This window comes from Silene latifolia, chromosome 8, assembly GCF_048544455.1.
Source record: "Silene latifolia isolate original U9 population chromosome 8, ASM4854445v1, whole genome shotgun sequence".
Lineage (NCBI taxonomy): Eukaryota > Viridiplantae > Streptophyta > Magnoliopsida > Caryophyllales > Caryophyllaceae > Silene > Silene latifolia.
In genome coordinates this window covers 23,987,480-24,059,568 of record NC_133533.1, presented here as the reverse complement: position 1 = coordinate 24,059,568, position 72,089 = coordinate 23,987,480, and the positions used below count along the sequence as shown (strand labels likewise).

The window sequence follows — 72,089 nt, the reverse complement described above, 5'->3', positions numbered from 1 at the left end:
GGAATCTGACATTGGCTGCCGCATCCAGGATAGCCCTCTGATCGTCATAGAGCCCATTATAAAATTGATTGCATAGGCTTCATTTCTCAAACCCATGGTGCGGAATAGTTCGCACCAGCTTCTTGAAACGGACCCACGCCTCATGAAAATTCTCATCAGGACCCTGTTTAAAGCTCGTGATCTGAGCTCTAATGGCATTGGTCTTCGACGCAGAGAAATATTTCTTGTAAAATGCTAAGGCCAACGAATTCCAGTCCGTTATCCCATGAGCAGCTTGATCCAGGTCTCGGTACCACTCCCTTGCAGCATCACGAAGAGAGAATATGAACATAGTCTCCTTCACCTGGTCCTGGGTCACACCGGTTGGTGGGGGTATGGAACAGCAATAGTCAATTAATGTCTCCATATGTTTGGCTGCATCTTCATTTCAGCTCCCCCGAATTGGTTCCTCTCAACCAAGTTGATATAAGACGGTTTCGGCTCGAAATTCCTATCCGTCCCTGGTAATGCGAATCCCTTATAGAGATTCTCAGCTGTCGGCTCAAAGTGACTGGCTATACTCGCTTCTTCAGCCATGTCTGGAGATGTGACTGTCTCTGTTGAAGAAGTAGAAATAGGTGACGAAGGTGGATCCTCCTCAAACAGCTCGTTCTCGTAGTAACTAGACAGAGTACTCAGCTCTTCCTCTGTCGGCAATACTCTAGATGATCGTTTCATCTCACGCAAAGTCTTCTCAATCTCAGGATTGAATGGCAGTAATTCACCACCCTGTGACCTGCGCATAAGAAGAAACTACAAGTAGAATATGAGAATAGTTTAAGGAACAGATGTCCCTTAAACTAAGAGAAAGACTAAAAATAAAAACAACTAAAAATTTTAAACAATTGCCTCCCCGGCAACGGCGCCAAAATTTGATACCCGTCGTTGTGTGCACCAAAAATAATATTTATAGTCCAAACTACTACTATAGCTAGTGGCAGTCAGGGTCGAACCACAAGGAGGCGATGCAATTAATAGCTGTTCTATTTAAGTCCAAAGGTAACAGTGTGTGGGGGTTTGATTTGAGTTGGTCTATAACTAAAGGCGGTAAATGAAATGTAAACTAAATAAACGGATGAAATCAAATAATAAAAGGGTGCTAAGATGGTCGATTCACTATAGTTTCGGCGGCAGTATACTAGGTAGGTCTAAAACAAACACGTGAGACGGGAAAATAAGAAGTCCTCTCGGTCCATTCTTAACAGGTAGCATCTTTCGATCTCGCTACAGGTTCCTAATATCATTAATGCTAACTTTCGTCCTGAAAAGTGATTAAAAGGCTAAATTAACTTATCTCTCGATCTTATTAATCTAGTCGTCTTAATTAGGTAGGCTATCTCCCTCCCCTATCTTTCGATCATTATTGGGTCGGTCAATTCCTAAACATTCAACTAGTCGCGTGCACTCGATTCGTCAAATATGGAAATTAAATTAATTAAAACGAAGCATATCTCACGGGCCCAGTCGATCGACCGGATAGGCCAGTCGATCGACCATGACGCGTCTAGGTCTTCCTATTCTAATGCCGCCTAACCTATAGATTCCCTACATCCTAGCACATGGGTATTTAGCTACTCATACTGGAAATAGTGACAGCAATAAACTTAACAATTAAAACATTCAAATTCATGCTTAAATTAATTAAATGAACAATTAACATAAAACAATAATTTGGCTTCATGAGATCTAACCTAGCAACCCTAAACTATCAGCAAATTAAAGCAATGAAACTGAATATAAGAACAGAAGAGTACCGTGAAGGGAATCGCAGAAGAAAGATCAAAACAGATTGCAAAAAGAACTTTATTAATGAAAGAAATCTAAACTAATGTATGTGTAGAACTTGATGATAAAACTGAATTAAAGCTTGATGATCATTCTGAATAACCTAGGTTACGTTATATAGAATATCGCGTAACACTTATTCCTAAACCTAATATACAATGGGCTTTGGAAATCTCGTTCTATTAATTCACGTCAGAATTAACGGTATGGTCGATCGACCATGGCAGCCGGTCGATCGACTGAACTATGCTGAACAGTAGCTCCTGTAAGTCGTGCGTTGGTCGATCGACCATGAAGGCCAGTCGATCAACTGCTTTAGCTGATAGTCCGCTTCTAATTCTTCATAAAATTATCTTTCAGGCCTCGAAATGCGCACCAAGCTCGTTCCTTGAGTAAATACTTCACGTCAAATGTAATACAAGGTACTCGGGGACGGATTTAGCTTGATTTCCGCTGGATTCTTCACATTTTTGCAATAATGTACAAAAACACGAAAGTAGACGTAAATAGGGAGAATAGTAGCACAAACTACACAAATGAGCTCTGAAATGCGTGTAAAATGGGGTGTAAAACATCATATTAATGACACGCATCAATCTTGCTGCTCAATCATACGGGCAATCTCATCTACAGGCATCTCAGAAGCTTGGATGTATACAGCTGACCTCTTTGGCGGCATTTTGAGCTGATATAAGCAAGGAAACGTAAGCACATAGCCTACGGCTCAAAATAAACAAAACCCTTAGCTAAAGAAGTGCTCCGCCGAGTACGGTGAAATACTCAGTCGAGTAATGAGACTACTCGGCCGAGTGTTCCACTCTAATAGCCAACCTCAAAACTCAGATAACATACTCGGTCGAGTATGAAAGACGCTCGGTCGAGTATAACTATTACTCGGCCGAGTAAACACAACCAGTGGCTAGTGACTACTGCATCGTATACACAAACAAACACTCGTTCGAGTGCTTGGTTACTCAGCCGAGTATCCCCTACTCGGTCGAGTACCCGCCCTGCTCGGCGGAGTCATGCCAAAAACGAGTTATTTACTTACGATAACATACTTAAACATGCAATTTTATAATCAATACTTACTACCCTTTCGAAGGTCAAATAATAAATCACATATCATGCTCAAAGTCTATCATGTTCAACTACGTAATTCACTATCTCATTTCATCCAACAACTTCACAAAACCACAACTACAAGTATCACACACATTCTCCAAACACATAAAGATTCCCAAGACACTCCATGTTGACCAGCTCAAAATTGTAAGGGCCTCATTGCGACTTCGAGACGTCTCCCAAGTCTTTGTGGTAGCTCCAGACAACTATCCCCGGGTTCATTTTATTTAGACTCCCTATGTTCATTAGGTTCATTGGTTTTAGGTTCGAGAATCGTCGCTCTGATGCCACTTTGTAACACCCCCTTATATCAAGGTGCCTTACCAAGGACCACCCTGTGGACAGCGGGCCGCCCACGGGGGCGCTTGGAGTGAAGGGGCTCGAAAACAAGCGTTTGCATTTTGTATGGAGTCGCCACCAATTTTTATGGGAAATTGGAACCGTTCGAATACCTCGTGTCATGTCAAGACACAAAGTAGTGACATGAACACTAAGCAATCGTTACCCTTAGCATTCTATGTCTAGAATGACTCTCGTGGATGCCAATGAACATGGGTGCTCACGGAGATCTGGAGTAAGGGGTGAGGGTACGTATTAGGAAGCTCTTTTGATCGAACACCTAATCCCGCTCGCCTCGATAGCGGCCTCTACTAATGATTAGGGAAGTTATTCGTACTTGATATATCGTCGGCTATATGCATGCAATGCAACATCCACAGATTAATCCTAACATATGAAAATTTACTAGGTCGGTTGACAATTAATTAGCAAACAATTGGGTCGAAGTTGGATTTAATTGTTGATTTACATGTGAACCATACAAATGATACAAAATACAATAATAATAAATATAAACTACAATAATTACATTGGAATAGGCGATTTATGTCGGAAATACCTTTAAAACGGATAATTTGATGAAAGGAATAAGAAAATAAAAATAAAGAAATGCGAACAGGAATTAGCGTGATAATACGGATATTAGTTAGTTAACACATAGCTAGTTAAACTAGGTCAAGGCAGAAAAGGAGTTCAGAGACAGAACTCATCCTGGAACAGGCGCAGCAGGTACTGCGCCCTTTGGAAGAGGCGCGCGATTCTTGCGTCTGTTCCCAAGGGTGAGTTCCCAGGCTGTGAAAATCGCAAAACCGTTAATGTTAATTGGTAAATTAATGGGTTGATTGCGATTTTAGACTCGGATGAAAGTGATTAATGGATTATTTAACATGTGATTGGGTCATAAAAACGAAAACATGGATGAGACGGAAATAAGACGGATTAATTATGTGAAGGGTCGATGTTAATGAACAACTAATTAAACTAACGAACCGGATTAATTAAATTAAACACGATGAATGATGACGAATTAGTGATGAACAATAAATAAACAGATGCAAATTTATCAACAACGAATTCCAGAAACTCAATATGAATGAATTGAATCCCCAAAACTCGAATTGAATATTAATGACGAAAACCCGCAAATATGAATTATGAGGGATTTAAGTCGGAACAATAATGAATAAAACACATTAATGATGAATGAATAATTTATTAATGATTATGTGAACAAATTAACAGACGACAGTTGAAAGCAAATAAAAACGAAAGACGAATTACAGAGGACGAAGAAGAAGAAAAGAAGCAGGAACTGCGGCAACCTCACGAAGAGGCGCAGCAGGTGCTGCGCTCCTTCAAGAGGCGCAGCGATTCTTTGCGTCTTTTCTCGACGTCTGTCTACTGGAAATCCGCAAAAACAGGTTTTAAAAGACGGTTTGTAGAAATCGATTTTAATGGTGTTTCCGACATAAATCTTACAATTGTTATGCAATAATTAAAATACAATAAATAAAAGAGAATTATTACACCCTCAGACTTACATGTTGACGGAACGAGAAGAACTAAGAAGATCGATTAGTGATGCTCGACGCGAATGCAAGGAAAGAGTGCCCTCGAAAGAGGAAAACGATTTAAACAGATTGATTAATTAGATTGATTGAGTGTAGTGGTCAAATTGGTCGGTCATGCAACGGAAAGGCTGGTACCCGGAAAGATCCGAGCTTACGTGGTCGGAGGTCCAAGCACGTAGGCGCCAATTAGTAAGAACGAAGTCTAGAATGCAAAGGGAGAAGAGAAGGGCGGACACTCGCGTGAGAAATATGAGGAACGAAAGCTCCTATTTATACTAATCACGTGAAGGAATAGGGTTTCGGAGACTCTTTGGAAGTGAATCTCGGAAAGATATAAAAAAGATACGTAAATCATGCAAAGAAGGGCCTGGGAAGAGGCGCGCGAGCCCACGTCTCTTGGAAGAGGCGCAAAGACTGTGCGTCTTTCCCAGGAGGTTTCCTCCTGTTTAAGAAAGATTTCCGTGTTCAAGTTATGGTAGGACGGATTTAATTCGATTATCTTTTGAATATTACGGGATATTGTTTGCCAAAAGATAAAATTTGTGAAATATGGAATAGAAATATCCGGAACATTCCAGAACATTCTAACTCGGGATTTAACAGCTATCAGAAAATGGAGACGGTTTTTGACCCGGACTCCGAATGTACTCTAATTACTGCCAAAACGACCGTATCGGCGCGTAGATGACAACTAAGAGGTTGATATTTGTATTTGAGCAATCACTTGACGATAATCTTACGAACTGTCACAAATCGTTCCGCGAATCAAACATGCGGCCCAATCATCACCGGGTGGTTTGCGAGGGGTGCAGAAACGAGGTGTCTACAGAGCCCCCACTTTGACTGAGGCTTGGACAAGGCGAAAGTCAAAGTATAGCCATCAGGTCAATCGAAGATTACAACCTGACGACTATGGCGACGCGAGGCGGCTCAAGGGGTTTGAGCCAAGGACCTGTCGTCGGGAACATTTTAGAGTCTGTCGACTATTGGGGAGGGTCGTTTAAAGTCCATTAGACTACGTAAGGAGGCTCGCCAGCCACAAGAAGAGATCATACCTGAGACTTCTTCGGACTTCGCGGGGAACAAGAGGTATTGGAAACAGCAGGACGTTGGTAGAAACTGCTGGGGGAAATCCGCTCGCGTCGGTCTCAAACGGACTTCAGGTCGGAGAATATGCCGACGACTAGGGACATCTCGGTCGTCGTAGGGGAAACCTTGAATGAGCAGTACTGCAAAATACTACTGCGCTGGGTAAAATAGTTTGACGAATAGGAACATCTTAATCGTCATGAAAGAAAGTCTTGAGCGAGCAGTACTGCAAAATACTACTGCACCAGATAAAATGGTTGAGCAATACTGCGAAATACTGCTGCGCGGGATAAAATGAACTTGGACAATACTGCAAAATACTGTCGCACTGGATAGAATATGGGCCGGAACGAAAGGAAATCGTCGAAACGGACCAAAATGATAAACTGTTATCGAAGAAGAGGCGCACCAAAGATGGGCCCACGAATAACGAACTCATAACGGATTTTTGAAAATCCACCAGGAGGGAAACAAAAGAAGAGGCGCAGCAAGAGCTGCGTCTCTTGGAAGAGGCGCAGCACCTGCTGCGTCTGTTCCCCAAGTTGGCAATTCTGCGTAAAAACGCGAAAGTCAGAAGGTTTTCATTTCATTATTTCGAAACACAATTCCTTCAATTTCTCTCTCGAATCTTCACCATTTTCGTCAAGGTTGGATTCAAAAGCTTGCTTGGAATATGACTAATCGAGGTATGTGCTTTAATCTTGCATTAATCACTCATTTTTGTCGAATTTTGAGCCGCAAATATTAGGGTTTTCGACCCTTTTGATCGAAAATTTGGGGTTTTTCCCCCAAACGGATTTGTCTTGCCAAATTGATACTAGAAATGAGTAGTAGGCGATGTTAGGAACATAACCATGTATTTACTTCGAATTTTCATCAAGTTTTGAGCCCTTGAGCGAATTTTGAGACGGTTTCACAGCTAGATCCTAAATTGCTTCGAAAATGGCCCTAGGATTGCCCATTTGTGATGAAATTTGATATTTGGGACCCTTGGATGATGGGTAAACTTCCTACCACCTCGGAAGTTTGGTTTGTGACAACTTTTGCAGGACACCCTTTAGGGCATAATCGCCGTTATAGCGAAATGCTGCCGAATTTTCGACTCGAACTCGGAACTAGGCTTTGACTTGGACTTGACTTGACCTTATTCATCACATGAGTGATTGAATCGGTGGGAATATGGCCAAGGATGGCCAGAAAGGGGTGATCTCCGAGCCTTGAAGACTCGAAATACTACTTAACCAAGGCTTGTCATCATGTGATGCGGCCTGGATTTGCTTTAATCGTTGCAGGTGACGATGCTTCTACTTCTGGGAGAGATCCGATGGATGTAGATGCCGCTGTTGTTGAGGAGGCGCTAGAGCAGGCCTTCACCGCTGCGGTGATGGCTGCTGCAGAGGAGGTTCCCGAGGAGGAGGCCGCGGACGAGGAGGAGATTCCGAGACGGGCCCATCTCGGACGAGGAGGTCGCCAGCTGAGAGGTGCTCTGCGTGGCCGAGACACAGGGAGAGTAGGCACCTTGTGTGGGCTGCAGAGGGTCACTTGTCCTACAGGACGGTGAAGAGTTTGGTAAACAGGAATTCCCTAACTCATTACCTATCCTTTTCTATTTTCGTTCAAATCTCTTTTAAACTTATTTCAAAACTAAAGATAGCTTTGTTCCAAATCATAATAGGAGGCCGGGAACATCCGGTCGTTCTCGGGGTATACGACGGCGATGGAGCATTACGAGCGGCTGTCGGAGGAGGAGAGGGCCATGATCGAGCGCGGAGCGTTTGGTCCTCTGTGCGGTGCGGAGGGATATCGTGAAGAGGAAGTTGCGGGCCAACCTTAGCCTGGTCCGCGCTTTCTTGGATCGATTCTGGGATACGACTTCCACATTTCACCTGCCTTTCGGTGAGGTGGGAGTCACCTTGGAGGACTACGGCATGATTTACAGTCCGCCGTGCGGGATCGAGGAGATGGCGTGGCGGAGACGGCATGAGGGCGGATTCGGTCGAGGCGAGGAGGTTGATCGGCTGGAACCTGTCGCCGAAGGCTGTGGCGGTGCTTGGGTTTGGTACCAGTACCTATGTTCAAGATTACTTTGCGGGAAGACCCCATCGGTGGTGATCGATGGGAGGGAGACGGCTCCTCCTCCTTGTACAGCAAATGCGAGGGGCTCGTCTGTGGCTTTGGTGGTTCTTGTCTTCGATCTATCTCGGAGACAAGGGTGAGAGGTCATCGACGAAGCTTCTTCCCTTTCTTTCGACTGAGTTCCCTAGGGCGTTGGGGCCTGGGTCACTGCTTGGTTTTGCGGTCCTCATCCGCTTCATGAGGGCCATGGTTCGTCCGGAGTTGATGGAGAAGGGGACTTCTCCTGGCGCTGTTGGACCTGGGCTACTGTTGGAGGTATGAACCTTCCTTTGGATCAATGTAAACTCCTTTCTTTTATCAAAGATCGAAAGATCGTCATTGACTATTCTGTTTTACAGGCGTGGGTGTACTCCTACTTTCCGGGCCTCGCGCCCAAGAGGACGGAGCCGTTGGAGAGGGCCTATCCCGTGGTGAGGGATTGGGTCATGTGCCGGACGAAGAGCAAGCGTTCTTCTCACAATGTCTACCGGCGGGATGTGAACGCCCTTCAGCTGAGCAGCGTGAGTATCCCGTTTGTATTCATTCATATTTTTGCCCTTTGCTTCAAATTGATCATAGGGATGACCTTTGCCTACGTATCGTCGCAGTGGGTGCCCAGACCTTGGGCGGAGTACGCTGGAGCGCCTCTTTTTGTCGCGGAGGTCCTTCGTCCTAGGAGCTCGAGTCGGCTGCTGTTGTGGACGTCGATGGGTCCTGTATGGTATCTGGGCGAGCGGTTAGCTCGTCAGTGCTTTCGGGGCGCGTTGACGGTTCCCATCGATCCTCCGAGGACGATGTTCAGGGAGCCTTCTGAGGCTGAGAGGGAGGCGGACTTGGCCGGTGCTGGTGGTGACGACCTTCTTCTCCCTGATGAGGATTACTCGGCGTTCCTTTACGGGAGGTTGGCGTACTGGCCAGTAGTGGTGAGCATCCTTTATTTTTCTTTGTTTGACTTCGAGAGTTACGACGAAAGATCATCGATTAATGAGAGTCGTTTGTCTTTGCAGGAGGTTGAGGCGGCGGGCATCGAGCCCCCAGTGTACCCCGAGACTCTTGAGTACACTGACGCGACTGGGAGGACGACGATCTCCGAGTTGCGTGACTTTGACGTAGCGGTGACGGATGCTGGCCTAGACGACTGGCAGCATCTGATTCGAAGGGTGAGCCTCTAGCTTATTTACCTTTCGTGTAAGAACACATTTGATTAAACTTGTTCAATTTGCTAAGAATTTCTTTGAAATGCAGGTCGCGCCATCTCGGTTCGTGGCACTATGGAGGGTGGCCAACCGGCTACGAGCTACCGCCATCGAGGCGCTCGTCGGTGGTCGAGGTCGTCAGGTATGAACCCTATTTGATCTCTTTTTGATTTTGATTTCCAGTTTTGTTTGAATTGATTGACATGAGCCATCTTGTTGTTGTTTACAGGCTGGTCGTGAGTCGGAGCGAGAGTTGGCCCAGGCTCGAGAGGAGACGGCTCGCTTGTTGAGGGAGCTCGAGTTTCGGGACGCCGAGATTGCCGCCCTTACGGCGAGGGTTGCTGAGCAGTAGCTTGTGTAGTTTTGTACATCTGATTTTGAACACTTTTTGGACTCGTTTTGGGGCGCAAGCCCCCAGTTTACTTGGATCTTTTTGACTTGTTTGGGGCGAAGCCCCCAGTTTGCTTGCACATTTGCTTTTTGTTGTATATACGATGGCCTGAGTGCCTTTTGCTGTTGGGTTGTGTTGTTTGTACCTGCAGGTTAGTTCTTGAACAGGTTTGGTAGACAACGGTTTACGCCGTTCTTTGAAATTTACATAGAAAAAATCACGCAACACATACATTTTGTATACACATAAGGCCTTTAATTAGTGCAAAATGAGACTCAAAAGGACCAAAATGCAAAAATTTGTCGGAAATGACCGGACGGTAGGGAGGGCTACCCCCTAAAAAAAAAAAGAAAAAGAGAAATCTATAAGTTAGAAATATTGAAATTTTATTAAAATGAATTATGTCAAAAAGAAATGATTTAAAGTGTGCTGTAATGGCGAAAGTGTCGATGTCGCCTCGAAATGCGTGCCCGCGAATTTAGGAAACCTGAAGCATGGTAAATTTCTCGGATTTACCAAAACAAAATCCCGTAGGAATAGGAAATTATTCGATATAGGATTAGGAAAGATCCAAACACGGAAATCACAGAAATCCAGTCTGGGGAAGAGGCGCAGCACGAGCTGCGTCCTTTTGAAGAGGCGCAGCAGGTGCCGCGCCTGTTCCCAAGCGTGTCGATTCGACGGATTTTTGAAACAAAGAATTGGTATAAATAGAAGCGTCGACGAAGCTTTAAATTATATAATTCTTCCGTCTCTTCGTCGTCGATTCACACATAAAAAAACTCCCAATAAATTTTCAAGAGAAAATTATCATCATGAATACCTTAGAGATTCGCTTGAAGGAATGGACTAATGAGTTTTCGAACATTGAGAAGCATGACATGGGTGCTTATAATCTTGGGTCTTTGTTGAGTTTGAAACTCATTAAGGTTGTAAAACCGTTCTTGGATGCTTGCCTTGATTACTGGGATCCAAATTATCATGTTTTTGCGTTCCCAGGAGGTGATATTTGTCCTTTTCCAGAGGAAATTGCTGCTATTGGCGGGTGGGACCCTGAACATTTACCTGCTATCCCTTCTACTGCTCAAGGGTATAAGAGTAAGTTTAGAGATTTGCTTGGACTGACCAGACTCGAAGTGGATCGTCTTGTTACTTCGAAAGGCGTGCGGATGTTGGATTTTATAGATCGATTCATCAACAGGGCCGACCCTACTGTCTCTTATGTTGCTAGAAGGAGAGCGTTTGGCTTCTGTTTGCTTCATGTGTATGTCTTTCAGGGACATGTTGACGAAGATTTGAGAGGTGATCCCCGCCTATTGGGTCTCGTTGAGCAAATGGAGCTGCGCAGGAGCCCAGCTTGTCTATGTTTAGGGGAGATTGTCTTGGGCTTGGATAATAGGAAATCCAACCGCGATCTTCCATTTTTGGGGAGTCCCGTCATCCTACAGGTAAAAGACACCCTCCGTTCTTTCTTTTTTTTTCGCTTTTTTTTTTTTTTTTTTTTTTTTTTTTTTTTTTTTTTTTTTTTTTTTTTTTTCGTGGATGTCTAATACCTGTTTTTTTGGTAGGTTTGGCTTATGGAACGGCTCCGATTGCTCGAGCCCCCTGTTCATGCACTTTCCTATCATGCCCGTATGATTTCGATGAGGACGAGGTTGTACATGGTGGACTTCACCCGAGTCTGCGACTCTTTGGAAGAACAAGTCAAGATCGATGATGGCCCTTTGATCAGGTGGGTTGTACCGTGGTGGCACCTCAAGTCTGTCACCGGAGTGTCTTCTCTGGATCCCACTAGGTCCGTGCGCATTCCTGGATTGGAGTTTATGGTGTGCATATTTCCTGAGAGGTTGATGAGGCAAGTTGGTCTGAAGCAAATGATCCCCAGGCTTGACACCGTCCCGCAGACTGCTATGGCATTGACTACCGAGAGCCGAAGAGAGTGGGCTATGAAATGGGCCCAAAGAAACATGTGGTTCCTGAGTTTCTCCGCCAATGCTTTGTGGGTGTCGGATTCCTATCTGAGGTGGAGAAAGGCTGCAACTTCGGAGGAGCGTGAAAGACTGAGGAAGCGTGAGCCCGTTGACTACAAGGTGCGCGAAGGAGAGAAAGAGAAAGAGAAGCATCTGACTGAAGGAGAAGAAGAAGCCGGCTTTCAAGTCATTCATCCTTCGAAGAAATCGAAGACTACTCCTGTCGCAGAGATGGTGGTTGGCAAGAACGGAAGAGTCAGGCCTCGAGAAAGACCGTTGGTGATTAGGTCTGAAGTGGTGCAAGAGCGCCCGGCTCGAGGTCGTGACAACAAATATGACAAGAATGACAAGGGCAAGGGAAAGATGGAGGAATAGCCCAAGTCTTATTATTATTATTTGATTATTATTATTATTGTTGCAATAAGAAAGGAGGGATTTTTAGAATCATAGCTTATCTATTTTCTATTATTTGTCGTACTATTTTATTAGAAATTGAATGAAATAAAAAAGTTAAATGGTTATGAAACCATTGGTATTTTCTATTAATTATTCTTGTCGAATTTCACATGCAATGCAAATGTCCTTCTATTTACATTTTAAATATAACGGTGGGTTGAATCCCGTGAAGGATTGCCTACGTATTCACTTAAAAAAGTGAAATCAAACCCTTGCGCGTAGTTCGAGTAAATGTAAAAGAATAATTGTTCGAAGCAAGAGCTTGTAATGAACGTAGAAAATAAGCATGAGCTTTGCTTACTCGGGAGGTGCGAATTTAGTTTGTGTGATGATATGAGGATGACAAGTTTGCCAAGATGCAAGAGCATAGTGACATTCAAATAGGCCAGGGGCCGTTCATTTAGTGCCACAAGAGCGACACTTAGGTTTACGCGAGGCGCGTTTTTGTTCTATCCTAGGCATAGTATCGTTTCAGTTGGTCGAGATTTGTGGGGTTTGAAAACTCATTCCCATCTAGGTCTGTGATTCTAACCGCACCCCCTGGGAGTATGGATTTGACTAGATATGGTCCGGCCCAACTAGGTTTGAATTTTCCCCTCGGGTCGACGGGTAAAAGAGCTCTAACTGATTTGAGAACTAAATCTCCTTCTTTGATGTTTCTTGGCCTAACTCTCTTGTTGAAAGCTCGTTTGATACGTGCTTGGTATGTTTGGACATTATGTAAGGCACGTAGCCTACGTTCATCCAGGAGGATGAGTTCTTCGTATCGATCTTTCTTCCAATCGGCTTCCGGGATTTGGCTTTCGAGTAGAATACGCAAGGATGGTATTTCTAGCTCAACTGGTTGTACGGCTTCCATGCCGTAGGTCAAATAGAAAGGAGTAGCCCTAGTGGGCGTCCTGACTGATGTACGATACCCCCATAAAGCAAAGGGTATCTTGCTTGGCCAATCTCTGTAATTGTCAGTCATTTTCTTGAGAATGGTGACGACATTCTTGTTAGCCGCCTCTACCGCGCCATTAGTCTGTGGTCTATAGGGCGAGGAGTGGTGATGCTTGATTTTGTATTTGGCTAGCAACTGTTCGGTTTCGGCTTGGAAGTGGGACCCATTATCGCTAATGATCTCATGTGGGCAACCATATCGACAGATGATGTTGTTTTGTATGAACTTGGCTACATTTTTGGCCGTGAGAGCGGTGTAGGAAGCCGCTTCTACCCATTTGGTGAAGTAGTCAATTGCTACTAGGATGAAACAGTGACCTCCTGTTCCGGCTGGGGTTATTTTCCCAATTATGTCAATTCCCCATGCGGAGAATGGCCAAGGAGATGTCATTGTGTAGAGCAACGAAGGAGGGACGTGTTGCACGTTCCCGAAGATTTGGCAGTTGTGGCAATGCCTCACATATTTGATGCAATCAGATTCCATTGTGGTCCAATAGTACCCTAGACGTGTGATTTTCTTTGCCATCATAGGTCCACTCATATGAGGACCGCATTCTCCATCGTGAACTTCTTCCATCACCTTTCGTGCCTGTGAATGATCAAGACAACGTAGGACTACACCAAGAGGTGTTCTTTTGTATAACTCTCCTTGCATTAGGATGTATTGGGAAGCTAGTAGGCGTATAGCTCGTTGTCCCCTTTTGTCCATATCTGGTGGATAGGTACCATTAAGCTTGAAATTCAGGATTGCCTGGAACCAGGGTTCTTGTATGATTTCTTCTTCATCGGTAATTTGATGGACATATGCCGGCTCCGACCGTCGTTCGATACACAAAGGCATTTCCATCATGTAATCTGGCATGTTTATCAAAGATGCAAGTTTCGCAAGAGCGTCCGCAAATTGATTTTCTTCTCGAGGTAGGTGTAAGTAGGTTACATGATCAAAGAATTGAGCCACTTGGTTTATCCTAGCTTGATAGGGTGCTAGGCTTTCGCTTCGGATCTTCCAGGATCCCGTAACTTGGTTGATGATCAGTGATGAATCCCCGTGCACTCGTAGGTTTTTGATGCCTAAGCTTACTGCCGTTTGTAGTCCGATGAGACAAGCTTCATATTCTGCAGCGTTGTTTGTCACCTCGAAGTCGAGTTTGACAGCAATCGGTGTATGCTCACCTTCAGGAGAAATGAGCAACACTCCTATCCCAAATCCTCTTAGGTTTGATGCTCCGTCAAAGTATAGATCCCAAGAGTCTACATTAGTTTGAAGTATATCCTCGTCGGGAAATGACCAAGTATCTATGGTTTGTGCGTCGTTGATGGGATTTTCTGCGAAGAATTCGGCGACGGCGCGACCCTTTATAACTTTCAGTGGCACATATTTGAGGTCAAATTCTGAGAGCATCATGGTCCATCTTGCCAGACGTCCGTTGAGAACGGGTTTCTCGAAGAGGTATTTGACTGGATCCATTTTGGAGAATATCTTGACAGAGTAGCCAAGCATGTAGTGACGTAGCTTCTTTGTTGCCCACACAAGAGCGAGGCATGTCTTTTCGAGTTGTGAGTATTTACACTCGTATTCCAAGAACTTCTTACTTAGATAGTAAATAGCTCTTTCTTCACTTCCTACGGTTTGAGCTAGCATAGCGCCCATGGCGGTTTCGATTCCGTGAGATATAAACCAAGAGGTTGATCTCGTTGTGGCGGCATGAGCACCGGTGGTTTAGCCAATATCTCCTTGATTACTCGTCGAACGCCTTCTGACAATCATCGTCCCACATGGTGTGGTCTGTTTTCTTGAGTTTCTTGAAGATAGGCTCGCAAATCATCGTAAGTTTCGATATGAATCGACTTATGTATTGCACTTTTCCCGGAATCCTCGACTTCTTTTTTTCTGTTTGAGGTTTGTGGCATTTCGATCGAGCTTTTGATTTTGGAAGGATCTATTTCTATGCCTCGTTGGCTAACGACGTATCCTAGGAGTTTGCCAGATGTCACTCCGAATGTGCACTTTTGAGGGTTGAGTCTCATGTTGTACTTCCGTAGCCTTGCGAAGAACTTGCGAAGGTTCGCAATATTTCCCTCTCTTTCCTTGGATTTGACGATCATGTCGTCCACATATACCTCGACTTCTTTATGCATCATATCATGTAAGAGTGTAGTCGCGGTGCGTTGGTATGTAGCTCCGGCGTTGATCAATCCGAACGGCATTACTGTATAGCAATAGGTTCCCCATTGGGTGACGAACGCGGTCTTATGCATGTCTTCCATGGCCATTTTGATTTGGTTATAACCCGCGTATCCATCCATGAAGGATAGTAATGCGTGGTCTGCAGTATTGTCCACTAATATGTCGATGTGAGGTAGAGGAAAGTCGTCTTTTGGGCTTGCTTTGTTCAAGTCCCTAAAGTCAACACAAACTCGGATTCTCCCATCCTTTTTGGGTACGGGTACTATGTTAGCAACCCAGTCAGAATACTCGGAAACTTTGATGAACCCGGCCTTGAATTGCTTGTCAACTTCTTCCTTAATCTTTAGAGCCCACTCTGTTCTCATTCGTCGAAGCTTCTGTTTCACAGGTTTGAAACCTGGCTTAATCGGAATCCTATGTTCGGCGATATCCCTGTCGATCCCTGGCATGTCTTTGTAGGACCAAGCGAAAACGTCTTTGAATTCATTTAGGAGGTCTATGAAGTCGGCCCGCTCGGTAGAGCTCAAGGTAGTCCCTATCCTAAGTTCTTTGGGTTCTAGTTCAGTTCCTACATTGATGGGTTCGGTGTCCTCAATTACAGGTCCCCCTTCCCCTTCCTGTAGTATTTCTTTGGCTACGTAGGGAGGTATCTCGGTCAAGTCCGGGTTTTGGTCATCCTCGGTATCATCATAAACGAAATGCACTCAAGATAACGCAAAGAGTAAGCAGAACCTGATTTATTCATATTAAGATTTGAGTAAAGTTGAAACAAAGAAGCCAACCGATCCATGGTCGGTGGCGGCAAAGGGACGATAATGGGGCATTTCCCGAACTACTGTGACTACTTGAAAACAAGCTAGGAGAAACGAAGGGAGTGGGGTTGACGACAGGAATAGACTCTCTAATGACTTCTCTAGACTTTGACTCTGACTCCGACTCCGACTCTGATTCGAACTCGTCGTCTTCTGGTTCTTCTTTGAACATCTCTCCTTCTCCAGTGGTGAGCTTGAAGAGTCTTCCTTGATTGTTAGTCCATTTGATTGATTTTCTCCACCCTTTCTGCTGCTTTGTGTCGATTTCCGTGATCAAGGCGGTGGGGTTGAAGCGATCGTCTTGAAGTATCGTAGTAATGATCTCATCCTGCGCGGCCCTAACAAATCGGTCCTCTCCAAACAGGAGGCTAACAGCTTGTTCGTCTAAGCAAGGTGCTTGACGGGTTTTGACGGTAGGAACCGTTTCTGGAGGGATAAAGTAGCAATCGTGAAAGATCTCGATTCCGGCTAACTTCTTCTCGAGGTAATGCCAAGGTTCGGGAAATCCATGAAAGAGTTTCGAACTTCCTTCTTGAACGAAGTACCCATTCAAGGTAGGGAGATATGGCCTCATTTGGACTCCTACATACTTGCGATTTTGGACTTGGGCGAGCATTTCGAGAACTTCTTCTGTTGTGGGTTTGTACCCTAGTCCAAGTGGTATTCTTGATGAGTTGCCTTTTTTGTATGGCGCGAAGGTGTTCTCCCGAACTGGGTTCAAAGGCATTCCAGGGAAGTATCCCTGGTTTTTGAGTATGTGGTTGACCACCAAGTTAGAGTAGGGATTGTAGTATAAGGGTGCCAACTCGCTTTCTATGACATTTACACTTTGGAAGCCCCCAAGTTCGTATATGGGATCCGCAAGGACTTGATTATTTGATTGCTTCTCGATTATGGCTTTGATGGGTGACGAAGTGATCGTCACAACTTTGCCATTTAGTGGGATCTTGATATTTTGATGAAGGGTGGATGTTACCGCTTTGGAAGCATGAATCCAAGGCCTTCCCAGAAGTATGTTGAATGAAGCTTCGATGTCCACTATTTGGAAGTTGACCTTTCGTTCGATTGGTCCCGTTGCTATGGTTAGGTTAGCAAGTCCTACCACTTTTCGCCGTGTACCGTCATATGCGCGTACACCTTGATTTGTAGGGGTCCAGTCCGACTCCTTCATGCCTAGTTTGTATGCCGTTTTGAGGGGTATGACGTTGACCGCGGAGCCATCGTCTACCAAGGTCATCGGCACATTTTTCTTTAGACAGATGACAGTGATGTATAGAGCAAGGTTGTGACTGGCGCCAAAAGGTGGCAAATCTTCATCCGAGAAAGTAACAGGATTACTTAGTTTCGGTGATTCTTGGAAGACCAAGTTGACTACATCTTCAGGAGTAGAATTATGTGCCACATTCAATTTGGCCAAAGCTTGCAGCAAAGCTTGGCGGTGTGGAAATGAGCTTGCCACTAGTTGCCAGACTGAAAGATCAGCCTTGGTTTTCTGTAATTGCTTGAGCAAATGATCAGTGGGGTCATCTTCGTTGTCATTTGGTGTGATGACATTGGTGGGTCCGTTTTGAGTAGTGCTTTGGTATGGACGACCCGAGCGAGTTAGGTGATCTACATCTTGGTCTTCGCCATTTTGGACTATTTCCTTGACTAAGGAGTTTTCAATGAGATATTCGTCTTCATCGTCATCGGCCCAAACCCCATGGATTGCGGCTAGTTCCCTCATCCTCACGATGTCACTTTCTAGTTGTATGATTTGATCGACTAGTTTGTCGACCACGGCGACTACTTCTTGCATAGTGGCATTTTGAGAGAAGATCAATGGTACGCGTTCTTTAGGTGTTGCCTTGGGATCGCGTAAGATCGTTACCATGTTTTCTAGTTCCCGCACTTGTCTATCTACACTCCTTGCCCATGCGATGAAGTCGGACACGGTGGGGGAGATGGTAGAGTAGAGTCTTTCTTTTTCAATTGCGTGAATTTCATTTTCGACGGGAGAGATGAGATGTGAGCAATCTAAGGTAGATTCATCACTTGTAATCACTAGAACTCCAAGAGGATTCTGAGTGTTGTTGGGCTTACCTCCTGGTGGGATTGGAAGTCGGCCATCTTCAATCATATCTTGTAGCACGTGTTTCAACTTGTAGCATTTTTCTGTGTCGTGCCCCTTGCCCCTATGGTATTCACAGTAGGAATTTTCATCCCAGAATTTGGACTTCTTTTCGGGTTCGGGAGTAGGTCCAATGGGTTGGAGTTTACCTTGCTTCACTAGTCTTTTTAGAGCATTGGAGTAAGTATCCCCAAGGTTTGTGAACTTCCTTGGTGGGCTAGTTTTCTTGGATGGCTCGAGAAGGTTAACTTCGTCTGTCTTGCTAGTAGAGCCGTATGAACGACTTGTGGACCCTTGGTATCCTCGACCTACCGTTTTGGACAAGAGTCCTTTGCGGATGTCGTCTTCAATTCGTGTCCCTAATATGGTTAAGTCTTTAAAAGTCTTAATGTTTTGATATCTCAAATGGTTGGCGTATATGGGCTTGAGATTGTCCACGAACTTCTCCACAAGAGTGGCCTCATCTGGGCGTTCTACTAGTTGAGTACTAGTCTTCCTCCACCTACTTAGGAAGTCGGTGAACCCTTCTTTGTCATTCTGGGTAAGAACCTCTAGAGTACGCATATTGACTTGGATTTCGGCATTATCCGCATATTGTTTTGAGAATTCGATCGCGGCGTCCTCCCAAGTAGCGACCTTCTTGTGATCTAAAGTGTAGAACCATTGCTTTGGGATGGTGTCGAGAGATGAAGGAAAGATCCTTAAGAACATCTCGAGTTTGATGCCTTTGATAGACATGTAGTCCTTGAAAGCGCGGATGTGGTTCAAAGGGTTCTCATGTCCTTTGAACTTAGGGATATCCGTCATGCTAAAGTTAGTGGGCAATTTGGAATTGACGGCTTCATACTTGCGATTGTTTTCCCTATAGATGTCATCCCCCTTAAGGTACATCAATTGCTCCTCTAGATATTGGAGTCTTTTCTCAGCTGCGGTGGTCCCCATGAGAGGATTCTCATCCTTAGACTCGTCATCGGAAAATTGCAGTGCTTCACTTTTAATGGGAGGTAGCTTTCCCTCTACATCAAAGATACGGCCTTCGATAAGCTCAAGGCGGTCATAGGTTTGTTCTTGAGTGATTTGCATTTGGGCTATCGCGGCTAGGATTCGATCATTACTTTCTTGAATTTGCTGGAGGTTCGTATCATCACTTGACCCAGGCATCTTGGAAACTGGATAAGAGATCGGCGACGAATCAAAACACGGTCGACCATTCCATCACACTTGCTAAAAGAGGAAAAGTCTTGACTCGTGAAGTGGGTGTGTGCCACTTGTGTTAAGTGAGTTTTGAAGAAAGACAAGGTCTTTGAAATGTGTGTCCTAGCCAACTGTAGTGTAGTTGTAGGAGTGGACTCGAAGTGAGGTTTGAAATGGGCTTGTGACCCGAATTTTGACACGACAAACGGACAGAGTTTTGACCGGATTTTGTACTAATTAAAGGCCCTATTTTCGAAATTCTTGATTGAAAAAACGGGTTTTGATTTTTTGAAAATTCGTCATGGTTTTATTCAGAAATGGTGATCACATAAGGTTTACACATTTATACAAGCATTATAACGGGATGCTGAGTGCATTTAAAAGGGTTTTGGTTTAAAGGGTGGGTTGCCATACCGAACCATCAAACCCGAAGTCTGTGGAGAGGCTCGTGCCAAACAAGAGTAAGGCCGATTCCTAGTCCATTTCCTCAAGTAGTGAAGGCCCTTGATACAAACAAGAGTAAGTATCATGGTATGGATGACGTCAATCGCTATCCATCCTTAGGCCCAAATAAGAATTAGGACCGTTTAGACGGGACGATTGGTCGAAAGGGTTGGGTTGGGCCTAGGAAGGCCGAATTAAACGGTCTAGGAAGACCGAGTTATGAAAACCGACAATTGTCTTGTACAAACTTATTCCCTAACCTTGTTCAAGTTTCACCCTAGCTACACGTAAGTGTATAATCCCCAGTGGAGTCGCCAAACGTGGACGCGGGCCGCCACGGGGCGCTTGGAGTGAAGGGGCTCGAAAACAAGCGTTTGCATTTTGTATGGAGTCGCCACCAATTTTTATGGGAAATTGGAACCGTTCGAATACCTCGTGTCATGTCAAGACACAAAGTAGTGACATGAACACTAAGCAATCGTTACCCTTAGCATTCTATGTCTAGAATGACTCTCGTGGATGCCAATGAACACGGGTGCTCACGGAGATCTGGAGTAAGGGGTGAGGGTACGTATTAGAAAGCTCTTTTGATCGAACACCTAATCCCGCCCGCCTCGATAGCGGCCTCTACTAATGATTAGGGAAGTTATTCGTACTTGATATATCGTCGGCTATATGCATGCAATGCAACATCCACAGATTAATCCTAACATATGAAAATTTACTAGGTCGGTTGACAATTAATTAGCAAACAATTGGGTCGAAGTTGGATTTAATTGTTGATTTACATGTGAACCATACAAATGATACAAAATACAATAATAATAAATATAAACTACAATAATTACATTGGAATAGGCGATTTATGTCGGAAATACCTTTAAAACGGATAATTTGATGAAAGGAATAAGAAAATAAAAATAAAGAAATGCGAACAGGAATTAGCGTGATAATACGGATATTAGTTAGTTAACACGTAGCTAGTTAAACTAGGTCAAGGCAGAAAAGGAGTTCAGAGACAGAACTCATCACGAACAGCGCGGCAGATCTGCGCCCTTTGGAAGAAGAGCGGCGCGATTCTTTGCGTCTGTTCCCAAGGGTGAGTTCTCCATTTGTGGCGAATCGCAAACCGTTAATGTTAATTGGTAAATTAATGGGTTGATTGCGATTTTAGACTCGGATGAAAGTGATTAATGGATTATTTAACATGTGATTGGGTCATAAAAACAGTAAAACATGGATGAGACGGAAATAAGACGGATTAATTATGTGAAGGGTCGATGTTAATGAACAACTAATTAAACTAACGAACCGGATTAATTAAATTAAACACGATGAATGATGACGAATTAGTGATGAACAATAAATAAACAGATGCAAATTTATCAACAACGAATTCCAGAAACTCAATATGAATGAATTGAATCCCCAAAACTCGAATTGAATATTAATGACGAAAACCCGCAAATATGAATTATGAGGGATTTAAGTCGGAACAATAATGAATAAAACACATTAATGATGAATGAATAATTTATTAATGATTATGTGAACAAATTAACAGACGACAGTTGAAAGCAAATAAAAACGAAAGACGAATTACGAGAGGGGCGAAGAAGAAGAAAAGAAGCGAGAATCTGCGGCAACCTCACGAAGAGGCGGCAGCAGTGCTGCGCTCCTTCGAAGAGGCGCGGCGATTCTTTGCGTCTTTTCTCGACGTCTCTCTTGGAAATCCGCAAAAGCAGTTTTAAAAGACGGTTTGTAGAAATCGATTTTAATGGTGTTTCCGACATAAATCTTACAATTGTTATGCAATAATTAAAATACAATAAATAAAAGAGAATTATTACACCCTCAGACTTACATGTTGACGGAACGAGAAGAACTAAGAAGATCGATTAGTGATGCTCGACGCGAATGCAAGGAAAGAGTGCCCTCGAAAGAGGAAAACGATTTAAACAGATTGATTAATTAGATTGATTGAGTGTAGTGGTCAAATTGGTCGGTCATGCAACGGAAAGGCTGGTACCCGGAAAGATCCGAGCTTACGTGGTCGGAGGTCCAAGCACGTAGGCGCCAATTAGTAAGAACGAAGTCTAGAATGCAAAGGGAGAAGAGAAGGGCGGACACTCGCGTGAGAAATATGAGGAACGAAAGCTCCTATTTATACTAATCACGTGAAGGAATAGGGTTTCGGAGACTCTTTGGAAGTGAATCTCGGAAAGATATAAAAAAGATACGTAAATCATGCAAAGAAGGGCTGGGAAGAGGCGCGGCGACCACTGCGTCTCTTGGAAGAGGCGCAAAGACTGTGCGTCTGTTCCCAGGAGGTTTCCTCCTGTTTAAGAAAGATTTCCGTGTTCAAGTTATGGTAGGACGGATTTAATTCGATTATCTTTTGAATATTACGGGATATTGTTTGCCAAAAGATAAAATTTGTGAAATATGGAATAGAAATATCCGGAACATTCCAGAACATTCTGACTCGGGATTTAACAGCTATCAGAAAATGGAGACGGTTTTTGACCCGGACTCCGAATGTACTCTAATTACTGCCAAAACGACCGTATCGGCGCGTAGATGACAACTAAGAGGTTGATATTTGTATTTGAGCAATCACTTGACGATAATCTTACGAACTGTCACAAATCGTTCCGCGAATCAAACATGCGGCCCAATCATCACCGGGTGGTTTGCGAGGGGTGCAGAAACGAGGTGTCTACACACCCTCGCATGAGAGGACCACCCTAGCTTGAGAGACTGTTACTATCTCGGTTGCCCGAGGATAGTATATCAAAAGAACCCATTCCACAACATTTATTAACGTATATATAAGTTAAAGTTACATAGTTCCAAAACCAAATCAAAACAAGTGTCTACTAATCTCAACAACTGAAAGTAAAACAGCTAATATTGTAACAGCGGAAGCTAGACTCGAAGTGATGACTCCCCATCTCGTCCCCATAGCTAAAGACCATCATCATCTGTCACAATCTGCTCACCATCCCTGAATGGATCACCACAGATTTACAAAACAACAACGGGGTCAGTTCACTGCATAATCAAAATAAGACAAAGTGCAACAAAGGTAAAAAGTTGTTCCACAAACCATCTCCAACTCCCAATCACATCTCATAACTGACTACACACTAAAATGTGTAGCCCTGCCAATGGGAGACCGCAACCTTGCCCACCTAAGCCCCGCTAATCACACGACCGATAACCCATGTTCATTAATGTGTACATCCCCTCTTGTGGCAGGTTCCACAAAGGGCGAATCAAGGGCGTGAAGCCACTCCCACAAGTGACTCCACTCAGCCGAGGACGCACCTCGCAAACATCAAACCCGTCTCAACTCCAACACTCCATACTCCAATCCAGTCTTTCTAGTAAGGTACTCCCTATTCTAACTTCTTCCCTGAAAGGAGTCAGAATGTATTTGCTCAAGCCCCACAGCAGAATGCCTATATTATTCCCTAAAATCATGGTAATCAACCACAAGGGAATTTTTTTAGGCAAAATAAATGAAGCTTTCAACAAATGCAACCTCCTCCACAAGCCCTTAACAATGACATGGCGGAGATGAAATCTTTGTTGCAACAAACTTTACTAATTCAACAAAAGAAAACGGCTCAAATTTCTGAACTTATTGCCCATAATAAGATGCTAGACACTCAAGTTGCTCAGTTCGCGGTTCAAAATCCATCAAAACAGCCCAGAAATTTTCCTCCCCAAGGTAAGCAAGCACATGAGCAAGTTAAAGCTATTTCTTTGAGAAGAGGTACCATTTATCAAAGTCTAGATGTGCCCATTGATGAAGAGGAAGTCCCTTATAAGCATCCTAAGGGATTGGGTAATCTCGAGTTGAGTGATGATGAGAAAGAATTTTGCAAGAATCAAACACGGGATAAGTAAAAAGACGAAAAAAGGAGGAAAGACGTGAGTACTCGATCAAGCCCCAACAGGATTGATCGAGGAACCACAGTACTCGATCGAGTACAACCCGGGCTCGATCGAGAACACCCCTCATAACGTGTTTCAGCTACGGCATTGGAATAAAAATAGGATCCTCGATCGAGTGACTACTGGACTCGATCGAGTACACCCTATAACTGACGACGGTGCTTCTAAAACGACTACCAAAGCAAAATAAGCCGACCCAATTAAAATTCAACAACCTTTTCCTCAACGATTGCAAAAATCTAAGCTTGAACAACAGTTCGGGAGGTTCATGGAGGTAGTGAAGAATCTTCAAGTGAGTATGCCATTTACTGAATTGGTAACTCAAGTGCCTGCGTATGCTAAGTTTTTGAAAGAAATCTTATCAAAAAAGTGGTCTTTTGATGAAGTTGAGACGGTGGTATTCGCTCAAGAGTGCGCAGCCGCATTACAAGCTAACTCACCACCCAAGCTTAAGGATCCGAAGAGTTTTTCTATCCCTTGTCATATTGGTAGTAATGCTATAGATAAAGCCTTTTGCGATTTAAGGGCTAGTGTTAGTGCCATGCCGTATTATATATGCAAAAAATTAAATATGGGCAACTACGTATCACTAATATGACATTGCAAATGGCTGATAGATCTTTAAAGAGGCCTATGGGTGTCGTAAAGGATATATCAGTTAGAGTAGGGAAGTATTTTATTCCAGTTGATTTCATTGTTATGGATATGGCCGAAGACTCACAAGTACCTATTATTCTTGGGAGACCATTCCTTCACAAGGTCATGCCCTTTGGCCTAAAGAACGCCGGGTCCACTTATCAACGGTTGGTAAATAAATTGTTCAAACAGCAAATAGGAAAGACCATGGAAGTATACATCGACGACATGGTGGTGAAGTCTAGAAAAGCAGAAATGCACATGGAGCACTTGGCAGATACCTTCCAGACGTTAAGGGAGTTTAAAATGAAACTTAATCCATCCAAGTGCTCGTTTGGGGTATCTTCAGGAAAATTCTTAGGGTATATGGTGACCCAGAGGGGAATTGAAGCAAGCAAGGAACAGAAAAAAGCAATACTCCAGCTGGAATCTCCCCAAAAGCCAAAGGATGTACAAAGGCTGGCAGGGAAGGTGGCGGCCCTAAACAGGTTCATATCAAGGGCTTCAGACAGGTGCAAGCTGTTCTATGATATACTGAGGAAGAGTCAAGAAATTCGAGTGGACTAAAGAACATGAAAAAGCATTCGCGGAACTCAAAAGCTACCTAAGCACGCCGCCGCTACTCGCAAAGCCGGAGCAAGGGGAGCCACTATTCCTGTACCTATCCGTCACAGAAGCAGCTGTAAGGGCAGTCTTGGTCAAAGAGCAAGAAGGAGTGCAGCACCCCGTGTATTACATTAGCAAGTCTCTGCTTCCTGCAGAGACCAGGTACACTTCCTTTGAGAAACTAGCATTAGCTTTGTTCTTCGCTTCTTATAAATCTATGCCGTACTTTGAATCTCACACCATCCATGTAATAACCAACTACCCGCTAAAGACTATTATGAGGAAGCCTGAACTTTCGGACAGAATGACTAAATGGTCGGTACATCTTAGTGGCTATGACTTGCAATTCGAACCCAGAACGGCGATAAAATCCCAAGCCCTAGCAGATTTCGTCTCTGACTTCTGCCCTGCTACCCGTGGGGAGGCAGAAGAAGGAATGCTGACAATAATGGGGAGTCAGGATGATGAGATAGGGACCCTGTATATTGACGGAGCCTCAAATGCAAGAGGGGCTGGTGTGTGTTTGGTTCTGCGATCTCTAAAGGAGATATGATAGTACAAGCTATTAGGTGTGAATTCAAGGCAACCAACAACGAGGCCGAGTATGAAGCCCTTATACTTGGGATGCAGATGGCGTCAGGGCTCAAGGTAAGGAACCTGAGGGTGTATAGTGACTCCTTACTTGTGGTAAATCATGTGAACAACGAATATGTGGCACGAGATTCGAAGATGATAGCCTACTTGAAGATAGCCACAGAGCAAAAATCAAAGTTTAGGACATTCAAGATAACTCAGGTGCCACGGGATCAGAACGTGGAGGCAGACGCCCTAGCAACGTTGGGGGCAACCTTCCAGCCCACAGAACTGTCAAACATACCGATTACCCATGTGTTGACCCCAGCCATCCAAAAGGAGCCAGATCAGGATCCAGTAGAAAAGGATGTACGCATACAGTGTGCACAGGGAGCCAGAACGCTGGTTTCCACAGTGGGACAGCAGGATGCAGATTGGAGGGTTCCATACCTAAATTGGCTAAGGGATGGGACACTCCCTGAAGACAGAAAGGAAGCACAAAGTTTCAGAATAAAAGCTTCCAGATATATCATGATTGATAATATTCTCTTGAAAGTCATTGGCGGGACCATGCCTCGGTGCTTAAGCAAAGAGGAAGCGAGAAAAGATCTTTTGTAAGATGTGCACGATGGAGAATGCGGGAACCACGCTGGAGGGCGAAGTCTGTCAAACAAAATCTTGAGACAGGGGTATTTCTGGCCCACCATGCGCGCAGACGCCGTAAATCATGCCAAACGCTGTGAGTCATGTCAAAAGGCGGCTCCAGCAATCCACCAACCAGCAAAACCAATGCATCCGATTATCTCTCCATGGCCATTCATGATGTGGGGCATGGACATAGTGGGTAAGCTGCCCAGGGCTCCAGGAAACAGAGTATATATGCTAGTTATGACCGACTACTTCTCAAAGTGGATTGAAGCAGAGGCAATGACAGAGGTGAAAGAGCAGCAGGTGATCTCTTTCATCAAGCGCAACATCATAAGCAGATTTGGGATACCATCCGAGATCATATGAAATAATGGGTCCCAGTTCATATCAGGTAACACCGAGGGCTTCTGTGCACGATGGAACATAACACTGAGAAAGTCAGCCCCCAGATATCCACAAACCAACGGCCAAGCCGAGTCCAGCAATAAAATCATTGTGGAGAACCTCAGAAAACGGCTGGAAGAGTTGGGGGGAAAATGGGAAGATGAACTACCACTGGTACTCTGGTCAGACAGAACAACGCCGAAAATGGCAACAGGTCAAACTCCGTTTAGCCTTGTATACGGAGCGGAGGCAGTGATACCCTCGAAGTTAGGTACCCACGCACGATATCGGTCGTCGGCACGGCGAAACGAAACAAAGTCGAAATGGCTAGGAGCCTGGATACCGTTGATGAGCTGCGAGAAAGTGCTTACATACGTATGGCATCGTATAAACAATCCATAGCAAGGACATATACCAAGAATGTTAAGATCAGGACCCTTGAAGTAGGGGACCTAGTACTCAGAAGGGTATTCGAAAATACCAAGAACCACAAAGCAGGCAAGTTTGCCTACAAATGGGAAGGGCCATATCAGGTCGAAAGCATTATCAAGAATGGGGCATACAGGTTGATGACCATGCACGGTCAGATCCTGGATAAACACTGGAACATCCGTCACTTGAAACGGTACTTTGTCTGACAAAGTGCCAAAACTTGAGTGTACAAAGGACCTTTCGAAAGTCCGTGAAGCAAAAAAAAAAACGGGTGGGGGTTAGTATATGCTTTAGGTGTTAGCGTGTTTCAAAAAACTTTTTTCTTTTAGTTTTTCTTTTTTGAAGTCAGAAAGAGTCGTTTTTAAACCGAATAGTCCAGGCTGTGGCTTCCTGGATCCAAGTGTTGCCCTGGAACACCATGAGATAGCACCAGGTAATTTGCACTACTTTGGACTTTATAATGCTTCTACGAAGAAAGGCTTTGGTACTAATGTTGGTTACTTATCAGATGAGGCACACTTTGAGGGTCCAGCGCCTGCCATGTGAGGCTACGAAGACGTTTATCTTAAGTCAAGCCACATGGAGAGCATACGCCGAGGTAGCGCGCAGGGTTTGGCATACTAAGACCACCCATACCTTAACGTTAACTCAGTAATTCCATAGCTATGTCGTAGATCAATGGGTGCACGCACGGATTTCAAACGTCTGGAACCACAAGGAACGCAACATTCCTTGTTATTCAGAAACATTCAATGGAGGTACGCTCTAATCAGCCAACCCTAGTGATAAGATATTTTACGTCATGGGTAAAATATGTTATCAAAAGTCTGTCGCCAGAAACAGGAGTTGTGCGCCTGGAGCCAGGCCAGCTTCCTGGGTATATCTATGTGGAATCAAAACTCCAGAAATCAATTGCAAAACGCAAGTATAACAAAAGTAGGGCCTAGAAACCTGGGCCCAGAGCTACTTTAAGTTAGGGCACCTGCTACCTTTAGCAGGCGCCATTAAAAGTTCAAAACCTGCACACCGGCAGGCACAAAACGGACCAAAACAAGAAAGAAAATGAAAAAGAGTTTTTTACAAAACTTGCGCCACACAGGGCCAAGTCCCCAGATAATTTGAAATAAAATTTAAGAGAGGTCAATCCTCTTGATAACTGCTTCCTGACCATTGCTCTGCTCCCCATGCTCTGTTTGCTTCTCCGTTGCAGGTGCCTGAACAGCCTCAGGAGTTGCAGTGGCACCATCACCAGTCTCCCCAGCCAGGATATCCTCGACAGTCCCAGAGATGGCTCCAGAAATATCCATGGCTGTATACTCAGGCTCCGGGTTAGCAGCTTCAGCTTCAGGAGGAAACAGGGCGCTCAGGTCCATGCCATTAGGAAATGCACGAGCAAACTCTGTCAGCTCCTCCTCCAGGTTCCAGGACGTGTGCCTCCCCTCGGTATAAGCACGGATGCAGTCAATCCGCCCCTCAAAAGCAGTATAGGCACCCACATTTTTGGCTAGCTCAGCCATCTCTTCAGCACGGGCCTCTGCCTTTGTCAGCCCGGCAGTTAGAACGCAGTTAGCCTCCTGGGTCCTCGCCAGCTGGTCTTTAGCTGCCTCCTCCTTTAAGGCCGCATGGAGCTGCTCCCTCAACTTAGCGCAGGTGGCTGTGAGCTCCTTGTTCTTCCCCACAGAGGCCAGACATTCAATCTTGGCCCTCTGCAACATCTTACCGAGATAGAGGGAGGATTGGAGAGACTGCAATAAAAAAAACGTTAGTCATAGAAGCACAAGGGCAAAGGAAGAGAAGAAACAGTGGAAAGAGACTCACCAGGAAGCAGTGTTCCGTGGCCAGGTCGGTCATTTCCTGAGGGGCAGTCGAATCAAACGCCCTAGAGCAAGCCGGGGTCAGAAGCCTTTCCAGTGCAGGCCAGTAGTTGCCACGGTCAGCGTCCCCAAACTCAGCAGGGAGGCGTAGCAGCAGCTCGTCAGTATGAACAGGGGACCCAGGTGCACGCGATATTGGGGTCACTTTGATGGGCTCTGGAGCAGGTCTGGAGGAGGATCTCCTTCTTGAGGAGGCAGGGGAGTTAGAGGAATCAGCAGTTCTCTTCCTGGCATGGCGCATCAGGATCTCAGAGGCAGACGGTCTAGCAGTTCCTGCAGGGGCACAAGAACGCAGGGGATCAGAATAAAGAACCAGTGGAGGCAAGAGATTCCAAGAGATTTGAGGGTGTTTACCAGAAGACATGGTTTCTTCGGTAGCAGAGTCGGCTAAGCCAGAGAGCAAAAGGGGAAACAGCCTGCGGTCTTCAGGGATGGAAAAGAGCTTGGCAACAGAAGTATCCTAGTCTTCGGATTTCTCGGGGTTCGTGAGTTCTGCATCAGATCAAAGAGTAAGAACAGTAAGTGACAAGAACAATAAAAAATGGATATGCAAAATATACTTACTCTTAGCAAAAATCCAGCGCTCGAACAAGTAATCAGCATGAATGGGAAGAGAATCAAGCTTGACATAGAAAAAATCCTCATACCACCCATCGTCCTTCCCTTTAGCAGCCGACTGGAGGAAGTTTTCAGTCTTCTCCACGGTCCTGAAAGTATATTGGCCGTGCCCCAGTGACCTACACTCAAACCTATGGGCCAGATCTGATAACCCAATCTCAGCGCCCAGGCTGTTGTTCAGAGCAACGGTGGACAAAAGGATTCTCCATGCATAAGGGGCGATTTGGGCCATGGGTAGGGAGTTCAAACGAATGAACTCTTGAATCATCAGGGAAAAAGGGAATCTAAGGCCAAGGGCGAAGGGATAAGTATACAAGCAGATCCACCCCGCGCGGAAGGCGTCTCGCTACGGCCGAGGTTTGGGGATGAGGATCACCACATCATCACCCAACCCAAGCAGAGCTTTGATCCTAGGTATATCCTCTTGGGTTAGGTGGGAGTCGCCGGAATGCGGTCTTTTGAGGACTCCCTGTGAAGGGAAGTCATCGTTTTCGAGGTCGATGGTGGTGGAGGAGGATGATGTTAAACGGGTTTTAGCCATGATAAACGAGGAGAGAGAAGCAGAAGTACCTGGGAAGACAGGAGGAGGCGGCGCAGACGGTGAAAGGACGTTGACGAGAAGGGATTTGGGGAGACGGAAATTTGAAGGGTTTAAGGAGACGAAATGATGATGAAAGAGAGAATGGTGGGCGGGTGAGATTAAATAGGAGTGGGTAGTTGGGGTTTTGGAGAAATGTGAATTGAAATGGAGTATGCGAGAAGTCACTCAACGATACACTGCAATTTCCCGCTCAAATAATTAGGGTTGCACTTTTCGCAGAAAATTGGGGGCAAACTGTTAGGCCCAAAATCTGGATATGGGCTGACTTGGGGCAGCAGACCTGGAAGCGTTACGGGATGCAGGATATCAGGGAGTCAGGGTGCCAGCATCAGCAAGCAGCGCAGGATGTGGGCTTTGATCTACGCGGGAGAAGCTTGTGAGAGTCCAACATCTTGCGAGATCCGAAGAAGGAAAGTCCTACCCAGTATCAAATTAGGAATAACTTGGAAGGAAAGCAAGAAACCCTAGCCCAACGAGCTCCCCTATATAAAGAGCTTCAATGCAAAGAAGAAAGATCATCAGAAAATACGAGAACTACACCCTAGCACTCATAGCAAACGTACGAACTGTATTTCCTCCCGAATTATAGTGAAAATATTGGTGGGATTCCGTCTCCCCCCGCGGTTGTTTCCCACATCGGGTTTTCCGCGTCACCAAAATTGCTTGTGTTCTTTGTTTACGTCGTTCATACAGGATAACATACAACAATCATTCAAATCATAACATAGACCTAACGCTAAGACCGCTTTAACCCTAAATTGGTAGAAATTTACCAAAACACTACAACAATAATAATATTAATTAATCCCTTAATTAACCCACTTAATTCGTCAAAATCCTAATTAAAATCCCATAAGACAACATACTAATTAAACTAGGGTTTACTAATTAAGAATGAAGAAAAGGATAAGAGTATAGTTACAAGTGTAAACAAATGAGCAAGAACAAGAATTAGGAAACAAATCTTCGTAAGTATGGTGAAAATCTTGAGGATAAGATTTGAGAGTATTTTGTGGGATCTTTGAAGATATGAGGATAAGGTTTCGTGAAGAAATGAGGGAAAAATCCGAAAAGAGAGTTTAAAAGAGATAAGGTCCACCTACCATGCTTACAAGCGAAAATAGGGACATCGACAGGTCACTCGATCGAGTGCTCGGTGGCACTCGGTCTAGTGAGCCTCCACTCGGTCGAGTGCACCAGCCACGTGGCAGAGTGACTCATTCAGGAGCTAGTATAAAAGACCATCTGTTACTCGGTCCCTCACTCGGTCCCTCACTCGGTCGAGTACTCGACCGAGTGCAGCCTTAGAAATTATGGGGTATTACGAGAAATGAGTGACTAAGATAGAGTAATAAGGAAGGAGATTTAAACCCGTGACAATTGTCATAACTTACGATGCCCCAGTCTTAAGTCTTAGATTCTGTTTAATAAAACTAGCTGAAACCTGAAAAAATATAACGGATAAGATAGCTGAAAATTAAGAAATGATAAGGTAACTGATTGGATAAAAATGTTTAGCCAACTAGCTAAAAAGGTAGTTATTTTGTGTGAAATGAAGTAAAAAGATATAATAATTATTTAGTTTTGTAAATTGAAGGGATAAAAAGAGAAGATAAATTTGAATCAAGTAGGTTACTTCTCAAATGCTAACCCATACATTATTTCATTTCAGATTACTTATTTGGTTATATAAGCTAGTTGCCAAAAGGTTGCTAAAATTTTGGTCAAATAAATTAGTTTGATCAAATAACCTACTTGAAATATCTCGCTAAAACACCGGTTAATTTCATTGCCTATATATATACTTCTCTCGTTTCACTCAATAGTTATCTATTACTTTTGACACAAAGATTAAAAAACTCGTAGTTGCTCATTCATGTACGTGTTTTACTCATTCATGAATTTTTTTTCCATTATTTTTCCACACTATGCCCTTTGCCCAATCCTCTCTAATTTTCCCCTCACAAAATTAATTAAATTCTAAAAAATTAATTAAATCCGTCAAATTACACAATTATGGATGCTAATTCTCATAAGTCTAATTCTTAATTATATTAATTATATTATATCAAATTAAGAAATTGATGTACCCTAATTAAATTAGGGTTTGTTTAAACTGTCGTCGATGTTGGTTGTGATTAATAGAAACGGAGACTTTTGGTTAAATTCAGAAAAAAAAGATTACCTAACCAATCAAATGTTATGACATGATAGTCTTTTGATAGTACCGGAATAACTTTGCGTATGAGTAGGCCTGTTTGCAGCATTGCTGCTGTTAAAACTACACCTCTTTATGATATGAACACATTTTCTGATTCTTACAATAGAAGATGACGAACTAGCGTTTGACGGTGCAGCCGTGCAGCTGTCGGTGATGCTTGACCGGATCCCATTGACGGTTGTGGATGGTGAATGATGGTTTGGGCTTTAATGTGGTGGGCGTCGTCGTCAAAAGAAGCGAGGAAAGGAGGCGGTGGTTGGCGGCTAGCTGAGGCCAGAAAAGGCATTGGCAATTAGGTGGTGGCGGAAGTGCGTGGGAGAGGGAGGCCGTGGAATCAAGGAGAATTGAATATAGAGCGAGAAAAATGAAAATTGGGGGAATGTAATAAAAGGGGTAAAATAGTCATTTCCGTCCATGAAAAAGTAAAAACCCGTCCATAAATGAGCGCCACCCAAAAAAATATGTGAGAATGCTTTTGAACCACAGAAATCATTCATCTCTCACTTGCATATGGAAAGACCCACAAAAATATGCCAATAATGAAAATAATAACAATTGATTGATATACCTAGAGATGGCAATCCGGGCCGGGCTAAGGTGAGTGGCACGGGCACGGCACGGATGAATAATACTGACGGCACGGGCACAACACGAACGGGTTGGAGGCGGACCGCGAGTGCGTTTTTTGGGAATTCACGTGCCCAGGCTCAGGCACGGCACGAGATTTGGCCCCCTTTGTAGTTATTTAATTAAATTCTTTTTTTCAATATTATTTTTTAATTATTTAATTAAATCTAGTACATTAAAAATATAAGTAATCAACTAATCAAGACATCAAGTACATTAATATTTAATAAAACGTATATTTAAATCATTAATATTCATTATTTATATAAATAAAAAAGTATTTAGAAAAAATAGTAAGGCTATTGGGCCGGTCCACGTGCCAGGCACGATTAGCCCATGGGTCAGGCACGACCCGAGCACGAAACTGGGCGTGCCAGGAGCGAGCCGTGGTGAGGGTTTGGGTGAGTGGGCCAGGCACGACACGACACCACCATCCCAATATATGTGCCTGAGCCGGACCAATTTTGGGGGAAGGCACGATGGGCCGGCCCGCGGCCCAGCACAACCCAATGCCAACCCTCATATACCCAAAAAAAAATAGATAACTATTAATCGGGAAAAAAACTCGATACTAGCGAACCGCACCTATCATTGTCCCATATAAATGGCAACAAAGATCCTCTCCATTTCTTTTCTCTCCATTTCCTCTCACAAACTCATTTAATAATATTATCTCTTCTATACTCTATTAACCCTTTATTTTTATGCATAAATCGTAAACCGTTCAATGTTGACCAGATACAATCTGGACCGTTGATAGGTAATGGCCTCTCTATTTTTTTTTTAGGAAATGGAAAGGATTTTGACTCTATAAATAGGCAATTTGGATCCTTCCATTACTTTCTCTCTATTATCTCTCTAATACACTCTTATTCTAATACTCCCTCTTATTCACTATATTTTTCCTTATTTCCTTATTCGGATTATTCAGGTTTTCTTCCCTATTTCCTTTTTTGGGTTGATTTGTGTGGTCCAAATTAAATTGTATGTGGGGTAGTGTGTTTTGTGTGGTACAAATTCAGTTTCTTATTTCTTGTGCAAAAAGAAAATGGGAAGAATATAGTGAATATGAGGGAGTATATTTTCTCTCTTCATTCATTAAAACATTACTTTTATGAAATAATTACAACCATTAGATCGTCCCAAGATTCAATCCGGACTGTTCAAAAGTAATGGAGGTCTTCGAGTAATGGAGAGAATCCGGACCGATAAATAGGTGTCCCTATCTATTGACTTTCATTTTCCAGAAACACACCTCATCATTCCCACATAATTTCCCCATTAATTTCTTAGAAAAACACTGATAAATTCTGGAGTTCACTATTACCATCATCAATTTAGACCATCAAAAGAGCTCATATTAGTAGTACCAGGAAACGTTAACCGCACGCAATCGAAAGAATCATACACAGATTCGCCCGGAATGACGTCGACTCACGGCGGAGAGAGGGTGGTAGTTACGGCGGAGGATCAGGTTAAGAAAGTAAGGAAGCCGTACACGATTACCAAGTGTAGAGAGACTTGGAGTGATGAAGAACATGACAAGTTTCTTGAAGCTATTCATTTGTATGTTTCCATTTTACTCCCTTCAATTCAACCCCTTTATATTGTTGCCGTTTTTCATTGTTAATTAGTTACTCACGCCGTCCTATTCGTTAGTTTACCTTTTTTACTTTTGTTTACTTTATTTCTATTTTTTGTGAGCGTTATTTTGATTAAAGGTAAACAAATGAGTATAATATGAAGTGAAGTGTACTGAACTGAAGCGAGTTCTAGAGGTTTCCTATTTAGTATGGACTATAATTACATCGGAATCTACATCCTAATATAGCTGAACTAAATTGGGCTGAACTGAATGTAGCTTTGAACTAAGTTTTGTTGAGCTTACGTTTTGTTGAGCTAAGCTCAGCTAAAATGAGCTGTAGTGAATTGAAGTGAAGTGAAATGAACTAAATTGAAGCGAGTTGAAGTGAGCTGACTTGGACTGAATGTGAGTTGAAAAGAACATGGTCAACTAGTTAAATGGGAACAATATATATAGAGTAGGATTGAGGGGGTGCTTTATGAACTAAGAAGTTACTCGCATAGGATGAATCTATTTTACCTTTAAGAGGTTAACACTCGTCTCCTCGTATCTTTTGTTTTACATAATCTTAGAGTTCATTACTTTGACAATTTAAAACGGGCCATTTATATCAGTATGGATGTGGATTTTTCAATTTTACATGTAATTTCACATGATTTAATAAGTTTGAATTTTATTAGTTTTTGTCTGTTGGTAATCATATTCTCCTTCCCGTTATGTTTCAGATTTGATAGGGATTGGAAGAAGATTGAAGCATTTGTGGGTACCAAAACTGTAATCCAGGTGCGCATCGCATTTGTAATAATTAGATCCACGTTAATCAAATGCAAATGACCACAGACCAATGCATATGCTTAAGACTTGTGTGGCTCAAGTTACCAACTTTGACTTCAATTTTGGAGCCATTGACTCATATGTTCAACATTCAAACTAACTTACGTGCTAGAAACTGTTGAACTCCTTCGGCCTGTCCCAATCTACCTTTGTTGCGAAAGTTACACTACGGATATATGTCTGCACCCTTAAGTTAAAGTCAGTGTTTAACTTTTAGTTTTTAGTATGTCAGATTGTGTTTGAATCACTGCCCTGGATTTTCGTGTTTGGAAGTCGTTCTATGTGGTACCAAAGTGTAGTTGATTTGATTAGTTGCTTTGTTATCACCTGCCCTTGTCGTTTTACACGCCTCTGTGTTTCAAGCTATAGGTTGAAGTGTCCCTTGTAAGTAGAGGAGTCATTAGTTTCACTATGCTGATTGATATAGGCTTAGAGTAGAGTGCTAAGAAGATTAATGATCTGATAAGAGGGGATAGACCGTTGAGCAAAAGACTGCACAATTATTTGTCGTCTTCTGATATGATTCTATTATCAGAGCTATGGTGCATTGGTGCTACAGCAACTGTTATTTATCTACTGAAGTTCCTATGCTTATCGAATCTTAAGCTAGTGAGAAATTAGTTGTTGAGTGCGAACTCGCCGATGTGTCAAGGACGTTATGACTACGCTGAGCAGTGAGTAGTTATTTTGCCTTTAATTTTGGGACAGGCAAGGTGGCTGTTCTGACATCTAATTCTAATATAAGGGAGAGTTACTGAGGTTTCCTGCATCTCCATTTTTCATACTTGGGGTTTCCTTTTGTCTTTGTGTGCATGATTTCGAAGTTTCTGAATCAGCATTTGGAATACTATCTCCCTTCCCGCCATTGATGCTTCAATTTTTATAGATAAGTTGTGTAATCTTTAATGTTTAGAGCAGCTCTCAAAGCAATCGCATAGAAGATTGCCGTGTAGGTTTAGGTCTACGTGCCTGTGATATTATGAGTGTTGACTTGTATGGGGTGGGTTTTGACTCTTGCAGATTCGTAGTCACGCACAGAAGTACTTCCTTAAAGTTCAAAAGACTGGATCCAATGAGCATGTTCCCCCTCCTCGCCCAAAGAGGAAAGCTGCCCATCCTTACCCACAAAAGGCATCCAAAACTGGTTAGGGTTCAATATATTCTGTTTCTTGTTGCCTCTCCAACTCTCTGTTTCTCTTACTCGATTATTTTTCTAATTGAAACGGGGTGTTCTTAAAACTCTTTGTATTTTGTGGCAGCTCCTGTATCTAATCAAGCTACTTGGCAGTATCAGAGCCCACCTGTTACTGTCTTTGAACCAATACATGTTCCCTGTCAGGAGCCATCATCATTGCTTACTTGCCAAAGTAGCAGTTCGACGACATCATCATGGAGCTTTGGGTCCATGCCTGTTTTTGATTCATCGAACATGGGAAGAGGTACTTCCCTTTATATTTGCCTTTCGTGAGCTTTTGTGTACTACTATGTACTTGGTATTTCAAAAGGGTTTAAAGTGAGGTCTTCGCTGCTCTTTTTTCTGTGGAAAAAGCTTATATTCCGTAGATAAAAATGCACTATTTTAGTTTGAAGCTAGTAAAATAATAGTTTTTCCTTTGTTTCTACGCGGAACAGAAGATGTTATGGCTCTTCATTTATCAGGTTCTGGACTTGCAAAATTCCAATTAACTGCGATTTTTATGTAAAGAAAAAGGAATTTTATGATTCACTTAGGAATGATTTTCTTGGCTTCAAAACAAGAGCAGTAGTTACCTGTACGGATTCTTTGAGAAAAAAGATATAGCAGCTGAGGGTTACCTTTTGGACCAAGTTGACAAACAAGGATATTGTTGGATGGTTGTATACTTGTATATCATGAGTTTTTGGCTATCTATTAGGTTATATATCTTGATTTACTCTTAACTATTTTAGATGCTGCTGATCAACATTATAATTATAATTATTGCCTTCACCTCATATTTTGAATTGTGTTTCTTGCAGATGATGTAACATTGGCAAAGCACTCAATGATAAATTGTTGCAGTAGTAGCAACGAAAGCGCAGATGCTTGGCCATGGGCACGACCTAAGGTCCAAAGAGATAAGGCTAAGCGAATGAAAGGTTGTTTCTTTTTCCTGACTTGCCTTATGATTGTAGTTGCTCTTCCTCGAAACATCTAAAAAACTTCTAAGGTTTTCGGGTCAGGTTTCACGATGTTAGGGATCTCCTCCTCTTGCAGCATCTTGTGCTTATTGTTTTGACTGAGTAACTACCCCGCTCTGTTTTTTCTATAGGATGTTAGAATAAGCAAAAAATGTGGGTTGTCGAGCCTAAATGAGCAAAAGCTCCAATTATGACTAGTCAATCTTTTGTTTTGTTATATGAGGATATATCTTGTGTTAAGATATGTTTGTGAGGCTCTTGAGTGCTCTGTTGCCAATACTAGGCGTGACAACTTCGTTTTCACTCTCTCCCATTCCATGGAATTTACTTGCCTCTTCTTTAAGTTGAGTCCATGTAGTGAATGTCTTGCTTAATACTCCCGATGTGTAAGGGTAAAGATGGCTAGAAATACTATTATAGGTTGCTGCATGAGAAGATCATCTTATTAGTATTCATTATTCAATCTGACATTGTAATTAATGTTCTCTTGCTTATGATTGCCTGAATTGGGGAATGCCTGATTATAGAATCTAGAGTCTCTTAAAGTCTTACAGTTGCGTTTATTACAACTGACTATTAAATCTGTTTCAAGTTTTGAACTTGTGCTTTTATTTTAAGTTCTGATTCTTTTCTTTTCTATCGATGCAGCTATGCCGGATTTCGCTCAGGTTTATAGTTTTATTGGAAGTGTGTTTGACCCCGACACAAGTGATCATTTGCAGACGCTAAAGAGAATGGATCCGATAAATGTTGAAACGGTATGTTTTCTTCCTGTTTCCTGAATAGTGAATAGTAAATGCTCCCATACAACAACATTACTGCAGTGCCTCAAGGGCTCCAATAATGTTGGGGTAAGGGGGTCAGACGTATGTAGTCTTCTTGTTTATAGCTCTTGAAAACAATTAACCTTTGCTTATGAGCTTTAACTGTGTCAAATATTATTTTGGAGAAAATAATGATGTATGGTGATCTATTCCAGGTACTACTGCTGATCAAAAATCTATCTGAAAATTTGATGAGCCCCGAGTTTGAAGAACATGTAAGTTTTCAAGGCCCCTTCTGTTTATGTTTTATTATTCATCCTCAAATCCCATATACGATTGGGATGGTCCTTCAATGGCTGGACTAGCATTTTGTGAATTTTTCATCCATTACTATAGATTTTGTGTGCTCTTTAGGGTGTGTTTGGATTGAGGGATTTGGAGGGAAAGGGAGGGGAGGGAATTGGAAGGATGAGAAATCCATTGTTTGGTTAGCAAAATGAAGGTAGAGGGATTTGGAGGGGAGGGAAAATGGATCCCTCCATTTCCCTCCTACAAGGCAAATTATTTCCCCACCAACATAGGCAAGATTTGGAGGGAAAATCATCTCCTCCATTCTCCCTTCCCTCCCCTTCCCTTCTTTTCTGTTCCCTCCTTCCCCCTCCCCTTCCTTTCCATCCTTTTTTCCTATCCAAACAAGGCCTTGGGTGTGAGTGATTTGGAGGGAAAAGAAAGGGAGGGAGAGTAGGGGATTTAAAATCCCTTTTTTGGATAGCAAATAAGGGTGGAGGGGGAGAGATTTGGAGGGATCCATTTTCCCTCCTCCAAGACAAATCAAAATCTCTCCACAATAGGCAAGATTTGGGAGGAAATTGTATCCAAACACCCACTTCCCATATGCCCTCCTCTTCCCTTGCCTCCCTTTCTCTTCCCTCCTTCCCCCTCCCCTCCCTTTCCCTCCACTTTTGCTATCCAAACACACTCTTGAACTTTCTTTCCACCTGAAAAGAATTAGAATTAGAATTCAGATAATAAAGTGCAATATTTGCAATTTATGTAATCTGGGTCTCGAGAGGTTCTATGGAACATTTGGAGGGAAAGGGAGGGGAGGACAATAGAGGGAAGTGAATTCCCCCTCCTCTAACCTCCTTCCCCCTCCCTCCCTTCCTTCCGCTCCTCTTTATCTATCCAAACAAGGCCTAAGAGGACCATGTCTTCTTGTACATGTGTAATTCGTTAATTTGTGGAGGATACCGTCACTGCCTCTCAGTGTAACATTGGTTATACGCATTTTTAACCTTTTTATTTGGATACAAAAGTTACGGATAGAAGGAGCAGGAAATGAAAGAGGAGGAGTCGTCTTATACAAGGGAAAACCCCACCCCGACAACTCCATTTTTTCCCTCTAAACCAATTTACCATCCAAATAAAGAAAATGGTCCCTCCTTTTCCTTCCCCTCCAAGTTCTTTTATCCAAACAAAGGGTTATTCTTCGAGATCCTAATGTCATTTTGGGGATGATTCCCTCTACCCTACCCTAAAAAAATAAATTTGGACGCTGTAGCCTGATTTAATTGTCTTTTTGTTTGTTATGGCAGAGAAAGTTACTTTCATCATATGATGTAGACTCGGGGAAGGCCAGATCATGTAGCCGTGTTCTGCTACCTCCTGATAACTCAAAGACTGCAATTCCTGCTATATATTAGTCATATCTCAAAGATGTAAGCCAAACCATGTTATTAGTACTTGTACTCGTGTATGCTCTTCTACCGGGTATTATCACACTAGTCCTTTATTTTCTGGGGGAAGTGAAAGAAGTATAGGGCCATAGGGGCCTAAACTTGGCCGACTTGGGTCGTCCAGTTAGCAGTGTAAGAAAGCATCCAAGTTGTAGCTCGCGTTTGTGTTGAGTGTCATTTATGGATTTCAACTAGTTACTGGGGTCGCGCCAGAGTGTGGTTGTGGACTTGCCCCTACGAGGTTTTTGTTTACATTAGCTTTTCATAGGATCAGTTGGTCGAGGTTTTGTATGGTTTATGTATTATATTTAGTGAAATCGATCTTTTTTGTAAAATATTTAATGAGAATCATGGCATGTATACAAGATGGAATTCTGTTGTTTGTAATTCTGTTGTTGCATCTATAGTGTAGACTATAGACTACGTAAACTGGATCTGTAGGACTTGATTTTAAATTTTAATCAATATGTGAGTTCCATGCACCCGGACAAGACTGGAAAATCCAGTGAATCGAAATTGATTCTACCAGACTCGAGATTAAACAAATAATCAATAACAACTATATTTGACATTGTCTGATCAAATTAGAATCGAGGTCCAGGTCCAGGTGAGCCATGAGCTGATAATAAGACTGCAAGTGATGGATAATTGTGTTCACAGCCCGTTTGCAGCTCTTTGTCTTGAGTACGAATCGTGGATTAGTAGGCTCAAGGGTGGGCGATTTTGGCTTTGCCAGTTTCTAATCCTACATGAATTGCAGAGTTGCATCTACTAGACGATAGAGTTACCTTTTGTTATTGCAATTGGTCTCCCTTGTGACGGGTTACCATTTGTGGCGGATATTTTGTGAGTAAAAATGGTAACAAAATGGGTTAGTGGAGAAAGGGGACCACATGAATAGTGTTGCAGAGAGAGAAAAAGTGGGTACTTTGTGAGGTAAAATGGTATCCGTCACTCAAGAGTGACGGATATGTGCCGTCACAAACAAGAATTTGTGTATTAATCACTTTCAGGTACATATGTTAGCATTGAACAGTAATTAGTGAAACAGAGACTTTGTTATAACTAATAAACATGTTTTACCATCTTAGATTTCGATGTTTGATTTCACAGCTTTTCGATATGAGAACCAAATAGGTTATGGAGATGATGAATCACGCAAGTGTGCCAGTCTGAGCGCATATAAGCCGAGTTAGCTTGGATTTTGTTCGAATGTCGTTTACCCTTGTTTGTCATCGCCTTACAGTTTTAGTGTATGCCCTGAAAAAGAGATTTGTATGTATGATATGTATTATTTCAGTGCCTTTGCACATCAGACCCGAAAGGTTATGCACTTTCTGAGCTAATGACTTACTCATTTTTACACATCGAAATTTTAGATTAGGTTAATATTCCTATTCAATACAGAGTATATTAGTCGCTGCAACGGGAGCATAGCGGAATTCCACAGGTTACTGAAATCGCAGGAACAACACCACCAAAAAAACAGGTTACAGTAACTGCCATACTTAAGTGCAGAGATGTAATAATAAGCGAAATAAATCTGATACTTAAGTGGCCAGAAAAAAAAATGCAATTAGAGAGACTGCCTCTGTGTTTAATTATTTATCAACAACATTGCCCCGGTGTTACAAGACTGGCGAGTAAAGGGCGTCTTGAACAACCGCTTAACTAGTTTGATTATTAGTGGCGGAGACAGAATTTAGAGATTGGAGGCATAACATTTGTCGGCAAGAAACCGTAAAAGGAGCTCACTTGTAGAGAAAATAAACCAACAAGGGAACCAACCTAGTCTGAAGTTTCATTACCTATCATACATCGACATGCCTTCTTTCAAGGCATATATTAACACTTACAGGCCATTACAAATTAAAAGGGAGACTAAAAGACATTACTGCTGTTCAATGCTACAAGTAGCATTTTTTACTTGCAATTGCTTAAATAGCAAAAGTTAACCATCCTCTATTAGATTTTAAGTCATGCAAAGTCAATACTTAGTAGTTAGTACCTAACAAACCGGAAAATTTCCTCTCGAGTCTACTAATCCTCGATTCGTACTGAACACAGAGAGCCACAAACCAGTTGGCATCAATTCTGACAGCAAGCTGACCGCCAGCAGGAAAATCCGCCTGATTCGTGGGATCCTTGTCTTCACATAATGTTGCAGCGGGTTCATCTTCACCTAGCAGGGAACCCGATGATCTCACCTCCGGATTCACACGGTGCTCAACAACATTATGTTCCTTGCTTTGGTCTCTAAAATTGATCTCGGAGTTTATGGAACTCCCTTCTGGCCTAACCTTCCCAACTTCATTTGCTAAATTTTGATGTTCTGCAACAAAATCTGAACCTACAGCTTTCTCACATGGGGTACTCAGTTCAGTTTCTGCTAATTCGTTGCATCGAATGTTGATTTCATTTTCCTCCATTTCATTATGGGAGCTACTGTGATCTGAATTATTACTAGACTCACCCGTACGGATATATAGGACCTCATCTTCATCTGAACTCAGGTCTTCTTGTGAGTTAACTACAGTATCATTACCATCACAAAGTTTGGACATTTTCTTAAATCTCTTCCCAGTTCTCTTCTTCCTTTTACAACCTACCCGCATATCTTCTTTGAAACTAGACCTTGCCCTCCACCAAATAGAGTATCGATGTGTAACATCTCCTTCGTGCAATCGAGGAGGTATGTATAACTTCAAACCTCCGAGATTCTTCTTATACCCAAGCCAACCAAGTTTACAACTAGCCTCAGATCTATCAATGGACTCAGGAATATCTTGATCAAACCCGAATTGGAGAGCCACTCTATGAGGGTTATACCCCTCCACACAGTTCTTCAAACCAACCAATTGACCAACTACCAAACACCTAGAGAATAACTTCCAATCCTTATGGGAATCCACATCCACCCACTTTCCTGCATCGACATAAAACCTAGGTAATGACCAATTGGCAAGCGACATGGTATATGGGCGCCATCTAAAGGTCTCCCTAGACGAGTCTAGACACATCTCCATATCATCAATGTCATCATATAATTTCTTTTCATGACTTGCCCAACGCGCCAACCTAATCTCGCCACAATTAATCATCCTAGGAACGGGTCCTAATGATGGAAACCTCTCCCAAGCCCAAACCTGAACAAGGTACAATGGCGATGTCAACCTCAATGAACGACCACTTAAAGATCCCACAATCTTCCTTTTCAGCAAGGTCAAGTCCCTATAAATGGAAGCTAAAATCACGGGGCCAAATGCGAGTTTATTCCCACAGCTAAGCCTGGCCGCCATGGTTAAAACCGCCTTTTGAACTTTCGAGGTTGATTTGCCAGCGAAAACATGTCGGGCAAGCCAAAGAGCCAAAAAACCAGCATTCTCCAACTGATTACCACATCCCATAAAATGCTCCTTCCACCTTAAATGACTCAAATGAGGAACAGTTTTAGTTAATTTTCTATACGACTCGATCAACAACTTCTTAACCAGCTCAACATCTTTCCCCAAAGATAGGCTACTACTCGAAACAGAAACACCCAAAGGCGAAAAACCGCCTAAGACATAAACATCTTCTAATGTAACAGTAGCCTCACCCCATGGAAAAACAAAAGTATTAGTGTCAGGACACCATTTTTCAACCAAGCTTAAAATGAGACCATCAACTCTGTCAATTGGGTAAGTAGAACACTTGATAGCATCAAAGATACCGGCTTTTCGCCACCCCGGTTCATGGGTTACTCTCAAATTCTCCACCCATGTTTGCCATCCTTTAAGAGGGATTGAAGTGCAATGAAAGAAAACATTCGGTTTTGACGAGGATGAAAAAGATTGAATCTTTGGAAGTGAGGGTGGTACTGCATTGGGGTTTATAGAGGGATTTAAGAAATGTGCAATTCTTTTAGTTGGGTTTTGGATAACTTTAGAACTAGTATGATCAACCATGAACTCTACTCTTTCCTCTATAATCCTAGCTTCAGATGATTTTTCTTTTGCCATTTTTTTGATCAAATGAATTCGGGTTTACATAACGCACTACAATGTTCAGAAATCGACTACGAATCGATATCAGTGTTCATCAAACCCAAATGCAACACAACAAACATGACCCAGATCACATGCAAAATACATATTTACTTCAAAATATCAAAACTTAATCTTCATCAATTATGTAGTAATTACCAAAGAAATATTTGTTCAATTGAGCTCGAGTAAAATACAAGTAGACAACTAACGGTAAAATCAGCAACTTACCTAAGAATGGTTGATTATTGGGAAGCTAAGAGTGGTAAATAAAGACAACTAGCTGTAATTTTAGGGATCGTTTGGTTTAAGAAGTTACCGTCATGAGATTGGAATGCATTTCAAGTTTAAAATCACTATGATGATATGAGAGAAGTTTTGGGAGAGTAGGTATGAGATTTTATGAGTTTGGAATGCATTTATAATCCATTATTAACTTTATTTTCAATAGCCCCTGTCCAAAGTTGAATTTTCACTGAGACTACTCGCTGAGCTGACGGAACTCATTTATGGGTGACGGGTTCATTAACTTAAGTCGGTTTTAAGTTCGAACACAAATTTTTAAGAGAGACGGTCTCTTATTAATGTTAGTGAGAGACCTCTCTTATAAGAGGTAGTTTAACATTTATATTTAATTTTTAATTTTTTTTAATTACTACCTCCGTCCCGGTCATTTGTTATCATTTGGTTTTGGCACAAAGACCAAGGAAATGGGAGGAGGCCAATTACTAAATGACAAGTGGAATGAATTGTGTTTGAATGATCAAACTAACCATCAAATTCATTCTTAAAATAGAAAGACAACAAATGACTGAGACACCTCAAAATAAAAAATGACAACAAATGACCGGAAAAGAGGGAGTAATTCTTAATTAAAGTTGGAGTGATAGTCCTAGCTAAGTAATTTATTGGGGCAAATAATTTACTTGTCAAATACTTATAAAAAACAGTCTGTTTCATTGAAGATGACCACTATCCGTCACAAGCTGAAGACGGATAGTAGCCCTCTCACAAAATGGGAGGGCAAGTGGGGTGAAGACGGATAATGTCCATCTTTAATGAGAATTTGTGTATAAAAAATAAGCTAGTTGAAATTTTTTGTCAAAAAAAATACTCAAAAGACATTGCCAAATAGAGTCACTCTGTATTTTTAATGTTGAGAAAAAAAATGGAAAAATGGGGGAGAAATATTAAAAAAAGAAAAAAAAATCGGGTGTACAAGCCGATAGTTTTAATTTATTTTGACAAAAATGGTAATAGCTTTTAACCTACTCTTCCTCTAGTGCAACTCTAATATGGTGAAAGTTTTTGGTTTCACATTTCCAACCTGTCTTCACGCAAATTAAAGTGTCCATATAAGTCAGTCTGTCTTACTTGTGACGGTCACAAGCTTGTCAAATCTCAATCAAATCGGATTAACATTCTAATAATCCATAAGCATTATACTTATGTTTATCTTATTTGAACGGTTTTAAATTTAAGACGGATATTAAAGAAAAATTTGTGTCTCTAGGATCAAGCCAACCAAACTAACTCATGAGACCTGTATTTTCTGAAGTGTCCTGAGCTGCAACCTGCAATCCTACAACAACAACAACAACAACAACAACAAAAGCAGCAGCAACAAAAGAAAATGGTAGAAGAAGAATTATCAGAAACTAGCATTATACAGGAAAGAGTAGAGTTGATGGTTGATCCTACAGCTTCTGAAGCTGAACAAAACCCAACAAAAAGAACAGCCCATTTCCTAAAACCCTCTTTAAACCTCAATTCATTACCACCCAAACTTCCAAAGATTCAATCTTTTTCATCATCGTCGAAACCAAATGTTGTCTGTCTTTGTCATTCAACTCCTCTTAAAGGATGGCAAACATGGGTGCAGAATTTGGAGGAAACCCATGAACCGGCATGGCGAAAAGCAGGTATCTTTGATGCTATCAAGGGTTCTACTTACCACATTGGCAAAGCTTTTGACCTAATTTTTAGCCTTGGTCAAAAATGGTGTCCTGAGACTAACACTTTTGTTTTTCCATGGGGTGAAGCTACTGTTACATTAGAGGATGTTTATGTCTTGGGTGGTTTTTCGCCTTTGGGTGTTTCGGTTTTAAATCCTAGTTCTTCTTTGGGGGAAAATGTGAAACGAGTTGAGAATAAGTTGATCAAGTTATTTAGAAAATTAAGTGATAAAGATAGTAATTTGTCTCAGTTAAGATGGCAAGAGCATTTTATGGGATGTGGAAATCAAATTGAGTATGCTGGTTTTCTGGCCCTTTGGCTTGCTCGTCATGTTTTCCCAGGTAGGAATAACTCGCTTGTTACGCAGGCGGTTTTGGCAATGGCTGCAAGGATTAGTTGTGGGGCTAAACTCGCATTTGGTCCTGTTATTTTAGCCTCCATTTATAAAGATTTGACCATGTTGAAAACTGAAATTGTGGGATCTTTAAATGATCATTATTGCAGTGGTAGTTCATTAAAGTTGTCATCACCATTGCAGTTACTCCAGGCTTGGGCTTGGGAGAGGTTTCCATCGCTGGGACCCGTTCCTAGGATGATCCCGATCCATAGTGGAGGAATTAGATTGGCGCGTTGGGAATGTCATTTGAGGAAATTTTTGTATGCCAATGATGATATAGAGATGTGTCTAAACTCAGCTAGGGAGACTTTTCGATGGCGTCCATATAGCTTGTCTATTGAGAACTGGTCATTACCGAGGTTTTATGTCAATTCAGGGAAGTGGGTAGTCGCGGATTCCAATGAGGAATGGAAGTTATTTGCTAGGTGTTTGATGGTTGGCCAGTTGAGCGGATTGGATTGTGTTCAGAATTATAATCCTCATAGGGTGGCTCTCCAATTCGGGTTTGATCAGGACATTCCGAAGTCTGTTGATCTATCTAAGTCAATCTGTACATTTGATGAGCTTGGATATAGGATGAATTTGAAGGATTTGAAACTGTACCTTCCTGCTCGATTGCACGAAGGAGATCTGACAAATCGGTACTTTGATTGGTGGAGGACAAGGTTAGACGAAAAAGAAGTTGGACTGGTAGGATGGAAGAGAAAGAAGAGAACTGTGAGGAGGGTGAAGAAACTGGCCAAAATTGTTGATACAAGTAATGAGCTTGAACCAGTAGTTGTTGGGAATGTCAGAGAAAGCTCCATGGAAAAATCGCCGCCTAGAGATGAGTTTTCACGTACTCTCCTGCAAGTCGGTAATGACATTGGTATGGCTTGTTCGTTACCTAGGCAGTGTGTGTTAACCTCAGAAAAGGACACAGGTATGATGGAAGACGATGAAAACGAGGGGTGGACCACCAATCGGAGCATGGGTGAGGATAGTAAAATCAACTTTTCATGCAGCAAATTAGCAGAAACAGAACTGCGCAGAGGCATAGATCATGAAGATGGCGGTATGGAACAGACTGAAATGCTTCTTGAAAGAAAGCAAGGTTATGATGCTTTTAAACATCCGAATTTAGGCAATGAAGTTGGGCAGGTTATGGCTACGTCTACATTGCTAAGGCCTGAAGGGGACTTTCGGAACCAGGAACGAAATTTGATCAAGAAGGAAGCATTATATAAGGACCTGAACACGAATCAGGGCAATGGTCAGGTGGCTGCCAGCCTGCCAGTGATGAAAAAGTCTGATCAGAAATCGTTTGCGGCTAGTTGTCTTGAGTATGAATCGAGGATGAGTAGGCTGGAGAGGGTGATTTCGGCTTTGTCAGTTTATAAACCTACATGACTTGCATCTAATAGTGGATACTGTTACAGGTACAATATGTTAGCATTGAGGTACAGTAATTAGTAAAACAGAACTTGGTTATATTATAACTCAAGTACCTGTGTTTTGCCCTCTTTTGTCATCGTCTTATAGTGGATACAGTTACCTTTTGTCATCAATCAGTTTCAGGTACAATATATATGTTGCCATTGAGCAACAGTAAGTCGGTAATTAGTAAAACAGAAACTTGGTTATAAACTTATAACTTACTCTATATAGCTGCGTATTACCCTCTATTATTGTGGTCGTCTTAAATATATTATGGAGTTTGATGAGTTGATAAGTATCTAATATCAGTGTGCAGTACATTTTATTAATGACTGCCTTCGCAGTTTGCAAAACTTGAAATTGCGACCTATCATTTATATGACTTTCGTTTAGTCATTAGACCAGCGCGTCTCTAATTCTAAAAAGGGAACAGATTTTCGAGGATTTTGAGAGCATGAATAATGATGAAAATTGATCCTTTTATGGCCTTCATGACTCGTATCGATCTCATCACAAGCATTTATATTTCTCTTTAAGACTTTTAACCCTTTGTTCAGAGTGGAGGTGATCTAATGCCGGTTTGAGCGGGTATTGGCCGAGTCAGCTTGGATTTTGATCGAATGTCGTTTACCCTTGGTTGTCAATTGTCATTATCTTACATTTTTAATGTATGCCCTGAGAGACGGATATCCAGCAAAAGCAAAATAACCCGTAAATCTAGAGCATTAAAACTACAACTATGGATAAACAAACCCAGAATTTGATTCATGGTTTTCAACTTAACATTCTTAATATCAGTTTTACAGTTTTACATTGCTTTTGACTCCTAACAACTGACTGGACTGGTGAAATTCATGGAAGAGTTGTTTGGGGAAGTTTGTGGGCGTTCCGTTCCCTACTGGTTCTGATGTTTTTATTGCATAGTATAGTATTCGTGTTAAGGGCAGGCCGCCAGCCGCCAGCGGGCCAGATTTGGGAAACCCACCATGAAACGACCTGGGTCGGGGATAGATTAGGCCGGGGTGAGGGGCAAGCCATACGGGTTAAGCAATTGACGACCTGTGTTGGGCCGAGCTTGAGCATATTTGAGCCGATCCCAAGCTAAGCATGGTGCTAGGTGCTAAAAGTGATCGGATCATTTGGTATGAACCGAATCTTAACCGGATTCAATTAATCCGGTCCTCTGTCCTCATTTTTTGTAGTTTCGGTTTCCGTCCGGTTCCAAGACTAATTAATTCCATACCGGATCTAATGGGCCGAAATGTAGGTGTTTTGTGAAATTATTTTTTTCAACACAAATTCTGGTTATAGACGATTAGACGGGAGATATCCGTCTATAGTTATAGACATGTCAAATATCCACCCACTTTAAGCATAAGATAAGCAACAAGTTGCATGGTGGGGCCCAAAAATATCACCATAAACATATTTAACCCGTCTTTCACTTTAGACGATATATCCGTCTATAGTAAGACTAATTGTTTATTCAAAAGAAATTTATATTTTAAAACATAATATTAGTTGTTATGTTTGTTAAAATACTTTAATCAACTTCTCTCTCGGTCCCATTCATTTCTTTACGAGAAATATTTTAATCAAAGTTAAATTTATTTGATTTAATAAAACTAAATTTTAATTATCATATACGGGGTACTTAAAAATGGAAAATCATAAATTTCGTTCCATTTTAATCTAAGGCCGGACCAATTATACAAGTTTGTTCTGTTCCAAGACCGGACTTTTAAGTCCGGTATTTCCGCCTAAATATATTTTCCGATCATCATTTCGAGTTAGTCTTCAATCCCGTCATTGATCCGCCTAAAGTTTACATATTTAGCCATATTTCAGATAAAGAATGAAGAATACTACTCGTAACAAATTGTTATTCCACGGCCTACACACATTAGTGCTGTTATGACGTGGTACTAGAATAAACTTCAATATTTATCCATTTTCGTTGGTCTTGGTTAAGACCGTCTTAACTTTTTTTTCTTTTTTTTTATAGACCATCCGGTTAAGACCCTCAACTTTAGGTATATTCATACGGATTTGTCCTTAAGGAGTAGCATGGTATCAAAAGTAGCCATTTTTCCTGTGAACATTCCTGAGCTTCAGTCCTCACACAAAACAATGGCAGAAGAAGAATCCTCAAAAACTACAATTATAGAGGAAAGAGTAGAGTTGATGGTTGATCCAACAGCTTCTGAAGCTGAACAAAACCCAACAAAAAGAAGTGCTCTTTTCCTGAAACCCTCTTTAAACCCCAATTCAGTACCACCCCAACTTCCAAAGATTCAATCTTTTCCATCCTCGTCGAAGCCGAATGTTCTCTTTCTTTGTCGTTCAAACCCTCTTAAAGGATGGCAAACATGGGTGGAGAAATTGAGACAAACCCAAGAGCCGGCGTGGCGAAAAGCAGGGATCTTTGATGCTATTAAGTGTTCTACTTACCACATTGTCAAAGTTAAAGATCTAATTTTTAGCTTGGTTGAAAGATGGTGTCCTGAGACTAACACTTTTGTTTTTCCATGGGGCGAGGCTACTGTTACATTAGAGGATGTATTTGTCTTGGGTGGTTTTTCGCCTTTGGGTGTTTCGGTTTCGAGTAGTAATAGTAGTAGTAGTAGCTCTTCTTTGGGGAAAGATGTTGAGCAGGTTAAGAATAAGTTAATTATGTCATATCGAAAATTAAAGGAAAATACTAGTAATTTGTCTCATTTAATGTGGAAAGAGCATTTTATGGGGTGTGGTTAGGGATGGCAATGGGTAGGGTCTGGGTAGGGTCCGCCTAGACCCGGACCCGACCCTAGATTTTCCCATTGGACCCGTACCCGACCCAGACCCGCAAGGGTCTAAAATTTGAGGACCCATACCCGGACCCTATGGGTAAGGGTAGGGTCTGGTCTACCACATGGTCCGAGTTTACCACTTTAGTAATAAGATTAACAAATGGGGTCTATAATATTAAAAAAATTCATACTACTTTAACATTATGAGTTTATTAATCTGGGCTAGTTAATGGTGATTGTTGGTCGCCTATTAGAGAGGTGGTTGTCGATCGCGTGTCGAGTCTTTGTGGTGGTGGTTTTCTTGTGTCAGTGGTGGAGTGGTGGTATTGTCAGAAGAGTTTGGTTGGGTTTTATCACTTTATGAGATGAGGGAAGAGAAAGAGACTTTAGTTGGGTTTCTACAGTCTTCCAGTATGAATTCAGAAAAGTTGTAATTTTGAATTTTTTTTTTCTTTAATAAAGGGTCTAAGGGTCGGGTATGGGTCTAATAACTTAGACCCGGACCCGAACCCGAAATATTTTCTTAAGACCCATACCCGACCCATACCCATTGGGTCTGAAAAAATGAGACCCATACCCGACCCATTAGGGTCCGACCCTCAGGGTCTGAGTCGGGTCCCCGACCCACTGCCATCCCTAGGTGTGGTGATCAAATAGAGCATGCTGAGCATTTTATTAGGTCACTGGATATATGTACTGGTCACAGTTCTGAGCTTTCGAGACTGAGCCAGGGGCGCAGCTATCTCCATCTTGTTTTGCGTAACTGTGAAGAAAAGAGCTTAAATGAGCTTTCATAGGCAATGTCATCTGGAGGCGGAGGCAGTATAGAAGTATATTGCTGCTGGCAATGTAAGAATTGAGAATTGTATTACCATTATAGACATGCTGAAGAATCTCGAGTAACCAGTACCACAACCAGTACTGTTGCAAAGAAATTCTGCATACTCCTACATTTTCGGGACAATAAGATTAGGTTTCGGTTCTCAACTTTGAAATGTGCAACAGGTAGATGTCAGTTTGTAAAAGTTCACTTTGAGTGCTCCTTGAACAAGCCATAGTGTGGTGCCATCTAAAATTTCTTAGGGGGTGTGGCGTGCGCTTTGTGCATAAAGCGCACATTGAGGTTTGTTAGTCAAGTCATTGAGTGGTGGTGCTTGTAATCTGGGTTCAAAACTCGGCTTTAGAACAGCCATTGTGAGTGACTCTCTTTACCCAAAAAATACACTGTCGAAAAAAGCAGGTAAATACAAGTTAATACCATGCATTAACAATGCTCCTGTCTACTGTCATATTTTAAGCAAAACATGGAAGTAGCTTCTTTTATTCTGTTTAATTCCGTGTTGGTATTTCTCATCTATGCATGCATGCATTATGGCTGAGATATTGATCCAAAGCCCCCTATATATGACCTAAAATGCTGAATGACGGTACGATAGAGCATTCAAACTTCAAAGCAATAGACATGGCTACTAAATCATGCTTACTATTCATCTCTCTTACTGTAATAATTGCAAATGCTGTTTCAGCTGATAGGCTTCATGTGGTGGACAGAAACCGCGCCTCTGAAGGTATTGGTGTGCCCCAGCCGGACGTAAATGTTGTTTCAGCTGATAGGCTTCATGTGATGGACAGAAACCGCGCCTCTGAAGGTCTTGGTGTGCACCAGACGGACGCAAATGCTGTTTCAGCTGATAGGCCTCATAAGGTGGACAGAAACCCCGCCTCTGAAGGTCTTGGTGTGTCCAAGAAGGACACAAATGTGAATATGATGAGTAAGATGGGAAGTGCCGGGAAAATGAACAACAATGGGAACGGAATGAACGCTGTTGTCAGTCCGGTAGTCCCGGTTCCAATGCCGGGTGCAGATGGTCAGTTTCAGTTTCAAATCGGGCCTATTGGATTTGGATGGAACTGGAATTTTGGTGGAGGAGTCCCCGGGCCACTCATTACATACAGTCAACCTATAGTTGTCTCTCCATACTCGACACCATCAGGGCTGCCTTTTCCATACATAGGTGTCATGCCTTCACCAGGGGCATATCAGCCATTGCCGGGGTATTCTGGGTTTTACCCAGGAGGATATCACCGGCATCCTTTCGGAAGGTATGGTCCAAACCCTTCTGGACAGCATGCTCAGGGTGCTAATCAGATGCAGCACCCTACTTCTGGGCACGACTAATCAGGAACACAGGCGCAGCGACAACCAGTAAATAAAGTTACGATTTAAGATTATATCGTTTCTGCTATGCTTATCCTTTCTCTGTATACTAAACTAATATTCATGTACTCACAGCAATTAAACTGGTGTTAGCGAACGGTCGTCAGTTTGGAATAAATATAACTTGTCTATTTTTCTATTAATGTTCCATGCGATGTGATGACTAGATTTCCTAAGAATAAATTTCCTCTATTGCCGTCTACTCATTCATAAAATACCAAAACTCATTCATAAAATACTAAAACTTTGGAGAGACATCTCTCTATAAGTTATTGAGAGACCTACTATTCATAATAAACCCACAAGAGGGTTCATAACATCAATCTAAGACATACTATGCCCACTTCTTTCACTAAACGAGTGCCGGATTATATACTTCAAGGTGATGTTAAAGATTACCCTATAATTATCACTTTGTTTCGGAAATACCATTTAAGTAAAGGTATTTATTTTTGTAAGGTATTTTAGCAACGAGAGATTATATAACGAGATTTGAACCTGGAACCTAATGTTCATTATACCTCCGTTTTAAGTTTTAACCAATAGACTAAGAGCCTAAGACATATTCACATTCTTCAGTATTTTAAGTTATTATTTATGCAAACTTACACATTCCACCATTTTCAAACATAAATAATAGTAGGCAATATGTACACAAAATTTAGGGGCCGTTTGGTTCAAACAATTGGAATGGAATGAAATAGATTCTATCTAATACCAAGGAGGCATGGAGTAAGAACTCCATACCTATTAATGCTTGTTTGGTTTGATCTTGGAATGGATTATAAATACCATTCATGTTGAACTACTAGTGTTGTACAAATATGCTACGTATCACTATGCTTAATTAAACAAAAGAAGAAAAAAAGTGATCATGATGATGAATGAACAAATACCATTATTGCATACAAAATTTTCAATTAAACCAGAAAACAAATCTTCATAATCAATGTCCATTGTCAATGCTATGTACACCATAATCAAACAAAAAATTAGAAAATTGAAGGGTAATTGACATGAACGTACACCATAATCAAACAAAAAAATCGAAAAGTTGAAGGCTAATCAAGGGGATATCAATGGAGAATTGTTTGGTGCTAGAATTATTTGGGTTAACACGAGTATAATTTTTTCCCCTATTTTCTATTGCTAGGGTTTGAATGTGGAGGTATGGAGTTAGAATCATGGGGTGAGATTAGGGTATGAGATTTCAAGGGATTGGAATGGATTTAGAACTCCTTGGGTATCAAACTCCATTTCAAAAGGGGTCAACCAAACGCTTGATTGGATGGAATCCAATTCATTCCATTCTAAATACCCCAACCAAACACCCCCTACGTTTTACGGTGTTTGGTTGCAGCGCAATCTCCATATCTCCAACACGGTAATGACAATGGTCTGTTACATGACTGTCTAATTCAGTCGATTGCCTAACTATACTTTTGAGAGACAAACTCATACTTCCTCAAGTTCTTTATAAATATTTGCCTTTTTTACTTTTGACAAAAAAAATATCAAGGCATGAAAATGTAAATGAACCGATTTCAAAAAATTAGGAGCATTTTCCCGATGAGGGCGTTGAGTAGTTTGACAAAATGGTCGTCTTTGCTATCACCAATTGTATTCCTTTTAAAGGGACCAAAAGGAAAATTGTAGTCGAGGATCCTTTTTTTCTCAAACAAGTTTTAACTGTTGATGAACCTAGAAGAAGATTCAAGAGTGACAAAATAATCAGCAATTGAGCATAACAAAACAGACACAAAAAGGCAGCAACAACACGTTTTTCTTTGAAATTACTAACGGAAACAACTGACGGACATTTTGTTTGCAGACCGACAGCACACAGACAAACCTCAGTTTCAGACCGGTCATGTTATCACCTCAAAAGCGCAGCAGGCACAACGTACTACTAATTACATCTTAACCCCCATTACACAAAAACTTACTGCATAGTAGCTGATGACTGATGCATCTCAAAAAAAAGAAAAAGTGCTGCTGCATTCTGTACTTGTGAGCATCCACTGAAACACTGCAGTTTTGACAAGAGAAAAGAAGATCATATTAGAGAGATGACGCATGAAGAGCAATTTACGACAACCACAAAAACAAAGCCTTAATCAACCTTGACTTGGGGTTGACCAACAGAAGTGCAATTGACTAAAATGATGGACTTGAGAATAATTTCTGATAGAGTCAGACTTCTAAAATCATACCCCTATAACCTAAGCCATAAAACCGAGATTTAGATTCCTTTTTTTACCAGGTACTACCTCCCCACCACCATGGAATGACATTCGAAGGCGACTGCTCTTGAGTAAATTTCAGATGTTTACAAGTGAAAATTAGGCCAGGACTTCACTTGGTCAAGAACAATGAATAAGGACAAGTATGTTCTCTCAAGTCTCAAGTCTTCATGCAAAGGGAAGCAAAGCAATCATAGGGGAATAAAGGAAGCATCAACTAGCTAAAATATGGCACTTGTCCACAAAATTCTCAGTAGGTAGGTTCCTCCTCTAGATGACAGACCTCTCTAAATCTCTAATCCATCCTCCAAAATATGGAAAAAAAAAAAAGAGACCAATGTCACACAGAGTGAAATGCATTCAGTTTAAAAGGCGAGAGGTTCACAAAGTTTTCTGTTAAACAACATTATCCAACTAACCCCGTTAAACTTGGGTCCAAAAATAGAATACATGGGGCAAACTTGGGAGTAAAAATGGAACAATGTTGAAACTTGGGATTATTGGTGTTAAATTTTCCTTTTTTGTTTGTGCACCATTAATTTATTTTGGTTTTTGAAGAGGGGATACATGTAAAGAAGCAAGAGCTAAGGAAAAGGGGGGAAAAGATAGAATAAATTAGCGGTACGTAAGAATAAAAAAGATGGAGATTGCATTAAAGTGCTCCTTCGTAGTCGCACCTAAAGTATCACGAGGCGTTGGCGCCTTCACCTGGGAATGCTTTTGAAACTAAGAGAATGCAAATAACTGAACAGTAATGTTGAGTATGGCCATACCTAGCAGTTAGATGAGCACACTTTAGAGAGATCATTGAGTGATGGCGTCCGGTACGCTGCCGAGTGAAAGACCGTGCTGCTTAATTATCTGGATGGACTGTAGAAGGATATCTTGCTCTGTGGTATACCGCTCTGCTCGACTCTTGAACCCCAACATTCCAGCAAGAATATAGAAATTTTAGCCCAAGAACCCAGAGTGTAAAATAAGAACAACAATAATTCACATATCCAAAAAATTCAGTCTTGAGTTCTTGACACAACTCGTGGGACATATGAAAACTCTATTTGGGTTTTACTCAAACCAATCTACTCGTTCCTCCATCCCATTTATATTGTCCGTTGTCCCTATTTGACTTTGGAAATTAAATGACATCAATTTTGACCATAACTTTCTAACAATACACAATAACTAAAACTTTGATAATGATAATGTGATAAATTGTTTCCTCAAATTCAATGTGGCAAATTTTTGCATTGATTGACTATGAAAGTTAAATGGGTACAATATAAAAAGGAAAGGAGGTAGTAATAAACTTGATAAAAAGAAGTGACTAAACAGAAGTGCATGAGAGATTACCAGGCGTTTGAGATTGCATCCAACAGTAAGTTCAGCACATGAACTCTGTATCTGGGATAGGTAGCAGTAAGGAGCATCTTGTTCAAGAAAAACTTTTGGGTACGAGTTTAACATGGATTTAATGTCATTAGCAGCCTGAGGAATCTTCTCCAAATTGTCAAACTGTAATGGAATCCTCCTGATAAAACCCCGCCATTCACCTCGAGACTTGTTCACAATTACCTACCAATTGCAACAGTTGACACAAATATGGGTTATTGATAATAAGCTTCTTTACTTTCATCTACGTATGATAAGCCATTAGTAGTAGTAAAGCAAACTAAGGCAGAGGGATAGTGGAATTAATCAGAATAATCACTACCTGGCTGGAAAAAGTAGAATTTGGAACTATTACAGGACATTTATCGATGTTCAGTAATGAAGTTGTAGTCAAACCCATATCCACCACTTGACCTTCAACTGAACCAGCCTGCAAGAGTTGCAAGTAACCACAGATAAGGACCAGGGAGCAAGTCCTAAAATCAAGCACTGAACCACAACAAGAATATCAAGAGTGTTTCAGACCCCAGACCCAAGTTGTATCAAGTAGAAACCGACATTTTCAACTGAACAACAAAAGTCAGAGTTCCTAGCTAGTACAATTAACAATTAACAGAGTAATAAGTGTGCATGTAAAGCACTAAGAAGCGGCACTTTGTCTACAACTCCAGTATTAGAGTAAGCAATAAAGGCACTGCTATGACTCACAGACAACTGATCATCTATTTGCTGTAAACTGGAAGAGAGTCTTGCTTACCTTGATGGTGTCCCCAAGTGAGAATGGCTTTGAGAACTGCATAGACAGGCCAGTGAGAACATTACCAAGGATGTCCTTTGCCGCAAAAGCAGTCGCCACCCCTGCAATAACAACATCATATCCTTAATCTCTGCATGCTGAAAAATTCAGATTGGCATCTATTGAAAAATACAGCTTCCAGAACGACTAACTAAAATCAGCCAAATTTACATTATACAACTGATAACCACACAAAATATTTTTCATCGTCTTGCTCCTGAGTTTCTTTATTTAGGGTGGATAAAGGTGGTGGTGCTGGGGGTTCAGGTGTTGAGCACCACCCTTTTAACCCAGATATCCCAACAGAGAACTGCATCAAATACAAAATTACTAACAAAGTAAAAAAAAAACTATGAGGCCCGTGATTTATGAAGTGCTGGTAAACAGCCTATTTCAGCAAGCTTAATCTCAAAGCAAACAAGTCATAGATGACCTCGCCATGATCGTCTCTGATTGAACACAAGGATCAGGGATTACTAGGTAACAGAAACAACAATACTATTTGTACAGGTGGACCATCATACAAATAATAAAGCATCATGGTAACATTCACAGATCACAAATATTACAAAGGAATTGGAAACTAAAGCAGACATGGCATCAATACTGCAAACTCACCTCCAATACCCCCAACTGTCAGAATAGACTGAACGGCCACCCCACAAGCTTCAGCTACAGCTACAACTCCAACACCAAGAAGTCCAACAGTTGAAACTTTGTCCAATGTGAGCAACATGTCTCGATCAATTTTCTCATTATTCTGTGAAGCAAGAAGGCGAGCAACAACATTTGTTTTCCATCTTTGAACGAACCACACAAATGACAGGATTACTGCGCCTTTCCAACTCTGACCAATATACTGGGAAGCAACATGATCTGGAGCTACCAAATGACATCTGTGTATTAAAAACAGGATTATATGCATGCACAATGAGGGAGTACAACAACTACGACAATACCCTAGTGCCTCAAGAGCTCCACCAAATGGCAGGCTAAGTGGAGGTTGCCCAGGTTGGATGTAAACAACCTTTCCTTGTGTTAACAACACATAGAGGATGTTTACAAATGACACGTAATGAAAATGTTTCGATAACTACGGAATGGCAGCTACTTCACAGTTAAGAGAAGAGCAATCAGTTTATTGAGCCCTTTTGCTTTATAACAAGCCTACGAATATTAAAAAACTATAGAATGAACAGTAGTAAATCTAAGCATTAGTTACTAACATTTCAGAAAACGCCATGAAAGTCGCTAGATAGCGCGCTGGATCCTGCAACGCACCCCAAACACTCTTCTCATAAGGCACATCAACAGTAAACCCAGATCCAGACAGCAATACAGCGGACCCTTTCGTAGAATATCTATGTAAACCCTTCAAGAATCTTGGCATAGCCACCCACGCCAGAATAGTAGCAGCAAATGTACCTCCAATGGGCACCACAATATCCTTCAGGTAAGGATTAGAATCCAAAACTTGCTGCACATGAGGAGTCAATTGGTCCGAGGTTTCTTGAGCCTTTTGGGAAGTTACATCCACCACAGATTTAAATCCATCTTTAACCTTATCAACCCACTCACCCCCAACCATACCACCATCACCACCGCCACCTTCACCAATTCCCGCAACTCTATCATCCCCTTTACCACCAGCAGACGACGAATACGATTGGTAACCCCACATGGGCGTCATTTTAACCAAAGGGTAACTCCCCAAAACCCGGTATTTCGACAATGTGGGTGAAAACCCCGAGTGATTACTAGGTTTACAGAATCGGGCACTTGCTCTCGGGTCAATATCGGTGTGATAACTGTGATCCAGTACCCCAGAACATGGTCTGACATGCATTAAATCAATATTTTTCACAGATTTCAGACAATTATTGTGAAATTTAGATGTCAAAGATCTTGAGTAAACAGAACTAGCAACTGATTTCAACATACCAAACCTAATTCCACCCATTATAATCAACCAAGAAACAGAAAACCCTTTAAATTTCTGCAGAAAATCAGGAAAATTTGAGCATTTCAGTACAAAATAAACAAAACCCAGTTACCAAATTGCAGGAAAAAGCTGAAAATTGTCAATTTAAAAGAGTAAATAGTGAAGAAATAACATGACTTACCAAATTATAAGCTCACTAAGTGCGTGAAATTATTCAGGGAGTTTGTTTTGCTTGTTCATCAAGTCAAACAAGTTTTGGTCGATTATTCAGGGAGTGAATTTGTTAATGTAACTATATTTCATTATTTTGCTTTAAGTAAGCATTAGTATTGGTGTCCGGCTTCGTCCGGGCTACCTCTACTTACCATTATTTTTTTTTCATTAAATAAAATTACTTAAATTGCATAACCCATAAATTTTATCATTAATATATTTTTTATAACATATCCTAAAATTACGATGAAATAAATTTTGAGACAAATTCACTACACCCGCTATTAATATTTTACTCTTATTAATGAAACAATAGTAATAACATTTCACTATTACCCGTAATCATTGTTACTTTCACTACTCCCACCGTAATTATTGTTACTGTCACTACTGCCGCATTAATACTTATAATTTCACTACTCCCGCCGTAATTATTGATACTTTCACTATTGCCGCATTAATACTGATTATTTCACTACTCCCGTTTTTGTTTCTACCACTCTCACTAATCTCGCTGATAGTATTGTTATTACTTTTACTATTCAAATGAGTGATTAGTATCATATAACTATATCTAGTGTTACTACAAAATTACTTTTACTACTTAGGCATGCAATTTTAAAAGGATTATATATTTATATAAATATATTACATATATGCATTAAATCATATCGAAAGAATTATGTAATATTATATATTATAGAATCTAACTTGAATTATTTATAACCTACTTATTATATTTTTGTATGTTAAATAATTAATATCTCTATACATCTAATAAACTATAAAATTTAATAAAATTGTATAGAATTTAAATTTAATATATAGTTTTATGATGATAATAATTAATACCAGAAGTGTGTATCTTTATACTAATTAATTATTTTATTTTAAGGAAATTGACCATCTTCTAGTCTTCAATAAATATTTAGGAAAATACCAGACATCTTCTTTCTTTTAGTCTCCTTGAAATTGATCATCTTAATTAATTATTTTACTTGAAGAAAATTGACCATCTTAATTAATTATTTTATTTTAAGGAAATTGATTTTAAGGAAATTGACCATCCTTTAGTCTCCTACAAATGTTTAGGAAAATTACCAAACTTCTATATAATTTAATTTTAACCCAAACTATATAATATTTGCATTGAGATCCCTTAATCGGGTCCATCACACGGTGCTAGTGATTTAAAACTATATAGTATAATTAATTTATATAATTTTCTTTAATTACATTGAAGTCCCCTGGTTTCTGCATTTAATATATAGTATTGATGTGTAAAATGTAAGTCTTTCTTCGTAAAATAACTCGTGACTTCATAATAGTGAAACAATATTTTCTTAAATTAATAAAAATCCTAACGGAATCAAAATTACGTAGTAACCAATATTACTCCAACTACGCCCGTTTGACCTTAAAACTCGAAATCCTTATATGTAGTCATTAACTGTCGAAAGAACAGTTTCCTTTTCCTAATCAAATGGTGTCAATCTAATTTATGTTCATCTTTATCATATATTTAAATGTAGCAACAGAAACCTCTTCAAGGAAGAAAATATCATTAGGATTAGGATACAATTGCTAATTATGTATCAAAATTTACTTAGTAGTCCGTATGTGTCAGTGGTTGAATAAACTTTGGTTTTTGACGTAGGAAAGTGCGGTTTTTATCAAATCTTTTTCAGATACATCTAATCAATTTGAAATTATCTTTTTTTCTGTTTTTTTTTTTAAGATTTTTTTATTTTCTTTATTAACGCATTGAATTATCTTTAAATGAGTTAATTATTTACAAGAATAAATAGTGTTTTAAAAAAAAATAAGTCTACCGAGGTGGGGAGATAAAATCAAAGTATAAGACAAGTAATTCAATAATCCTATTGACCGGTTTCAAAACAAAACTATTTTTTTAGTTTTTACAACCAAATCAAATCTAATTATTTCACCTTTTAATATATTTCTTTTACCTTGTATTGTGAAAATCCAATTTTAGATATAACAACACTTTTAAATTGTCAATATATTTCTTTGTAATCAGAATGTTTACTGATCTTCGGTATTGAGAAAGAACTTATCTGAAATATTTTAATTGATTTTAGTAATTTATCGGTGTTTTCTAATCACTCGTGGTCTTCTCTAATCACTTTTAATCACGTGTTGTTTCTTGTTCTTAATTAATTATGCATCATCAAACATGGAAGTATTTGATTAAGTAGGTATTATTCAGTATTAAGTTATGACGAAATACAATAAAATGACTCGTAAATTTAAAACGGATATTACCGTCTTAAATAAGAATCTGCGCTTCTAACTTCAAATCTTAAGTGCAAGTAATACAAAAGAATTGGCTAAAAAGTACTCCGTACTTAATATAAGGTACTTGAGAATCACAATTTCAAAATCAAAAGAGACCAACTTTCACATTCGTTGATGAAACAAAGCCATAAAAAACGGCATAGTTCAAATAAGGAAAAGGCTACTCTATACACATTACATTGATTTTACACAAGAGACCCAATGAAATATAGGAAATAACCTTGAAGCCTGCAATATCTCGTGTAACTCCGGGTAAAGGTCCATTGTAGTCCGTTTTATCTTGTCCTCCCCTAACAAAGATATGCATATGATAATTATCTGATTGAAGCTTGGTTAGTTTAAAGCTACATTGTCTTCAGAACTGAATTAAAAACCCAGAAAATGTATCCATCGGTAAATGCAAGAGAACACTCCCCATGTTGTATTTAGTTTAGGAAGTGGAATAAAATACAAAAATTGATAAGAATAAAAAACACGGCTGGCCTGCATTTACATGGGAAGTGCTTAATTGGAACAGAAATTCTTATTTAAGAGAGAACAAGTATTTGGAATAAAATAAGAACAGAATACATGAGAATAATCTGGTTGAAAACATCGCAAACTGCCGTTTTTTCACGACGAATATTTAGACCTTCTGAAATTATATATTTAAACTTGCACTTATACGAAAAAGAGACCCGCTTTCTTCTGCATCCTCTCCTTGGAATCAATTGCAACTCGTTCTCCTATAAATCACATTGAATAAATTCCATTAGTCATTATCAATATAATATAATTGTACACAATTATTAACCAATACAGTTATCAACTACTTGAATACATAAAAACATAAAAACAATAAATTGATTACATAAAAACTACTTGAATACATAAAAACAATAAACATACGTATTTGTCATTATCAACTACTTGAATACATAAAAACAATAAATTGATTCACACAACAATTAGAAACACATCAATTAGAGGAAAAAAACGAACATGAAGCAGAGAGAAAAAATGGGGGACGAAAATAACAATAGGTCTTCCAATAAAAAATCGAGATATATATAATGCAAATAGGGTATATACGTATGCTTCTTGCTAATGTCAAACTCTTATTAAATAATAGTAGTTGTAGTCTAGTAGAGTTGTAAATGCTACATGTATTCTTGGGCAAATATATGAGATTATTAGTGACGTAGTATATCAACAATCAACAATATTATAATAATAATAATATCAACAAACAACAATATTTTATCATTTTATAATATGTTTCTTTTATCATATGAAATTTTAATTTTATTTTAATCTCAAGTGTTTCTAAATATTTGGAGTCTCCAAGAATGCCTGAAAAAAGCCTCTTTTATATATGTACTAGATTTAATGCCCGTGCAATGCACGGGCAAACAAATAATATCGTCTTATTTAATCTTTTTCTAAGGCTGACAATGGGTTATACCATAGGGGAAAAAAATGCTTGTTTGGCCTTTTTTTATTGCGTTTTTTATTTAAATCATGTAAAACCGTTTACATAAGCATTATTGTAAAATCAAGTGATTTTTTACCTAAAAGCTCCCCACTAAAATAATCAATCACTATTTTCTATAATAAGGAATTTAAGATCTTTTATTATATGATTTTACGACGTGGTATTGTAAAATCATTTTACAGGATACTTACTTCAAATTTAAAACAATGTAAACATATCTAAAATAAAATAAACCAACATCATCGCTCAAATAATATTTGAACTTATTTGACCTTCATTACTACTCATCAATGATGTTCATAGACATTAAAAAAATAAAAGTGAAAATAATTAAAAGTGAAAATAATTACTATATAAATTAATGTGTAATAATGATTTAGAATTACTATATAAATTAATGTATAATAATTACAATAAATCTCGAAGGTAAATCATTCGGTGCGCATCGTTTATATAGTTTTACAAAAATTTGGACGTAGACTCCTATCCCATGTCAAATGTACTACATAATACGCGGAAAAGACAACTACATACTATTCTTATAACTATACTCGAACTCTATCAGCAATATCAACCCAACTAACTTCATTAATTATTAATTAAATAGATTTGTTGTGTTGCAACTCTTCTAGCATAGAACACAACTATTACACTTTGTGCATGTTCTTACAAAGTTGCAATTATGGGATTATTAGACTTTTTTTTATTCAGATTAACATTAAACATTGTAGGAATAATAATAACTCAAAAATCTCACACTATATCTGTTGTAATTTGCTTTGCACTTTTTTTTTTTTTTTTAAGTTTATGCGAAGCACAATAATAGATTATTAATATTATCTCTTATAGTTATGACTTTTAAAATAGATTTTATAAACCATTTACTGGTAATTCGTAAAACTCGAAGACTCTCATACCGTTATTAGAATCTAAGTTATTAAAAAAGTCCGAATCGAAACCAAATCGCCTCAAAGAGAGTAATACAAATCTTTCGACGGTTACAAATTATTCGTATCTAATCGATTTTCGCTCTTATAATCATGAACCGAATCCGTTATGTTTCTATTTAGAACGAAACCTAATAATTCAAATTCAGAATGTAGAAACAAAGAAAGAGTATACTTGAATATCATGCATTAAGCACTCGCACCTTAACCGACATTGCTCTGAATAACTTCGTAGGGACATTGAAACTTCATATGTCGTGCATTAGAATATTGAAAGACTAAAACGTGCACAATAAATACTCAAAATCCCAGTACAAAACCACGGACAATAACCAACATAAAAATCAGTAGTGAAAAATAATAAGTGGAACAAAAACCACATATAAAAAAGTGTTAAACCAGTAATATAAATATTGGGTATGCACGTATAATCCTGCCAGAAAAAAAACACAACATTATCCACACACAGCTTCAAATAATATGGTTAGAACTACTTATTAATCATAAATACATAAAAAAATACAAAATCATACCTTTTATATCCTTGAGTATGCCAATTTTTGTATAATATCCAAATATATCCTATTTTCACTGCATAAAAGAGAAAAAAACCATAAGTTAGTAAATAAAATTAAAAAGAAAAGAAATGAGAAATAATTTAAAACCTCAAAATAATTCCCTATAAAATTGCGTTCACAATAAAAATAAAAATACAAATACAATACAAATAATAAAGGGAAGGGGAACCACACGTGAATGAATCACAGGTTTTGAAATTTGGAAATTTAACTGCTAAAAAGCCGTATTTATATACATGCTAATAGTATGAGTCATATCAAAAGTAAACTTTCTCATTAAGAAGTTTTAAAAGTAACTTGATATTTAAACATGGAATGGTAGTGATAAAATACATGCACTCCTAGAATCCTTCTGGCATTCTATCAATGTGTATTGTTTATTACGTAAGATATTATAGAATAATCAATATTGTAATTTTATTTTAAATTTTATAATCGAAAGTTATACGCAAATGTTGGACTCTCTGTAATTGCTTGAAAAAAGCTTCCTTTAATAATATATATATATATATATATATATATATATATTGATTATGTACCTAATCGCTATTCGTCGTTCACAAATAACTTTCCCAAGTTGCTACGTGGTGAATGATTTTTTCGATTATTAGCTTGATCAAAGTTAACGATGATGGTTCTTTTCTTTATTCCACGGATAGAGGTGCAGGCAATCGGGTCAGTCAGGTTGGGTTTGGATCGGGTTAAGTCGGATCGGGTCATATCGTTCGGGTCATATTGGGCCAGCCACCCCTTTCGGGTCGGATCAGGTCGGGTTCAGGTCATTTCGGACCAAATGATGTATCGGGTCGGGTTGGGTTTGGGTAGGGTCATTATCGGGTCGGGTCATTTCGAGTCAAATGATATATCGGATCAGGTCGGGCTTGGGCCGGGTCATTATCGGGTCCAGTTACTTTATCATATTACTTCAATTTTTGACCATTAAATTTAGCTTTTAAGCACTATTTGGTTTAATTACTTCATTATTATTTTTTTTTCTCAGAAAGAAAAAGGGTGATTATAGTACCCCAAAAGTTACAAAACACGTTATTGGACTAGGTTGCAGTAGAAACCAAACTAGCAAAACTAGTGCAACGAAGCCTAAATTAAAGATTACATAAAATTTTATTAGAACTAAAAATACAACAAAACAAAGTAGATTAACGAGGGCAATGAGGGCAAGCTAATGAAGAAAAATTTGAACACGAGCAAAATAGTCCACTCCAGCAGCATTACTAAAAATTCTCAGAGGCCAACGGGACGAACTAGGTGCACTTACGCCACAAGAGCGTAGAAAGAAAAGGGGAAGAACGAGCCGAACAAGCTTGTCTTCAGCGGAGAAGAATCTCCTACAGTGTGGTGATCGACCCAAACAGTCCAAAGACCAACAACCAAAAGAACCAAGTAAACTGAGAAATACGACTATAAAGCACACCCCAATCAATCTCCTAGCGAAGAACCTCGAACGCGCCCCAAGACTACCATAAGAACTCCAATAGAAGGATATTATTAGAACATAAAAACAATAAAGAAAATTAACTAAAGATGACATTAGCTAGAGGTGGAGACCACCGCATCCGGCCAACCAACAACATTGCCAGATCCCGACTTCACCCTACCCAGCACATCTCAATATCTCATACAGAAAAAGCCCAATCAACCATAATCCGAGTCACCACCTATAAACCATCAACCCCGCCCAAAATCCACGCAAGCCACACAAACACCCAAGACTCACCAAACTGAAAAGAAAGACCTGATGACCACCAGGAGGACCATCAAAGGACCCAAGACCGTCAACAATCAGACGAACCAGAGCACCCAAAACTTCAAGCTCCAAAGACTCCAGTCTCCAGCTGCAACTGACGCAAAACATAAAAAATACACATGCAAACAAACAACAGGAGGAGAAGACCCAACAACAAAACACCAGGCGGATCAAAGACGTCACAAAGACAACCGTATCACCAGACGACACCTCCCAGGACCACCACTTTACATGCAACCAAACCAAAACAAAGGGACGACACTGACAGACACTATTGATAAAGAAATGGGACAGTTAGGTGGGGGGAATGGGGGGGGGATCACCATAACGGACCCAAAACACGACCACGACAGGATGAGCTATACTCACCGACACGACCACAGACAAACCAGGGGTGGGGGGAATGAGGGGATCACCCCTGGGTTGGAAACAACATCAACGGTGACATGATAAGGTATCGGAGGGACGACAACGACAAAAAGAACCAAACCCGGACAAGTGATAGGCTTTAAAGCTATCACCAAAAGCAAAAATGACTCAACCCAAGTTGCATGCAATGAGACCGACAAAGAGACAGACGGAGAAATAGGGGAGACTCAAAAAGAGAGACCTGATCGTAAGAACCACAAAGAAACGAGTCAAAACAAATCGGTAGAGAAAAAGGTGAAAAAACTGGGGTAAAGATTTACAAATTTAAAGCGACAAACACGTCACCGGAGATAAGCCAAGATGGACCCATCTCGGGTAACAGAACAGCGGCCAGGAACAAGAACTCCAGCAACGGAGCAGGTAGAGAAGGAAAAGTGGCGGAGGGAACAAAAATGATTATTGGGGATTTCAAGAGACGAGATGTGATGAATCGCCGGAGATAGGCTTAGGGAAGAACCCATCTCCGGCGATAGGGTAGGGGAAGAAGAAAGGAGGCAATGTATGGAGGGTGGAGGCGGTGGAACAAGAAAAGCCGGGTTAAGGGTTTTTTTTTTTTTTTTTAGAGAGAGGTGCACAAGAGAGACAAGTAGTCTAATTACTTCATTATTAAGTCAAACATAACAATCTAATTACAAAATCACTTTCATTTTGATCAATATTAAGCTTAATAATTGTCGGTTCATTAATTTAATCGGGTCAGTATCGGGTCGGGTCGATATCGAGTCGGATTCGGGTCACTGATCATCGGGTCAAGCCGGGTTACAGGCCGGGTCGGGTCGGTTTAGGGTCACTAGTCATGTCGGGTTACGGGTCATCATCGAGTCGGGTCGGTTTCGGTTTCGGGTTGCAATATTCTCGGGTCGGGTTTGCTCGGGTTCGGCTCGGGTCATTCGGGTCGGGTCAGACTTGTCAGCTCTACATATAAGTATGACTTGTTTTCTAGATTTAGGTAGATGGTTTGATTTTGGTTAAGTTTGGTTTATTATTTATGTTGGTAACTTTTTGATTATAGGTTTAGGGTCAAGATAAATTGTTTTGTGTGTCAATGAATTGAGGTTTATTTGCTTGATTTTTGTTGGATAAGTCGATGGAAAAAAAAGGTTGTACATCAGATGTACTACCTCATATTTAATGAGTTTTTGTGTATTTTTTTTAGTTCTATAAAGCTTATAAATTACATTTTGATTTTATGACGTTAAAAATCAAATTTTTCTGAGCTTATTTGTAATTTTTTTGAGTTATAATGTAACTTTTTGAGATTAATGTTTAAGTAAATGAACTCAAAAACTTTATAATAAAACTCAAAATTTTTAAATTAAAACTCAAAAACTTTATCTTAATGGTCAAAAATTATACCATCTAATGTACTACATCAGATGTATAATCCACTTACAGTAAGTCGATGTGGAATTTTTGAAGTGTGATGTTGAAGTCATGGAGCAAGAAAACGTGTTTTGGTTTGATTTTAAGGCTTAAACCAACTGGTTTGACCTCAAAAGTTTCACAAATGCAATGGCATCGAAAAGTTAAGCGGTCCAGACTTTTGAATTGCTTGATTTGGAGTCTGGATGAGTAAATTGCAAGTATTTTATGATGTTTGGTTTTGTAAGTAATAATTATAATATGTTTGAGACGGTTATTTATATCTTCTATGCATATCATAACTAGAGGTGGCAAACGGGTCAATCGGATCAGTTTCGGTTCGGGTTCTTTCGGTTCAGGTTCTTTCGGTTTATCTTTTTTTCTCGATTTCGATTCGATTCAATTCTGTGTTTGATTCAGTTTCACTTTTAATCGGTTGTAGATATTTCAGTGGTTCGAGTTCGAATTGGGTCAATATCGGTGCAAATAAGGTTCGAGTCGAGTTAACATCAGAGCAGATGAGATTCAAGTCAAGTCATAATCGGATCGGATGTCAAGGGATTAAGTCTTTATTCAAAAGATTGGATATAATACGAATAATTTTTTAAAAAAAAAGTAATAAATAATGTTTTTTTGCATAACTACGATATAATATTAATTCCTTGACGTCAAAGGGGTGACACTCATGTACAAAAAGACACCCTAAATGCGAACCCTAGGGACATTCGGGTCATTTTGGGTTTCAATGTTTGGTTTCTGTCATCAATGTACGGGTTGAAATCGGTTCAGATATATATCGGCTCGGATTAAAACAGTTCAGGTTGAAACAGTTCAGGTTCATTCGATCTTGGGTCTATTTCGGATATTACAAATTCGGTTCGATTTCGAATCAATTCAGGTCGATTCAGGTTTCGAGGTGAAGTTCAGTTATACCTTTCGGGTGTACGGTCAGGTGTCGATTCAGGTATTTTCGATCGGTTTTTCGAGTTTGGTATACTTTTGCCAGGTCTAATCATAACCGCAATCGTATTAAGCTTGATCATTTGATGCCTTAATTATGATATGATGGATTTGTTGGTCAAGCTTGTTAGTGCTTAATCGAATGGATGTGTAATCGACCGAGTTTATGTTAACTCAATCGAGTTTGGAGCTTGTTGATTAGTTCTCCATTGTTTGCTTATATGCTTATGCCAATCTTCTAAGATGCTTACACCTTCAATCCTGGTAAGTACATTATGTTTGATGTCTGTAGGTGAGTCTTACTTAGGTGGGTTATGTTATATGACGTTGTTATTGGAAGTTGATGTTTACGTTGATCAACTTTGTCATCAAATATGGTAATCATACATATGGATCTAGCTCATCCATGATGTGTAACACCCTCGTTCGCTCGGACACCTCAACCAAGCATATCCGGACCAATGAAAGTGCTATCATCTCGGTTTCCCGAGGAAAAGTGAATCAAGACCTATAATATAGATTTAACCAACGTTTATAAGATAGGTTCAAATTGTACAAAAGTCCAACAGATACATATGGTTACAATAAGGCACTAGTGCTATTCTAATACAAGACTTTAACTCAATATATATTGTGAAGTCGTAATGTGACCATAGTCCCAAGCAGCACCTCATTCATAGCTAACACGTATCACCACTACTCATCATATGACAGGAAATATTATATGGATCCCGGTAGATAGTTTAAAAAGGGTATTGACACAAGCAACACACAAGTCAACACAAGGTTGAGTAGAAAAATCCTTTACACAAACAATCCTCCAAGTAGTGACTATGAATGACTTATGATTAACCAACAATCTCGATTCGTGCCTTAAGCACAACCAACATCCACATACCGCATCAAGACCAACATAAGACGACCACAACCAAATGAATGACCACACGTAAGATAGACAAGGTAAAAGGACTTGGGCGCTTGCTACAAATCACAAGGCGACCCAACCAAGCGTGCTACAAATTACACGGCAACAAGTGGTATTAAAATCATACGGCGAACGTGCTTAACCACATACACTCCCCGGATCATAAATCTGCACACCCCCTTGTGGCGGGCCCACAAAGAGAGACTCAACGGGTGGTCCTCCGCATACGACGGCGCCTAAGGAGCATGGTTACCCGTACCAGTTCTACAATAACAATAAGGTCCAATGTCAATTCAATCTTTACAACAATATCCTCAACCAATAATGCATCAATGATACACAATAACTATAATCCACCACAAGATACCAAGACCCATTGTCACAAAGCACTAATAACTTAATTAAACACATAACCACAAGAATCGCAAGTATTGAGTAGAGAAAGTCTCTACCTTTTTGCCATCCAGGTATAACTAAGCCAAACCGGTTGATACATCGCATATAAGTCATCACCTACATGTATAATCGCATATACTAGCACCAATCTAAAGAATCTTAATCATGAACTTTAAAAATTTACCAAGAAACTGTACTATAGGAACCTTCTTACGAAAATTAAGGAACTTACCAATGAAGGTTAGAATCGAATATAGAGGAGAATCCTTTATTAGAGAGAGTTAATCCTTGTCAAAACTCCAATTGGCATCCAAGGAAATGATAACTATTGAGAGAGTTAGGTAGAAGAGAGTTTGAGAGGCTTCTAGGGTTTCTAGGAAAACAAGGGTCTGAAAAAAGAAGAGAAATGATATGACCCATCAGCCCAAAATCGAGTTTTATATCTCGATTCCCGTGTCCATCAGGTTTGACTCGATCGAGCCTCTCGGCCACTCGATCGAGTGCCCTCGACTCGGTCTAGTCCCAGGCTACTCGGTCGAATGGACACAACTCGGCAGAGTTCTTCGAGTTCCTCCTGAATTGACTCTCACACGCAAGGTTTCCTATCCATAGGCTAAGACACATTTCCCTTATAGATTTCCTATTATTCGGGTCAGATTCTAGTTCCAAAAAAGTTGGTTATTACACGATGTCACTTTTTTGGCCGTGAGACATTACGAGGGTGTTGGGTTCACGATGTCGCTCTTTTTGGTGGTCGGTCTATGAAGTCTCCTCCCTATGATGTCACTCTTTTGATCGTAGAGATGTGAGGTTGGGGTATCGTTCCACTATGTTGCTCTTTTGGTTGTGGGTTCATTATGCTAGGCTCACAATGTCACTTTTTTGGTTGTGAATCGCTCACCGCATGATAGGTCGTCGCTGCGTGGCCATATTAAAGTAAAGTTTGGCTACCATGTGTTGTTTAGGCCAGTATATCGCTCATTTGGTCGTGTATCTCTTGTGCATTACTACACTATGATGTCGTTCTTTTGGTCATGGTGTTGTGGGTCGTGTTTGATTGTGTCTCTCGTGCCTTACTTTACTACGATAATGGTCATTTGGTTATAGTATTATAAGTTACGTTTAGTTAATTATATTTTTTGGTTAATTACCGAGTTTTATGTCCAGTTTGGTTACTCAACCATAATAAACAAGGTGGGTTGGTTGATTATATTATCGCTACGTTATACTTTAGTATCCCTCACTTGCTTGTTTTATGATCTCTCACATGATGAGTGGTTGAGTTGGTTGCATGTTATGCTTATGGTTGCGCTATTATGTTTTAATATCACTCAGATGACATCCAAATTAATCTCTACTGACCGTGTCATTTTATGAATGATAGGTTGGAGGTTGATGACTATATGACGAGTGAGCTAGCAAGCATTGTCTTAACAACGATAAATCGTTCATGTTGTAGCTTAAACTCGTATTTTTGGACTAGTACTTGAATTTTTGAAGCTGGGATTGTGATCCCTTGTAT

The 72,089-nt window shown here is 40.5% G+C and overlaps 4 protein-coding genes across 4 annotated transcripts; 3 read left to right on the top strand and 1 right to left on the bottom strand.

Moving 5' to 3' along the window:
* The first annotated feature begins 25,520 nt into the window (after positions 1–25,520).
* Positions 25,521–26,162, top strand: LOC141594863 (uncharacterized). Its single transcript, XM_074414850.1, has one exon. The coding sequence runs from the start codon at positions 25,521–25,523 to the stop codon at positions 26,160–26,162; it is 642 nt and encodes a 213-aa protein (XP_074270951.1).
* Positions 26,163–34,173: 8,011 nt separating this feature from the next.
* Positions 34,174–40,415, top strand: LOC141596578 (protein REVEILLE 5-like). Its single transcript, XM_074416780.1, has 8 exons — positions 34,174–34,515; positions 35,260–35,317; positions 36,389–36,512; positions 36,628–36,807; positions 37,367–37,486; positions 38,177–38,286; positions 38,508–38,567; positions 39,888–40,415. Exons 1-8 carry the CDS (start codon positions 34,373–34,375, stop codon positions 39,993–39,995), a joined length of 903 nt encoding a protein of 300 aa, XP_074272881.1. The 5' UTR covers positions 34,174–34,372; the 3' UTR covers positions 39,996–40,415.
* An 11,562-nt stretch (positions 40,416–51,977) lies between these two features.
* LOC141596577 (uncharacterized) lies at positions 51,978–52,972 on the top strand. Its single transcript, XM_074416779.1, has one exon. It carries the CDS (start codon positions 52,026–52,028, stop codon positions 52,788–52,790), a length of 765 nt encoding a protein of 254 aa, XP_074272880.1. The 5' UTR covers positions 51,978–52,025; the 3' UTR covers positions 52,791–52,972.
* Positions 52,973–54,594: 1,622 nt separating this feature from the next.
* On the bottom strand, positions 54,595–59,484 carry LOC141596576 (mechanosensitive ion channel protein 1, mitochondrial). Its single transcript, XM_074416778.1, has 8 exons — positions 59,381–59,484; positions 58,484–59,253; positions 57,876–58,153; positions 57,219–57,319; positions 56,784–56,891; positions 56,423–56,644; positions 55,846–55,987; positions 54,595–54,858 (listed from the first exon to the last, which is right to left on the bottom strand). Exons 2-7 carry the CDS (start codon positions 59,215–59,217, stop codon positions 55,877–55,879), a joined length of 1,554 nt encoding a protein of 517 aa, XP_074272879.1. The 5' UTR covers positions 59,218–59,253; positions 59,381–59,484; the 3' UTR covers positions 54,595–54,858; positions 55,846–55,876.
* Between the last annotated feature and the right edge of the window lie 12,605 nt (positions 59,485–72,089).

Bases quoted from the DNA above. Each gene is read 5' to 3' on its own strand.
- LOC141594863 (XM_074414850.1), top strand. From the start codon at position 25,521: ATGATAGTACAAGCTATTAGGTGTGAATTCAAGGCAACCAACAACGAG.
- LOC141596578 (XM_074416780.1), top strand. From the start codon at position 34,373: ATGACGTCGACTCACGGCGGAGAGAGGGTGGTAGTTACGGCGGAGGAT. The intron at 37,487-38,176 runs GTTGTTTCTTTT...CTATCGATGCAG, and splicing joins TAAGGCTAAGCGAATGAAAG to CTATGCCGGATTTCGCTCAG. The intron at 38,568-39,887 runs GTAAGTTTTCAA...TTGTTATGGCAG, and splicing joins GCCCCGAGTTTGAAGAACAT to AGAAAGTTACTTTCATCATA.
- LOC141596577 (XM_074416779.1), top strand. From the start codon at position 52,026: ATGCTGAATGACGGTACGATAGAGCATTCAAACTTCAAAGCAATAGAC.
- LOC141596576 (XM_074416778.1), bottom strand. From the start codon at position 59,217: ATGGGTGGAATTAGGTTTGGTATGTTGAAATCAGTTGCTAGTTCTGTT. The intron at 57,320-57,875 runs GTGAGTTTGCAG...TTGTTATTGCAG, and splicing joins GACAGTTGGGGGTATTGGAG to GGGTGGCGACTGCTTTTGCG. The intron at 56,645-56,783 runs GTAGTGATTATT...TGCAATTGGTAG, and splicing joins ATTCTACTTTTTCCAGCCAG to GTAATTGTGAACAAGTCTCG.